General features: G+C 41.0%; 2 protein-coding genes across 2 annotated transcripts; both read left to right on the forward strand.

The window, feature by feature from the left end:
* Positions 1-1,863: 1,863 nt before the first annotated feature.
* On the forward strand, positions 1,864-34,568 carry ANKUB1 (ankyrin repeat and ubiquitin domain containing 1). The gene is made up of 6 exons (XM_019960939.2): positions 1,864-3,436; positions 4,739-4,882; positions 13,168-13,384; positions 21,239-21,353; positions 25,319-26,257; positions 32,107-34,568. Exons 1-6 carry the CDS (start codon positions 3,347-3,349, stop codon positions 32,234-32,236), a joined length of 1,635 nt encoding a protein of 544 aa, XP_019816498.2. The 5' UTR covers positions 1,864-3,346; the 3' UTR covers positions 32,237-34,568.
* Positions 34,569-39,973: 5,405 nt separating this feature from the next.
* COMMD2 (COMM domain containing 2) lies at positions 39,974-51,291 on the forward strand. Its single transcript, XM_019960952.2, has 5 exons — positions 39,974-40,124; positions 40,220-40,297; positions 40,917-40,999; positions 46,497-46,670; positions 49,384-51,291. The coding sequence occupies exons 1-5, from the start codon at positions 40,058-40,060 to the stop codon at positions 49,579-49,581; spliced, it is 600 nt and encodes a 199-aa protein (XP_019816511.1). The 5' UTR covers positions 39,974-40,057; the 3' UTR covers positions 49,582-51,291.
* Positions 51,292-52,178: the final 887 nt, after the last annotated feature.

A 52,178-nucleotide genomic window follows, 5' to 3' on the forward strand; every position in this document is an offset into this window, starting at 1 on the left:
GTCAGGAGCAGCTGAAGCTCACCCTGCTGATAGCCACTTTGGGAGTTCCATTCTACCAGGAGGGCCCTGGTGCTGGCAAGTGCCAATTTGGAATCCTTTCTCTAGCTTACCCAAACTGGGACCCAGCCACAGCCACCGGTACAGTAAACACCGTACATACTAGAATGCCTCAGGCCAGGCAACTGGCTGAGCAGGAACACAGCTCCACCCACCAGCAGGGAGGCTGCCTAAAGGAACTCTTGAGTCCACAGTCTCCCTAGGACACAGCCTGGTCCATCAGAGGGCTCAGGACTCAAACCCACACACAAGTGTAACGACACTAAGCCCAGGTTCCCTGCAGCCAGCAACCACAGGACTCTATTCCACCACCAAAGGACCAGCCTCACACACCAGTGGGCATGAGCCCCAGAAACCCCTGGGCCCCAGCTCTGCCCACCAGCAGGACAGCACCAGTTCCAAGACACTTTGGATCCCTCAACTAGCTGCCCTGGAATCTAGCCCAATCATCTGTAGGCCAGCACCTGCTTTAGAACACCCCAGAAGATGCAGCCAGCCATGTCAGGAAATGAGCCCACCCACCAGCAGGCTAACACTAGATCTGCCCCACAATCACTTACTTCAGAACCAGTTTTCACTCACCAGTGGGTCAGCACTGGCCCTGGGGCCTCCTGGGGCTCTTCAGCCAGCACCTCAGGACCCAGCTCACCAACCAGTAGCTGGCAGCTCCACACAAGTCAGGGCCTGGCAACCAACTAGACCAGAGGCCAATCATGCCTACCAGAGCTAAGCATTTACTTCAAAGGCCAAGTCCACAAAACTAGAAGACAAAACTATAGATGGGTAAGAAAGTAAGCAGCTCAGGAAATTATAAAGTACTTGGTTGTGATTTCTTAACGCATATGAGCTTCTTTCTGTTTCCCTGGTGGCTCAGCTGTAAAGAATCCACCTGCAATGCAGGAGGTGCTGGAGAAGCAGGTTCGATTCCTGGGATGGGAAGATCCCCTGGGGAAAGGCATGACAACCCACTCCAGTGTTCTTGCTTGGAGAATCCCGTGGACAGAGAAGCCTGGTGGGCTACAGTCCACAGGGTGGCAAAGAGTTGGACACGACTGAAGTGACTTAGCAGGCACACAGGACCTTTAAGATTCTCTGCCCTAAGTTGGTCTCTGGAAGCAGAGCCTGAGACAGGGGTTGGGATGTGTGCCAGTTACTGAGGGAGCACTCTTCAAGAAAACCTGGGACGTCTCTGGTGGCGCAGTGTATAATAATCCGCCTGCCAATGCAGGGGACATGGGTTCAATCCCTGATCCAAGAAGATTCCTCATGCCGTGAAGCAACGAAGCTGGTGAGCCACAACTACTGAGCCTATGTGCTCCAAATACTGAAGCCTGTGGGCCTAGAACTTGAGCTTCACAACGAGAAGCCTGCGCAATGCAATGGGCACCACAACAAAGAGTAGCCTCCACTTGCAGCAACTAGAGAAAAGTGAAAGTGTTAGTCACTTAGTCTGCTCTGACGATTTGTGACCCCACAGACTATAGCCCTCCAGGCCTATATATCCATGGAATTCTCCAGGCAAGAATACTGAAGTGGGTTGCCATTCCCTTCTCTGGGGGATCTTCCCAACTCAGGGAGTGAACCTGGGTCTCCTGCATTGTAGGCAGATTCTTTACTGTCTAGACCACCAGGGAAGTGCAATTAGAGAAAACTCCATGCAAAGCAACAAAGACTCAGAGAAGCCAAAGATAAATAAATAAATAAAAAGAAAAGAAAACCTTAGAAAGGAAGAGAATTATGCAGGATTGGGAAAAAACAAAGAGCAAAGGAAAAATGTAATCTCAGTTAAAGTCCAGCTATGGCCGGTTCCGCAGGGATTCTTTGCAGAATTTTCACCCCTTGATGTAAGACAGTGGGCTACAAAATGACTTCTGAGGTCAATTATTGAAGGGAGTGCTTAGCTTTCCTGGCAAGACAGCTCCCATCAACTGTGGGCAATTCTTTGGAAAACATGGTGTAGCTATAAGCCTTTAGCAGTCAACAGTAACTGCAGCTGGAGGGGGTGAGGGAGGGTAAGCAAGACACCAAAACAGTGTTAAAACTACTTCCTGTCTTATTCTTTCAATCAAAATGTTGAAAGCATAAGAAGGTATCATCACATTGCAACACTTGAAACATATGAGGCAAAATAATCAGTTTGGGGATGAAATCCTTTACCATTTTATGTTTTCCATTTTCTCAAGTTTCTTATAATTGGAACTCAGACTGGGAATCAGAATAGAATTAATCAAGAGTTAAATTTACTGAGCACCTATCATGTGACTGACATTATGCTAAGTGCCGTTAAGAATAAAAAGAAATGTAAGATAGGGATTCTGTCCCAGATTGGGAGGAATTTCAGGAAGAAAACAGGATTTATGTATATGAAAAAATGATCAGACATAATAACATTAAACAAGGTGTATAATACTGTGGATTTCAAAGGAGAGTCAGAATTAAGCTCCAGTAAAATGCTTACTCTATAAACTTGAGTAATAGTGCTTAATATGTTTGCTCATTTTTTTGAGAGGGGTTTGAAATATTTTCCACCAACACTAAGGGAAGTTGAAGGAGATAACAATGGTAAATTGTTCTAAATAACATAAGGGCAAGGACTAAAAGAAATACCAACTGTGTTGTGTTGTTATTGGGCAGATCCTATTATGCAGAGAAGGGGAAACCACAGAGTCATTTGCCTACACATTCATCTCCCTGGTGCAAGTGGGTATTGTTCTGTACCCCGTGGCAGGATTAGAAATACCGCCGGGGAGCAAGTACACAAAGTTGTTATGGAAACCAGAATGCTTCAGCTCAGAGTTATTTACAGAGAACTTCCAGGATGGTCACATTCAAGAAAATCAACTCTGTTTTGCTTTACTCTGTGTCAAGGCATCCCAATCAAATACCTCTTTCAAAGGGTCATTTGGTCAGTTGTACTTGGGCAACTGTGGATTCAAGGGTCAGTGGATGGTGGTCACATCACAAATTATAATTCACATGTGGCATTTTTGTGTTACATGCTTGACACCTGTTCACACTTGCCTCAACCATTGTCAAGCATGCTGGTTTCCCTAATAGAGGAACAGGTGGCTGTTGACTAATGCCATCTGCAGAGATTCATTTCCTCCACCGGAGCTGCTGCGAGTGTCACCCGAGACTGCGGCACTGCACGACTGCTCTCTCCACGTTCTCTCAGCTCGCCTTTGAGGCTGGACAGTAACAGTGGCCCCGGCCATCATTTTTAATTGTGAATTGAGATTCTCCCAGCTATACAATAGAATTTTGGGGAAAAGCTTCTTCTTTTGAGAAAATGAGAATTTTCATAGCCTTTGAGGGATCTTTTGAACCGTTTGATGTTTCAACAGACAAAACTGTGGAGGCTGTCAAGCTGATGATAAAGGTACGTATTTTGTCCCTGAGCCACTAAGATGTGTATTAATTTTAACTACGCAGTGAAGTTTAAACTGTATGTGGGGTAAAGATATTATTGGGTACATTTTCAGCAAACAGGGAAGTAAAACTACTTGAAAATATCATTGTTTGCTTACATAATCATTTGTTAGATAATGTTAACTGTAAATATGCTAGACAGGAAAATTCTCAGGGGGGGAAAAAGTTTAACTTCTCTTTATAAGATTCATAAGTTTGTGCATTGGCCAGATAGTAGTACTGCAATTCTTCATAAAAGGAGAAAAACAAAACACTACCTCTAGGCTAGGTAAGTAGAACATGCCAGTTATCAGACAATGGCTTGTGTGTAGAGCAAGCAACTATAAAGAACCAAAGGACTTGGGATGCAGAGGGGACTTTGGGGCTACAGTCTCACTTTGCATCCAGGAATAACTGCAGTTCAGAGAGGTTGACCATTTAACCTAGGATCACGGAGCCAGAATAAGAAATAATTTGGGTGCAGTACTTTTCTTAAAAGTTTCTTATAAATACTCACTCTAAAGTGGGAAATTAAGACAAATATTTAGGAACTGACCATCAAATGGTATTTAACTGGAGATGATTTATTCCCACTTGCTGAGGAGCATTTATTGAATCATAGTTATATGATATTTAGTAATTACTATGAGCTCTAAAATCTAGATCTTCTAACATAGAGGCTCTTAACCTTTATGTGTCATGGATCCCTTAGGCAGTCTGGTGAAGCCTATGGACTCCTTTTTAAATGCATAAAATAAAATGCATATCCACAAAAAGGAAACCGGTTATATTGAAATACAATTTTCAAAAATTAGAAAACAAATTGGTGACATGTGGGTTTCCTTATTAACACAGCAAGTGTTTGAAGTGTGTCTCATAACTATTATACTTTCAAAGGAGATCAGTATAAGTATTTTGAGATATCTGCAGCAACTATAATGGGATATGAAGCTATCTGTGATTTCTATTGGTGACAAAGTCACAGGAACAGGCAATTATGGCTACTTTAGTTTGTTGTCTATATACATAAGGAAAATTCCAATTTTATTTGGAGTTAATAAAACCCAAATACAGTTTTTCCCATCTAAATTCTATCCATAAACTTTTGGGAATATCTAAAGACTCTAAGTTAAGAACCCCTGTCTAAGACTTCTTCCTTCTCTCCTAAACAATTTTATAATACTCAGTGGAAAATGTAAAAGAAAAGAGATTACATGGCTGGTCTAGTAATGTAGAGATGTGCTGTTTTCATAATATGCTATTGATTTTAAAGGATTATTTCCACATTCCTCTCTCTGAAGATGAACAAGGCAGGAGGTATCTGGAGCTGACGTATGCTGGAGCAGCTCTAAAGGACAGCTGGAGTCTTGTTGATGTTGGAATATCTTTTTGTTCAACTCTCAAATGCTTTGTTAAGGTATGATGGATGAACAGAGTAACATTTGTCCAAGATGTCTACCTCATTTTGAATAAACTTACGGACTTCCCTCGTGGCTCAGATGGTAAAGCGTCTGCCTACGATGCAGGAGACCTGGGTTCGATTCCTGGGTGGAGAAGATCCCTTGATCCCCTGGAGAAGGAAATGACAACCCACTCCAGTACTCCTGCCTGGAAAATCCCATGGACAGAGGAGCCTGGTGGGCTACAGTCCATGGGGTCGCAAAGAGTTGGACATGACTGAGTGATTTCCCTTTCTTATGGATAATACAACCAAAGTGATTTCATAACTTAGGAAGAGGTTTTCTCTTCTTGCTTTGCCCTCTCTTCCACTTGTAAAACTAGTCTTAGGCAAAAATCCATGCAGTAAGGCAAACAAGGCATGGAGACTGGATAGAGTTCCCTCATTGACCCCTTTTTTCCTTTCCCTCCTCTTTCCCCATAAGTTGCCTGCCCCAAAATAGTCATCACAGAGCAACCCCTAAACCAATATGGAAGCAAGACCGAGGAGCAGATCTAGAATACTGATGTGAGAGAAAGAAGGTTAAGTCACTTCTTTGGGCTTACAATGGATTATGGGAATGAGGAAAGGGAAGAAATTCTCCGTAACAATAAAAATGAAGGGGCAGTTTCTACACTCAAATTCATCAGCACAGCCATTCATGAATTAGCTGTACGTACAAACGGAGACAGCATTTTCCATTTATACTGTCCATAATCAGTGGTGCTTAATTTGGGATCCATGGCTGGGCTTTAAGAACAAAATCCTAAAATGGCAAAATATGCAAAACTATGTACCTGGAAACTTTTAGGGCAAAGGATCCTTAACTTTTAACAATTTCTCAAAGAGACAAGCAATATAAGAGTTGCTCTCTAAGATAGAAATAGTATTCAGTACTAGTTCTCTACTCCATATGAAAACACCAACCTCAAGGAACATAGTAAGGTACATATTCTTGGCTAAACAGGGCACTAATTTTCTCATATTTAGCATTTAGAAAATGTTAATGGTAGCTAAAGCTAACTCTTTGGTTTCATGTATTTTACTGATAGACTAACTGGGAAGTCTATTTTTAAAAGGAATATTCTAAAATATCTACTATTATGTAGTAAAGATAAGTCACAGAAAAATAAACATTGTTTGATCCCCATTTAGGTAAATAAAAAGACCATATTTTTATATGTGTTTGTAATATCTTATAAGCATTTGTTCATATATCTTTAAAGTTTATTTTTCATTGCCACAACATTTGTTTATAATATTATATAATTTTAATGCATACAATATTATATTTCTACTTTTGTAAACTCTATAACATGCTTGTCACTAGAAATTTAGTTTCCATTCATCTCTGTACCACTGATCCCCTTTACCCATGTCACACCCCTTTACCTCCACTTCTTCCTGTCTGCTAACCACTACTCTGTTCACTGTATCTATGTCTTTGGTTTGATTTGTTCATTTTTTTGGTGTCGCTAGTTTGCTTTTTGTATTCCACATGGACAAATATCATATGATATTTGTCTTTCTCCATCTGTCTGATTTTACTTAGCATAAAATCCTCTGGGTCCATCATGTTGTTGTAAATGGCAAGATTTAATAATTTTATGGCCAAGTAGTTCCATTGTACACACACACACACACACACACACACACACATAAATATATATACATACATATATATATACACATACATATATATATATATATATATACACATATATACACACACACAACACCACATCTTCTTTATCCATTCTTTTGTTGATGGGCAGTTAGGCTTGTTTCCATATCTTGGCTATGGTAAATGATGCTGCAATGAACACGGGCAGGGGTACCTATATGTTTTTGAATTACTGTTTTGCTGTGCAGAGGCTTTTTAGTTCGATAGTTTGATGTAGTACTGTTTTCTTTTTGTTTCTCTTGCCTGAGGAGACATACCTAGAAAGATATTACTAAGACTAATGTCAAAGAGCATACTGCCTATGTTCTCTTCTATTCCATTTTATGGTTTCAGGTCCTACATTTAAGTCTTTTAATCTATTTTGAGTTGACTTTTGTGCATGGTAGGAGATATTGATCTAGTTTCTTTCTTTTTTCTTTCTTCTTTTTTTGCATGTGGTTTTCCAGTTTTCTCAACATTTATTGAAGAGACCATCCTTTCTCCATTTTATATTCTTTACTCCTTTCGTGTAAATTAATTGTCCATATATGTGTGGGTTTATTTTGGAGCTCTCGATTCTATTCCATGAATCTATTTTTGTCAATACCATGCCATTTTTATTAATATAGCTTTGTAGTATAGTTTGAAACCAGAATGTGTGATATCTTCAACTTTTTTGTTCTTTTTGTCTCCAAACTGCTTTGGCTATTCAGTATCTTCTGTAGTTCCATATAAGTTTTAGGATTTTTTTGTTGTTGTTGTTCCAGTTCTATGAGAAATGTCCTTGGGACCTCGATGGAGATTGCATTGACTCTGTAGACTGTTTTAGTTATTATGAACATTTTAATAATGTTGACTTTTTTTCTAAATACTTAAGTGTGTATTATGAAGCAAGAACAACATTCTCTTACAAAACTATGGTAATACTCAAGCCAGGATTTTCAACATTGCTGAGATATAATTATCTAACATAAGAATTGGCAAAGTTTTGTTTTTTTTTTCTTTGCAGAAGGTTAGATAGTAAATATTTTAGGATTTGTAGGCCATATACTCTCTGTCACAACCAGTCAACTTTAAAAAAAACTTTATTGGCGTACAGTTGATTTACAATGTTGTGTTAGTTTCAGGTGTCTGATCATACTGATTCTTAGAATTAATGGATTATCTTTCTATTTCTTTGTGTTGTCTTCAGTTTCATTCAACAGTTTTAGAGCTTTCAGTGTACAAGTCTTTCACCTCCTTGGTTAAATTTGTTCCTAGGTATTTTACCCTTTTCATTGTGATTATAAATGGGATTGCTTTCTTAATTTCTCTTTCTGCTAATTCATTGTTAGCATTTAGAAATGCTAACAGATTTTTTGTCTTTTATTTGTTCTTTTTTTTTCCCTTTGGATGGTAATTGTTCTGCTGGTTTCTGCCATACAACATGAATCAGCCATAAGTATATATATATCTCCTCCCTCTTAAAGGGCAAGGAGAGGGTGGGATGAATTGAGAGAGTAGCATTTTAATATTTACTTACTTATTTGGCATTACACAGAGACATTACTTTGCCAACAAAGGTCTGTCTAGTTAAGGCTATGGTTTTTCCAGTGGTCAGGTATGGATGTGAGAGTTGGACTGTGAAGAAAGCTGAATGCCGAACAATTGATGCTTGTGAACTGTGGTGTTGGAGAAGACTCTTGAGAGTCCCTTGGACTGCAAGGACATCCAACCAGTCCATTCTAAAGGAGATCAGTCCTGGGTGTTCATTGGAAGGACTGATGTTGAAGCTGAAACTCCAATACTTTGGCCACCTGATGTGAAGAGCTGACTCATTTGAAAAGACTCTGATGCTGGGAAAGATTGGGGGCAGGAGGGGAAGGGGATGACAGAGGATGAGATGGTTGGATTGCATCACTGACTCAATGGACATGAGTTTGAGTAAACTCCGGGAATTGGTGATGAATAGGGAGGCCTGGCATGCTGCAGTCCATGTGGTTGCAAAGAGTCAGACACGACTGAGCGGCTGAACTGAACTGACTTATTTGGATGCATTGGGTCTTTAGTTGTGGCACAGCGGATCTTCACTGTGGCGTTTGGGTTCTCTTATTGTGGCACGTGAGCTTAGGTGCCTCAGGGCATGTGGGATCTTAGTTCCCCAACTAGGGATCGAACTTGCATCCCCTGAATTGCAAAGTGGATTCTCAACCACTGGACCATCAAGGAAGTCCCTAGATCTTTGAAAGTTGATTTTGTACTCTGTAACTTTGTTTATTATTTCTAATAGCTTTTTTTGTAGAGTTGATTTTTGAAAGTTGATTTTGTACTCTGTAACTTTGTTTATTATTTCTAATAGCTTTTTTTGTAGAGTCTTCAGGCTTTTCTCTATACAAAATCAAGTCATCCATAAATTGTGACAGCTTTACATCTTCCTTTCCAATTTGAATGCCTTTCATCTCTCTCTCTCTCTCTCTTTTTTTTTTTTTTGCTTAATTGCTCTGACTAGAGCTTCCAATACGTTGCATAAGAGTGGCAAGAGCGGGCATCCTTTTCTTGTTTCTTATTTTAGAGGTATTGTTTTTATGTTTTTGAAAGATACCTAATCATCAGAAAAGGAAATAAAAACAATTTCTTCTGCTTTTCTCCCTCTAATATTCAGAAAATAGTAGTATAATACATTTAAGCAGATTAAATTCCATGTTATTTCTTAAATGTCTTTCAAGTGACTTAGCAGCAGCAGTATAAACTACAGGGAAGGCAATGGCACCCCACTGCAGTACTCTTGCCTGGAAAATCCCATGGATGGAGGAGCCTGGTGGGCTACAGTCCATGGGGTCGCTAAGAGTCAGACACGACTGAGCGACTTCACTTTCACTTTTCACTTTCATGCATTGGAGAAGGAAATGGCAACCCACTCCAGTGTTCTTGCCTGGAGAATCCCAGGGACGGGGAGCCTGGTGGGCTGCTGTCTATGGGGTCGCATAGAGTTGGACACAACTGAAGCAACTTAGCAGCAGCAGCCACAGTATCAACTAAGTATATATATACTATATAGTATAAACTTTTACTTAGCTAAGCACTGACTTTATTTTCCTTATTTAAAATTTTTATTTATTTTTGACCAGGTAGTACATTCACATGGTGCTCAATTCAAATGTTACAGAAGGATATACAATAAAAAGTCTCTCTCTTACCTTTGGCCCCCAGTTTCCCTCCCCAAAGCAACCAATGTTCATAATTTTACTTACAAAAATATTTCATATCTTCTGCCAATTAAGCATCATCCATCACAGTGATACAAGCTGCCTTTGCACTGAACTCTAAACCTTCCCTAAAGTTCTAAACTACTAATGACAAGAATCAAATGTAGAGGTACAAGACTCTTCCAGAGAGTCCAGGAAGAATAGGATTACAAGTCACAGGACTGGCCAACATGAAGGGTTTAGTTAAAAACCCAAGTTCCACAGATGCTTAATGATCTTTATTTTCTCCTTCTCTGGCAGAATTATATTTAGAGAATTTCCCCTGTGGCTTAGCGGTAAAGAATTAGCCTGCAATGTAGGTTTGATTCCTGGGTCAGGAAGATCCCCTAGAGGAGGGCATGGCAACCCACTCCAGTATTCTTGCCTGGAGAATCCCATGGACAGAGGAGCCTGGTGGGCTACAGTCCATACGGTTGCAAAGAGTAACTGAGCAACTGAGCGTGAACGCATGCATGAAATAGATCTATGTATTTTCTTTACTGAAAAGTAAGACACTTTGTATGTACCTCTTACCATGGTGCCCTGGTTTGCTTGTAAAGTGGAAAATCTAATTTTACATTTGTCAATAATGGTTTGTTTATGGAATTGCTTATTTAACAGCATCTGACTTTCTTGGGTATAACTACCAGTGTTTCAACGTTCAGAACATTCAGGGAGGGATATTATATAGATAAATGCCTTTTTTATAAATAGATAAGGTGAGTCATCAAGTTGCTGTTAATCAACGGTTACCTGCTCCTTCTCTGTAAAACCAATATGAAGAAGCATCACCAATTGGTATGCCTCAGTAGAACTTAAACTGTTGTTCAGTTGCTAGTTTAGTTAGTTCAGTTCAGTCGCTCAGTCGTGTCTGACTCTTTGCCACCCCATGAATCGCAGCACACCAGGCCTCCCTGTCCATCACCAACTCCCAGAATTCACCCAAACTCAGGTGATGCCATCCAGCCATCTCATCCTCTGTCGTCCCCTTCTCCTCTTGCCCCCAATCCCTCCCAGCATCAGGGTCTTTTCCAATGAGTCAACTCTTCGAATGAGGTGGCCAAAGTATTGGAGTTTCAGCCTCAGCATCAGTCCTTCCAATAAAGTCATGTCCAGTTCTTTGTGACCCTATGGACTACAGCACACCTGGTTTCTGTATCCTTCTAAAATGGGTTAGTGAACTAAAATGGGTTAGTGAACTTAATATGGGTTTCCTACAAAAACAAAGCTATAAAATGGTAAAAATACAGAGTTAAAATAGTGCAATGAGAACTGTGTTCCAGATGTGTTATGAATTATTTATTCAGTACATATTTATGGACAGTCCACTCTGTACTGGGTACTAGTCTAGGCGCTGGTGACAACAATGAACAAAACTCAAGCGACAGTTTCCAAAATACCCAGGTTAGCATGAAGGAGGCAAATATTTATTCATATTCTGAAAAGTACCTTTTAAACTTATTTTTCTAACATCCAATAGCAGTTAGTTAGTTATTAAGGGTGATTTGGGGCTTTGCTGTTTTGTTGGTACATTCTGCATTTAATTCTAAATATAAATTAAAACCCAGATCAAGGGCTAACTTTAGGGAAATCAGAGTAATCATAAAAGAAATAAGAAATAACTATCACATAAAATAGAATTTTTCTCTCTTCCTCCCTATCTTTTTATTCAGATTTCATAGGAATTTCTTCCTGGCTATAAACGTCATATGGGTTAGGAGCCTTGATGGAGTTATAGGAAAACAGGAGCATGATGAAAGACAAAGGGTGACTCTATGTCCTTTCAGTGTTTACTGAGGGAGTTTATGAGGAGCTGTTGAGAAAAATGGTTCTAAGCACTTAAAATTCAGCGAGCAGCTCTGCCTGCAGATTAGCTCAGCAGAAGAGAGCTGAACTGCTCCTGGTGATCTGAGTCCCTGAAATGGACCTCAGATAAGAGCACCACAGCCTAAGTGATCATCAATAACACTACTCCTTAAAGGCTCTTTCAGAGATATCTGCATGTTGCTCACATTGTGGCAATGTGTTATCTGGGAGGTGCACAACGAATTTCAGGTATTACAAACCTGAAGCAGGGAGGGGTTCCTGCAGAAACCCAAGACAGTTCTGATAGGAAGAAGGGGGAGGGGAGCAGGAGTTGGGCAAGGGAGCAGTGACGTTGGGGCAGTCCCTTGAGGAACCTGGAGGCAGGTCAGCTTCCCAGTTTTGCTCAAGGCCCTGTGAAACCAGTTACTGGGACCCTGGGTGGCAGCTCCGTGAGCTGACACCTGCTGTGGCAGCATCACGCTAAAGAAAAACAAGATCTTCCTGAATCCACTAAAGAGAAAGTAAAGCCAGTTTCTTTTTTGTTGTGGTGGTTGTAAAACGAAAATTTTAGTAACCTTTCCTTCCCACCCTTTCCCCATTGGCCCCTATTGCTACATTTTTTTAGTTCTGGTCTGATTGATTTAACTGTCTTAACAGATTAATATTCTCCTAAACATTCCTTCTTAACTCTCAGATATCTGAGTTCCATCTTAGATTCCAAAACAAAAGGAGCAAAGGAAACTTTTGTCACTTTTATTTAGTGAAAAGTGAAAGTGAAGTTGTTTAGTCATATCGGACTGTTTTCGACCCCATGATATGTAGCCTGCCATGCTCCTCCATCCATGGGATTTTCCAGGCAAGAATACTGGAGTGGGTTGCCATTTCCTTCTCCAGGGGATCTTCCCGAGTACTTCCCTTTTTAAAGCAGTAAAAGTAAATACATGCAGTTATTTGGAAACAAACAAACAAAAAAAAGTCAAACCATACAGAAGAGGAAGAGCATAAAATGATAAGCAAAATTCTACTCCTACCCTGAGCTCAGTCCCACTCCCCAGAGACAACCTCCTAGAAAGAATTTAATTGGCTGAGGTTTAGAATCTACAGTATTTCCATATTAAAGTACATCATGATGGAGGAACTGTTATTAAACTAACACCTCCAGAAGCAGAGCATGGGATATATGATCACCACTCCTCTTGGTATCTGGGCCCATAGGTAAAAAGTAAGAAGGGACTCAAAGCCCTGCCAAGTCTCCTTCACTTTTCTCAAAGCCATGCTAAGTCGCTTCTTTGTGACCCCATGGACTAGGCTCCTCTATCCATGGGATTCTCCAGGCAAGAATACTGGAGTGAGTTGCTATATCCTACTCCAGCAGGGCTCACAAATATCTTCAGACAGAAGCGTGAGACTCAGGCCAGAAGTCAAGGCACCTCAATGGCTCTTGCTTGCAACCTTAGTACCCGTGCTGTAGGAGCTAGAGGCACTGACAGCAACACTCCAAGATGCTTGTCCCTCATCCCAACCCCCAGATAAGACGTATTCCTGAGTTCTCTCCTTTTCTCTTCCCTTAGGAGGAAGATAAGCCCACTCTCTGTGTGTTCAACGCTGTGACCCAAGAGACCATGGCCATCAGGGAGGACATTTCCCTTCTTGGTAAAAAAGTGTCTGATCTGAGAACACTGATAGCTCTGAGATGTGGCTTCCCCGTGAGTGTCTTCTGTCTTCGGACCCCAGAGGGACTGGAGATGTACGACTGCAACCTGCTCAGGGACTACCAGACAGAACTCGGTACCCCCCACGACGTGTGATAGCACCTACTGCTCAGCACTCGGGTTCTTTGATACCAGATGCACAACAGGAGCAGGGGTTGTTTCTAAACTAAAACCTCTATAGGTGCAGTGTGGATGTAAATTATCAAATTTATGTAAATTACCCCACTTCTTTGGGGGGGTATCCCTGGTGGTCCAGAGATAAAGAATCCACCTTCCAATGCAGGGACACGGGTTCCATTCCTGTGCAAGGAACTAAGAGCCCCACATGCTTTGGGGCAACTAAGTAAACCTGCTCACCACAACTAGAGAACCCTGAACGCCACACTGAAGACCCAGCACAGCGGAAAAAAAAACAACACACCCCTCTTTGTTGTCTGGGTCTGTAGACTAAGAAATAAGAACCTTCTCACAGTCTCAAGAGATTCCCCAGTGGCTCAGCGGTAAAGAATCCCCCTGCAATGCAGGAGATGCAGGAAATGCAGGTTCAATCCCTGGGTTGGGAAGATCCCCTGGAGGAGGGCATGGTAACCCACTCCAGTATTCTTGCCTGAAGAACCCTGTGGACAGAGGAGCCTGAAAGGCTACAGTCCATGGGGTCGCAAAGAGTCGGACATGATTGAGCACGCACGTACCACACTACAGAAGTGGCATTTGCCTTCAAGTAGCTTATGACCTAGTTATTTAATGAAATGACAATGGATAAATGAGAAAACCAGGGTGACTTTTCTTCAGGCTTGTGCTGCTCAGGTCATGATGAGACACTTTAGAGATTGAGGAGAATTCAGAAATGGCCTGGTCCAACCTCTATTTTTGTTTTTTTTTTTTTGGGTTGCACCATGTGGAATGCAGGATCTTACTTCCCCATGAAGGATCAAACCTGTGCCACCTGCAATGGAATTATGGGATCCTAATCATGGGACCACCGGGGAATTCCCCCAACCCCTAATTTTTTATAGATTTAAAGAAAACAAAAAGATTCTATATGCTTAAATTACTTGCTCAGGGTATGTCAAGGATAACACACTTTAAAATGATCCTCAAAGAAGGAGGTGCTGAAGTTGACATAAGTAGACAGGAGTCAGAAAATGATACAGAAAACTGTCAGAGTCGGAAGCAGAACAGGGATTCCGCATTGTCACAGATGATGAAGAAGAGACTGCTGGATGCTGGTAAAAGACCAAAGATAGTGTATGATTAAAAACCTTTTGTTCTGGCTTAAAGGTCATTGGTGAGCTCAGAGAGAGCAATTCCAATAAACCGGATGGAGACAGAAAGGTTGCAGGCATTAAGAAGAAGATAAGTAATACAGGGATAAAGGGCTCTTTTGGTGATAGAATGTCTGAGAATTAACTTATCAAGCATTGATCAAAGCTAATCATTTCCTAATGTTTGTGATTTTATAATTTTATGACTTCAGGTTTAGTGACACGTTATATAGGTCCAATAGACACAAACATGCACACACACACACACACATACACCTTTTCTTGAATCAACCTATACAGGACAGAATGACGCCATTTGGTACTTCTCACTGTGAACACCTCATGGCATGTATTCATGGCCCAGACTGAGCATATCACATCTGAGAGACTATGCCAAGAAAAGGCTCCCGTCAGCTCAGGCCTCAAAATCTAGGTGGGCTCCAGGGCCCCTCAGCCAGACTTTAGGCCAGTCAGAGACCTACTGTGCCATTTTAATTCCTTTTATATATGAGAAAAGTGAGGCTCAGAAAAGTTAAGTGACCTTGTTCAAGGTCATATGGGTAATGAATAGTCATCTCACATTCAGGGTTGGGCTCTTTCCAACAACTTCTACTGTCAACCCAGTGTCTTTACTGATACCTATTTTATTTGTGCTCTTTAAGTTCTGATCAGTGTTCTGTTTTGATTTCCATTAAGGGAAACCCAAGCCAGAGACATGGTTTCCACGTTCAGAAAGAAAAAGCCCAAATCAGACAGGCAAATACTGTCCCCAGAGTATGCATGAGGAATCCAGGAACTTGGGATAGAGGGACCACACAGGGAGAGCATGGAGACATTCCCTAGAACGGGCACTGTTGCTTGCACTTGCTTTCCTGCGTAGCTGAGGCATGGTAGATCGGTTTGGAAGTAGAGAGTGGGTGGATCCAGGTTTTGTAAATATATACAAGTTGGGGAATCCACTTAAAAAAATTAAGAGTAAAGAATTAGACAGTTCACGTAGGAAGAGTCCTTTAAGTTTAAGTCTCATTAGTTTTACTTTTGGTTATAAATTTTAGTTGTACTTTCTGGAGCAACAGAGCACTTTAAAAATAAGTAGCTATTTTCTAACAGAATTCCTAAGCTTATGAAGGAATTTAATGTGTGACAAAGGAGGCATTACAGCTCAATTGGGATGGAAAGATTATCTAATAAATGGTACTTATTAACTCTCCTAGAAATTTGCTAGAAATGCCAAAGTTAAGCATTAAGAGAAAAACTATCCATTGTCACCTTTGATCTTTGAGAAATTAGAACTGCTTTACTACAAAAAACTGAAATTAATAGTTAGAATACCTGTAACATTTGTTCATGAAAAATACTCTGCTGGTGAGGGTCCTGGAATAGGCAGGTAAGTCTGGATTAACAATTGGTAAGATGGAAGAAGACAGAAGGTGAACCTTAGGGAGGTCCAGCAGGGCCCTGGTAGGTGAATCATAGCACCAGGAATTTTTTTTGTTTTGTTGTTTGGTATTTAGTTGTCAAGTCCTGTCGGACTCTTTGAGACCCTGTGGACTATAGCATGCCAAGCTCCTCTGTCCATGGAATTTCCCAGGCAAAAATACTGGAGTGGGTTGTCATTTCCTTCTCTGGGGGATCTTCCCCACCCAGAGATCCAACCTATGTCCCCTGCGTCTGAGCCACCAGGAATCAATGAATGAATGACATAACAGGTAGGAAATGAGACAAGCTGGTTGCTGACACTGGAGCCTCTGTCAACATGTAAGAGAAATCTAACCCCAGAGACTGGGATTCAGAATAAGAATTCTCCAAGTTCCAAGCTCAGAGAACAGAGATGGGATCTCAGTTCTGAAACCCCAAAGGTAGAGTAGAATAATGAGACTTGTGCTCTGAGGCATAAGATGGGGGCTTGGTCTCTTATTCCTGGAGGAATAAGGCAAGTTACTGAAACAGGACAACATCTGAGCAGGATAAACAGGAAGAGCAACTTTCCACCAAACTTCTGAGCTGCTGGTCGGCAATCTTAACAAATCCTCTGCTACTGAAATTCAGACTGTTCTAGTCATTCAAATGGAGACTATGTGGCCTCACTGTGGAGGACCAAGGGGCCTGGGGTAGACTGCTAAGCTAAAGCTTTTCAATGCTCATATGTGAGTGATTTTCAGAAATTAAAAACACAGTAAGTCACTTAAGTCAGAAGATGACATCAATGCACTTGGAACCGTGTTTAAAGTCTCTTGTTTCTAGTGCTAGTCATAGAAATCCAATATTTTAAGATTTTCTCTTGATGTGGACCATTTTAAAAGTCTTTATTGAATTTGTTACCATACTGCTGCTGATTTTTATGTTTTGGCCACAATGTATGTGGAATCTTAGCTCCCCGACCAGGGATCAAGCCTATACTCTCTGCATTGGAAGGTGAAGTCTTAACCACTGGACTGTCAGGAAAGTCCTCAAATATTTAACAAGGAAGTTTAAATATAGCAAGAAGCTTTAGAGAAACAAATCTATTATGTCGGGGATGATCCGTGTTTTGGAAAATGTTTATTAAGGCATTTTTAGAGTGTATTTGTAGAACTTCTACTCAATCTCTACAGAATGATTCCATAATTCTCCAGTAAGAGAGTGAGTTCTCCTAGCTGAGGCCAGACTTGTGAGGGTTAAGGTAGGCTAGGAGCTTTGAGGGTATTAATGCAGATCAGGCTCTGTGAGTAAACACATCGTCAACTAGGAATCAACCCACAAAGGACAATGAGGCCAAGGTCAAGAAATCCTAGAGCCAAGAGTAAGGGAAGAAGAGCCCCACTTCAAGACTACAGATTGTAACATTCAAAAGGGAGAGATCAAAAACAAAACAAACAACAACAAAACCACATGAGAGGCATCAGTAGGAAGAACATATACTTGTGTGGGTGTCTACCTGTGAAGTGGAGGCAAGAAGGGCAAGAGCAGGGAAGCAAGAAGGAAAGAAAGAGAAGAAAGGTAATTGAAAAAAGGAGGCTTTCTAAGCATTCAAAAGAATCCTAGAGACATGAATTCCAAGCCAAGTTCTACTCCCAGCTCACTGAGTAATTCAGGCAATTCTCCATGGGCTAGTCTTTTAGGATCCTTTTTTTTTTTTTTTTTGGCTGTGCTGGGTATTTGAGAGGGCTTTCTCTAGTTGCAGAGAGCAAGGGCTCAGGAGATGCCCTGAGGCATGTGAGATCTTGGTTCCCTGGTCAGAGATTGAACCCATGTCCCCTGCAAATTCTATACTTCTGGACCACCAGGGAAGCCCTGGTGGATCTTCTTATCTTCAGCCTTCTGTGACTCTAAGATTACTGAGTTATGAATATTCTACCTTCCTTCTTTCTCACCTACAAGTATTTATGGTGAACTGTCTGAGCCTGAGGATGTGCATGGATGAGCCTAGTCACACACTGTCTCATCATCACTTTGGCATGCAACTTCTGGGGCCATCATATTGAGTCAAAAGCAATCAATCCATCTGCTGTCCAGCGACCTCAGCTCTCCTAGCTGAGGCAATTACAGTCTCGCTTGGAGACAAGCATAACATAGAGGACAGGAGCAAGGGCCCACGAGCCAGATTGTCCAAGTCCAACACCTGGTTCCACTACTTACTGGTTATGTAAAACCTGGGGGTCACTTCATCTTACAGTGCCTCAATTTCCTCAGCTGTCAAATGGAGAAAATAATACAACCCATCACTTAGGATTGTTGTGAATTTTAAACTGTGAAATTATTCATGTACTTAGAACATATAATAAGCATTCAGTGAATATTAGCTATTCATATTCAATATATTACTGTTATTATTATTATTAATTATCATTCTTGTGAATTCAAACTGGGAAATGTAGAGAGATAAAACTGGTTATCGGTAGGGGTGAAAAATGAAAAGCACCAAGAAGTAAGGTTGGGTTACAGCAAATCCATGTGGCATGCATGCCAAAGTTGTGATACGACAGAAACTCCAGGAATAAGCAGGGCAGCCTGTCAGTGGAGAAAGGAAGGCACACAAAGAGCCCTAGAGGGCATGAGAGAGAGATCCTGGGACCCATGGGAGAGATGGCCCATTTTGAGAGGTGTCTTGGTTCCTTAGAAATCAAGATGTTGTCATTGTCTCGATATAATAAGCCCCATTTTCTTGAGGGTCTCCTTGCAACCCAAGAGCATAATTAAAATAGAGCCCAGTATTAGATCATCCACCATGAGCCAGGCATGTTTCGGGAAAACAAGCACAGAGTTGTGAGCAAGAGTAGCAAGTTTCCAGGGACTTCCCTGGTGGTCCAGTGGCTAAGACCCAATGCAGGGGGCACAGGTTCAATCCCTGGTCATGAGACTAGATTCCACATGCCACATCTAAAGGTCTTGCATGCTGCAACTAAGACCAAAGCCAAATAAATAAAAGTCTTTTTTTTTTTTTTAAGTAACAAAGTTTCTACTGTCTTCAAGCTTGCTTTTCAGTGGGGAAGGCATGCATCATCCAGTAAGCAGAAAAATATCCAATTTTAAATAGAATGAAGAACTATAAAAGAAAGCAGAAGGGAATAGAGAGTGGCATGGTAAGGTGGGGAGAGGTTATTGTAGATGTTTGGCTAGACCAGGAGATGACATCTGAGCAGAGAATTGAATAAAGACGGGGAGGCTGTGGGGAGCTTCTCAAGGTAGATTTAGGTGAGAGATTATCTAGGCCTGAAATAGGATAGAGCTGGTTGAGATGGAGGTGAGAAAACAAGAGTAAAACTGTCAGGTCTTAGTCATTGTATGAGCTTCCCAGGTGGCTCAGTGGTAAAGAATCTGCCTGCCAGGCAGGACACATAGCTTTAATCCCTGGGTCGGGGAGATCCCCCGGAAACGGAAATGGCAACCCATTTCAGTATTCTTGCCTGGAGAATCCCATGGACAGAGGAGCATGGTGGGCTACAGTCTATGGGGTCACAAACAGCTGGACATGACTGAGTGACTAAAGATAAACAAGTGATTGTATAGATGTTGGGGGCATGAGAGAAAGGAAGGGATGGAGAACAACTCCCAGGTTTCCAGTTCAGGCAGCAAGGAAGGAAGATGGTGGTAACACAAACTGAGACACGGGACAGGAGGAAAAGCAGGCTGTGGGGGAAAGGTTGTCTTTCACAACAGTAGGTTCTAGCATGATCCCTTGGCTGGTGATGTCCCCGGCAGAAGCAATCTGCAGCTGGAGCAGAGGCCTGCCTGGAGTTTGCGGACTCAGGGGTGAGGGCACAGGGGTGATCAATGATGCCATCAGTGGCACTGAGGTGGCCTGTGAGTCAGCCAACAAACTTGGAGTGGGCACTTGTATCCTCACAGAGGACCATCTGTGAGCACTCAGCAAGTGGCAGGTAGTGAGGCGAGTCCTAAAGGATCTTCCTCTTTAGTAGGCTGTGAAAAAAAAAATGTCCAAACAAGTAAAATGATTTCAAGTACTGATGATAGGGACTATGAAGAAGTAAAAGTAAGGTCACAGCATAAGGGGTTTCGGGGAGGGTGGGTTGTGGCAGAGATTGCTTTAGCCATAGTGACTGAGACGATCTTCTGTGAGGATACAATGTTGAAGGCAAAGCTGAGTAAGAAGGACGCTGCCCTGTGGACCTGGATAAAGCCCCTTTGAAGCAAAATAAATTGTAGGTCTTTCCATCCTCGGATGGGAGTGGACTTGATGTATCTGAAGAACAGGTGAAAGGCCAGAATGGCCAGAACAGAGTGAGGGAGGCAGGCCGGAGGGAGAAAGGTCTGAGTGGGTCAGATGGGGAGGAGCCCGTTTTTGTTTTTTTCTCTTTCTGGTCGCACCGCAAAGGTTGTCTTTCACAACAGTAGGGTTCTAGCATGATCCTTTGTCTGGTGATGTCCCCAGCAGGAGGAATCTGCAGCTGGAGCAGGGGCCTGGCTGGAGTCTGGACTCCAGCCAGGGGATCTTAGTTTCCCAACCAGGGATCACACCCATGCCCCCTGCAGTTGGAAGCATGGAGTTTTAACCTCTGGACTTTCAAGAAAGTTCCCAAGACTGGGTTTTATCCTGAGGGAACATGTAGAGTAAGAGCAGAAGCCTGAGGAAAGATTATTGGGAAACACCAGCCTGAAGGACAAAGGGAATGTAGTCACAAAGCCAGGAGCAGGCAGGCTTTTTCGGAACAAGTGATAAATCCTCCAGCTGCAATGCAATTATGTTCATAATGCAGAATGGCTCCTGTTTTGTGAAGGATACAATGCAAGGATTGTTCATCTTCACCCATAGCCCACAACATAAGCTAAAGGCCAAGAAGTACATATGTCCTGCCACCATTGAGTTTCTCTTTCAACATAACAGCTTACATTTCCATGGTGATGTATAGATCAGCAAGGAATCAGTGTCCACAGGACTACTTTAAGATAGCTGCAGAAAGAAGTCCAGCATTGTATGCTTTCACTGTGCAGATGAGAAAATGCAAGTATACAGAAGTTAAAAAGTTTTTCCAAGTTAATGTAGGCCCAAGCTAAAGACAGCATCTCTCTTTCTCTCTCACTTTTAGGCATCCTCCTCTCCTTATTCAAAGGCTACTTTTCGTTTGGCACCCAGTTCAGGCCAGTTTGGAGAAAGCTATCATCAGATGTTTTTTGATCACCTAACCCTGGTGACTCTAACCGTCTCCACCTCTCTTTATCCACAGGCACAACACTTCGCTTGGATGTCTGGGACGGATGGAAGGAGTTTCTGATGGGTTGTCTCCTTGGACAAAAACTTCAAGTCCAACGCTATTTATCAAATGAAGGACCAGTCCTCAAGTACGAGATAAAGCAAATGCTAAACTAATCAATTTTTTCTAAACTCTCATAGGACCTCTTTAGCTGGGGTGTTGCTCCATGAAAGTTCCCCTTAGACATTTTTGTTGCAATATATTCTAGAATAAGACAGCAAGGATGCCACCAGGGCTGAGAGCCTTTGGTGATGAATTGCAATTCAGGAAGGCTTTCCTTATACTAACAATCTAAATGGGAGACTTCACTTTGGTTTGGACATTAGACTTTTAACAGCACTTTTTAAAGGCTACCAGAATAAGTGCCTTGCTACTCTTCTATTCAATTGTTCTAAAAACCACTGATTGCTAATTGATTGGCTGAAAATATCCGTGATCTCTTCCTAAGCTATCATGTAACTTATCACATTACTTTTAACGCATGCTTTTAAACTTTTGCCGCACATGAAGTGTTGCCTGTGCTGCTGGAGCAATGGAGGAGGGTAGGCTCAGAGAAGCAGGTGGACATTTTAACTTATCTCTGCAGCCAGTAGCTTGCCAGGGGCATAAACTACCTTTTAGGTTTTAATGCAGTGGTATTTTTGAACAGTGCCCCCTTGTGGTGATTTAATCATACTTTACAGATGCCCACACACAGGAGGCTGTGAGGTGACAGACTGGAAAGCCAGTTTTTGAAATTTTCTAAGATATTAAAATAATTTAAATTAATTTCTATTTGGGGATAATTATGATGCTCTCTTTGCATGCTCTGAATGCAAAGAAACATTTCATTGCTTTCAACAATGCCTATTTGTTGAATACTTTGTAGCAGACATTGTGTTATACTTATTACCTTATTTTATACTTAGAACATTTCTATGAGATTACCCATAAAAATCTTATTCTTTATCTTATTTTACAGGTAAGGAAACTGATTTAGGAAGTCTGCCCAACATCACACAGCTAGCAAAGGGCCCAATTAAGTTTTGGATCCCAACAACTTACTCCAGTGCACATGTACTTAACCATTTCCACTTAATCTTTAAATAAAATCTAAGAGCTCAGAGAATATACATAATAAGACTGAAAAACTCCTACTGCAATTCATTCACCCAATCAACAAACATCTTTTGAGCGTTTACTATGTACTATGAGCAATAAGGAGAAGGCAATGGCAACCCACTCCAGTGCTCTTGCCTGGAGAATCCCATGGATGGAGGAGCCTGGTAGGCTGCAGTCCATGGGGTCGCTGGGGGTCTGACACGACTGAGCAACTTCACTTTCACTCTTCACTTTCATGCATTGGAGAAGGAAATGGCAACCCACTCCAGTGTTCTTGCCTGGAGAATCCCAGGGACGGGGGAGCCTGGTGGGCTGCCGGCTATGGGGTCGCACAGAGTCAGACACGACTGAAGCGACTTAGCAGCAGCATGAGCAATAAACAAGATATGATTCCTCCATTTAGCAAGTTTATAGTCCAATAGAAGACACACAAAATAAGTAACTAATTCTTGGAAGAACAGAATTGCAAAATGTTCAGGGGTACAAACTCCAGTGACAATCTACCTAGATTCATAGCCCTACTCCCTCAGTGTTTAATTGTGTACACTTGAGCAAGTAGTCATCCTGTACCTCAGTTTCCTCTTCTGTAAAATGTGAATAATAATAGCACCTATCTTATAGAACTACTTTAGAGATTAACTGAGCTAACATCAGAAGGAACTTAGAGATCAGCCTGGCACATGGTAAGGAGGATATAAATGTTAGGTGTCACTGCTGTTACCATTCAGCCTGAAAAGTATGATGACATGGGCATTGTGCAAGAAGATAAGGGACTATATAGTAGGGACAACTAGACTTACAGAAGCAGATAAAGCATCCTTAAAAAGGAACTTGAAGGGCTGATACTCAGGTAAATGATTGGGAGAAGAATTAAAACGTTCCAACGAGGGCTTTCCTGGTGGCTCAGAGAGAAAAGAATCTGCCTGCAATACAGGAGACCTGGGTTTGATCCCTGGGTTGGGAAGATCTCCTGGAGAAGGGAATGGCTACCCACTCCAGTATTCTTGCCTGGGAAATCCCATGGACAGAGGAGCCTGGAGGGCTACAGTCCACAGGGTAGCAAAGAGTCAGACACGATCGATTAACTAACACTTTCAAAACAGATGGAACCACATGTATAAAGACCCAGGGGCAAGAATAGATTTAAAAAACTGAAAGAAGTTCCACATGGTAGATTATAGAATAAGAGGAAGCTAGTGGCCAGAGGCTGGAAAGGTTAGAAGAGGCCAGCTCATGAAGGCTCTTGTAGGAATGTGAAGGAATTTGGACTTTATCTTTTGAATGGTGGGAAGACATGGAAGGTAGAGAAAGACCATGATGAAATCTGCATTTTAGAATTTTGGCTCTGGCTGCAGTATGGGGAATAGAGGCAGACAGTCAAAAGACACTGGCGGCCTGAGCTAGGCTTATGTAGCAGAGGTGGGTCTAGGAGAACAGATAGATAGTGAAAAGATCGTTTAGGAGGCAGAATCAACTAGGCTCAGCAACAAGAGAGCTCTAATTCCAACAACATGGGTTTAAGGATGAAAGCGAAGGCCAGTTGGTTGACCCAGGAGAGGCTTTTCTCCCCGAATTAGGAAAACTGATCAAATTCAGAGTTGCCGGCTTACACTAATGAATTTCAAAATAAATTGATATATGAACCAAAACACCAGTGCATTCACGTATAACTCTAGTTAGTTAGACTCTAACTGTCATAGGGCCCTAGAAACTCACATGTTCTGGGAAGATCATCTTTCTCATTCAGGAGAATTCCATGGGAAGCCAATAGACAGGAACAGATGCTGTGGTGAGCATGTAATCAGAAACAAAAGTTAGTTCTATGCAGTAGATTTTGGATGATACCAGGCTAGCTTGCTTCCATCTCTATAATGGGCTCTGATAAGCCTTGTCCAAGTGGATCTGGACAATACCTGGCAGGGCCCTGCCTAGCCTTGCCTCCCTAATTCTTATTTCTCTGAACGCTCTTCACCAATCATTTGATTTGTGCCTGATGGGGTATTGGAAGGATAGAGATGTCAGGAAGGCCAGTAAGGGTATAATACAGTGGAAGAGAAGGGGAGTTGGTGGGAAGTGATGTTAGAGACGGGCAGGGTCCTGGTGACAGGGGCCTTGTAGGCCAAAGTGAAGCATTAGAATTTCAGTTGCAGCAGGAAGCTATTAGAACAAGCTAAGCTATTGTTTAGAACAGGGCATAGGCCACCACCAACTTAAGGAAAAAGAAGATTGCTAAGCACTATGTGAGGAAAAGCCCATAGCAGGATAAGAAGGAAGTGGGAGACCAGTTAGGAGACTGTGGCACTGGTGGTCATGCTGGTGGGAGGCAATCTAGTGGTTTAGATCAGAATAGCAGTGGAGACTCTGAGAAGCCAGAAAATAAGGACAAAGCAAACAAACATACAAAACGTTCAAATTTCTAAAAATGTACTGAATCTCTTCCTGTACTTTCCCAGTTAATACAAAGCTTAATATTTTTCTCGAACATTTGATTTTCATAAAAAAGATAACTGCTCCAAAGAAACCAGTTTGAATTATTTACATAGGCACAGTAGGACGATGTGTATAAGCAAGGCCTGTGTGATTGAACCTGCATATTGTGTGCTAAGTCACTTCAGTTGTGTCCTGACTCTTTGTGACCCCATGGATTGTAGCTCTCCAGGCTCCTCTGCCCATGGGATTCTCCAAGCAAGAATACTGGAGTGGGTTGCCATTTCATCCTCCAGGGGATCTTCCCCACCCAGGGACCGAACCCGTATCTCTTGTGTCTTTTGCATTGACAGGTGGGTTCTTTACCACTAGCCCCATCTGGGAAGCCTGTATATTACTATAGGCCTTTTCTGAAAACATTGTAGGTAAAAGTTAGGAAGAAATAAATATTTTAACTAGAATGCTTCAGGGGTATTTAGTGAAACTACATTTGTCTGTTTGCTCTGGCTTGTTTCATTCATTCAGGTATCAGAAAAGGGTCGCCCTGTACATCGCCGCCTTTTATGGGTACATTGAGCTCACTGAATGGGCCCTGAAACAGGGTGTGCGGCCCCACGAGACAGTCGGCGTGCACCCCTACCGAGCATGGTGCCAGGAAGCCCTGCACACAGACGTCTCTAAATGCCCCATTCATGCAGCTGCGGAAGCTGGCCAACTGTTGATTCTGAAGGCCTTTGTCAATTGCAGCGTGCTGTGCCTGGATTGCAAAAACGCAGCAGGACAAACTCCTCTGGCCATTGCGTGCAAACACAAGCATAAAGACTGTGTGTTGTATTTACTCAGTAAAATGTGGTCCACGGTTTCTTTTCTGAAAATCTCAGTCTCCATGAGGATTTATATTAAAATAAAACAATGGGTACTCAGAGCTCAGAGTCACAACCTGAATAAAGGCCAGCTTTGCGGGGCAAGGGTCTTGGGGGCAAAAGTTGGAGATGTTGTGATGGTGGACGGTTTCACCAAACCCAAAATGACCTCCAAGAGCTGGCAGAAGGCTATGGACAAGGACTCACAAGGAGGCATTGAGAGCAAACCGCCGCCCCTCAGGGAGCAAACTGTGAGCAGGAAACTTGCCTGTCCTTTGGCAGTTGCACAGCAGGACACAAGAGAAGAGATAGTCAGATTTCCTCCACTGGTAGATGCAAACACATTCTCTGAATTACAAAAAAGACAACAAAGCCAGAAAAAAACTACTGCCACAACTAGGAAAAAAGAAAAGCTCATTAAAAATACATATATGCCCCAAGTCCCTCTCCCTCCAATTTCAAGAGTGGGCTATTCACACCCATCTTTTTACTATGCAACTCCCAGTGCTGACTTTTTACTCAGATCTTCCTTTGCATCTTTCTCAGAGCATAGTGGGAGGACTCCAAGGCAGAACGCCATCTACTGCTTAGCTGTGGCCAGGTAAGCTTTTCTCTTCAAACAAAGGTGAACTTTAATTGGGCAGCTCTAGGGAACAATCTTGTGGTTCAGATGGAAAAGAGTCTGCCTGCAATGCAGGAGATCTGAGTTTGATCCCTAGGTTGGGAAGCTCCTCTGGAGGAGGGCATGGCAATCCACTCCAGTATGCATGCCTGGAGAATCCCATGGGCAGAGAAGCCTGGTGGGTTACAGTCCATGGGGTCCCACAGAGTAGGACACGACTGAGTGGCTAATACACACACACACACAGGGAACAAATGGTCCATGAGGCCCTAACATGCCATATGGTGTAATACAGGTTGTTCCAATGCATCAGTCCCCAGCTTCAAGGTCCTCAGCCTAACCTCATATTCAGGACAAAATGAACTGATTTTATTGGCCCATCTGTGTAGTATTCTACTCACCAAATTTTCAGGAAGAGAAGAGTTGTATCAATGAACAAGTTCCCTTGCTGCTGCTGCTGCATTTTCTTTGAACTAAAAGGAATTGCTAATTATAATTAAAGGGAGAAGGGGGAAACTTGCAATCTGGGAGATATCAAAAGTGTCAATGGAAGCCTAGATGGTAGTGAAAGTGGAAGGGAAGAAAAGAACAATTTAATGACAAACTGAGTCATAAGACTTCAGTTGACTTACAGATAAGATATACAGGCTGGGGGAGAACTATACTGGATAAGAGAATAGAATTGATATTAACATTTAAGGTAAGTTTAAAAAGTAATCCATTATGACATTTAAAGACATAAAAAAGTGTGTCAGAAGCAAATTTTTCAGGCACATTCATTTCATAAGATAAAATTTTATATGTGGGTCATCAGTTTACACTGAAAACAGAACTCTAATTAGATCTCAGGACCCATCCACAACTTATGAGGCATTCTTGGGTGCCAAGATTACAGTGGAAATATAGATTTATGAATGGCTTTCCCCCTTACTCAATATCATGAGAAGGAAAGAAAAAACAAAGCTAGACTGTTTTAGTGGCCTCTCTGTATTTGTCTTTATATCAGCTAGATTGTTGCCACCTACTGGTGAGAATAATTTTAGCCCTAAAACTGTGGATGTGACTGGTGACGGAAGCAAGATCCGATGCTGTAAAGAACAATATTGCATAGCAATCTGGAATGTTAAGTCCATGAATCAAGGTAAATTGGAAGTGGTCAAATAGGAGATGGCAAGAGTGAACATTGACATTTTAGGAATCAGTGAACTAAAATGGACTAGAATGGGCGAATTTAATACAGATGACCATTATATCTACTACTGTGGGCACGAATCCCACAGGAAAATGCAGTAGACCTCGTAGTCAACAAAAAAATCCAAAATGGAGTACTTGGGTGCAATCCCAAAAATGACAGAATGATCTCTCTTCATTTCCAAGGCAAATCATTCAATATCACAGTAATCCAAGTCTACGCTCCAACCACCAATGCCGAAGAAGCTGAAATTAAACAGTTCTATGATGACCTACAAGACCTTCTAGATCTAACACCCAAAAAAGATGTCCTTTTCATCACAGGGGACTTGAATGCAAAAGTAGGAAGTCAAGAGATACTTGGTGTAACAGGCAAGTTTGGCCTTGGAGTACAAAATGAAGCAGGGCAAAGGCTAACAGAGTTTTGCCAAGAGAACGCACTGGTCATAGCAAATACCATCTTCCAACAACACAAAAGAAGATACCACACATGGACATCACCAGATGGTCAATACCAAAACGAGATTGATTATATTTTTTGCAGCTGAAGATGGAGAAGCTCTATACAGTCAGCAAAAGAAGACTGGGAGCTGACTGTGACTCAGATCATGAAATCCTTATTGCAAAAGTCAGACTTAAATTGAAGAAAGTAGAGAAAACCACTAGACCACTCAAGTATGACCAAAATCAAATCCCTTACGATTATAGAGTGGAAGTGACAAATAGATTCAAGAGATTAGATTTTATAGACAGAGTGCCTGAAGAACTATGGACGGAGGTTCAGGACACTGTACAGGAGCTGGTGATCAAGACCATCCCCAAGAAAAAGAAATGCAAAAAGGCAAAATGGTTGTCTGAGAAGGCCTTACAAATAGCTGAGAAAAGAAGAGAAGCCAAAGGCAAAGGAGAAAGGGAAAGATTTACCCATTTGAATGCAGAGTTCCAAATAATAGCAAGGAGAGATAAGAAACCTCAGCGATCAATGCAAAGAAAGAGAGGAAAACAATAGAATGGGAAAGACTAGAGATCTCTTCAAGAAAATTAGAGATACCAAGGGAACATTTCATGCAAAGATGGGCTCGATAAAGGACAGAAACCATATGGACCTAACAGAAACAGAAGATATTAAGAAGAGGTGGCAAGAATACACAGAAGAACTACACAAAAAAAGATCTTAATGACCCAGATAACCACGATGGTGTGACCACTCACCTAGAGCCAGACATCCTGGAATGAGAAATCAAGTGGGCCTTCAGAACCATCACTTCAAACAAAGCTAGTGGAGGTGATGGAATTCCAGCTGAGCTATTTAAATTCCTAAAAGATGACGCTGTGAAAGTGCTGCACTCAATATGCCAGCAAATTTGGAAAACTCAGCAGTGGCCACAGGACTGGAAAAGGTCAGTTTTCATTCCAATCCCAAAGAAAGGCAATGCCAAAGAATGCTCAAACTACTGCACAATTGCACTCATCTCACACACTTGCCAGAGAAGGCAATGGCACCCCACTCCAGTACTCTTGCCTGGAAAATCCCATAGACGGAGGGAGGAGCCTGGTAGGCCGCAGTCCATGGGGTCGCTAAGAGTCAGACACGACTGAGCGACTTCACTTTCACTTTTCACTTTCCTGCATTGGAGAAGGAAATGGCAACCCACTCCAGTGTTCTTGCCTGGAGAATCCCAGGGATGGGGGAGCCTGGTGGGCTGCCGTCTATGGGGTCGAACAGAGTCGGACACGACTGAAGTGACTTAGCAGTAGCACACACTTGCAAAGTAATGCTCAAAATTCTCCAAGCGGGGCTCCAACAGTACACGAACCAAGAATTTCCAGATGTTCAAGCTGGATTTAGAAAAGCCAGAGGAACCAGAGATCAAATTGCCAACATACATTGGATCATAGAAAAAGCAAGAGAATTCCAGACAAACATCTACTTCTGCTTCATTGACTACACTAAAGCCTTGACTATGTGGATCACAACAAAAAAAATGGAAAATTCTTAAAGAGATGGGAATACCAGACCACCTTACCTGCCTCCTGAGAAATCTGTATACAGGTCAAGAAGCAACAGTTAGAACCGGACATGGAAAAACAGACCAGTTCCAAATTGGGAAAGGAGTACATCAAGGCTGTATATTGTCCCCCTGCTTATTTAACTTATATGCAAAGTACATCATGTGAAATCCCAAGCTGGATGAAGCACAAGCTGGAATCAAGATTGCCAGGAGAAACATCAATAACCTCAGATATGCAGATGACATCACCCTTATGGCAGAAAGAAAAGAGGAATTGAAGAGCCTCTTCATGAAAGTGAAAGAGGAGTGTGAAAAAGCTGGCTAAAAACTCAACATTCAAAAAATGAAGATCATGGCATCTGATCCCATCATTTCATGTCAGATAGATGGGGAAACAATGGAAACAGTGACAGACTTTATTTGGGGGGGCTCCAAAATCACTGCAGATGGTGACTGCATCCATGAAATTAAAAGACGCTTGCTCCTTGAAAGAAAAGCTATGACCAATCTAGACAGCATATTAAAAAGCAGAGACATTACTTTGCTGACAAAGGTCCGTCTAGTCAAAGCTATGGTTTTTCCAATAGTCATGTATGGATGTGAGAGTTGGACCATAAAGAAGGCTGAGCATCAGAGAACTGATGCTTTTGAACTGTGGTGTTGGAGAAGACTCTTGAGAGTCCCTTGGACTGCAAGATCAAACCAGTCAATCCTAAAGGAAATCAGTTCTGAATATTCATTGGAAGAACTGATACTGAAGCTCTAATACTTTGGCCACCTGATGGGAAGAACTCACTGGAAAAGACCCTAATGCTGGGAAAGATTGAAGGCAGGAGGATAAGAGGACAACAGAGGATGAGATGGTTGGATGGCATCACCGATTCAATGGATATGAGTTTGAGCAAGCTCTGGGAGTTGGTGATGGATGGGAAGCCTGGTGTGCTGCAGACCATGGGGTCACAAAGAGTCAGACTCGACTGAATGACTGAACTAAACTGAGCACAATGAGGTTGAGAATAGAAATCTTATTTCCAAACTTATTGTTTCTCATTTCCCAATATTTTCCTCTTCCTTGCATTTGTACTCTTGACTGCCTTCCCATCTGTCTTCTCCCTTTCCCACAGCATCTTTCCCAGGATGTATCCCACATTCCCCTGTTGGTGTGTTGCGGAGGGCACGGGGGAACCTGCACACCTTTTGCCCCTGAAAATCTCTCTCTGGTTTGACTCATGTCCCCCCTCACAGGAGTCATGAAAGCACTCATGTCCATCTGAAGCTGGCAGTTAAGCCTGGCAGCCAGGTGGTCTGAGCACTTTGCGCTGAAGGATCAGTTATAGCTCTTGGGCCGAAATGTGAGAAATGGACACGTTCCATCTTGATGGTGGGGTCCACCATCATCAAGCTAGTATCATAGCCAGGAGATGGGAAAGAGCCTAACTAATCCTTTGTGGTGGTGACCCAGGAGAACCGGGTCAGGGACAGTCCATTAGATGTTCCCAACTATGTGATAAATGTGATCTCCCAAACCAGGACCCCAGACATTTCATCTGGCATCATATGAGAGCATTTGCTGGACTATGTGTCATTCAGGAACTCCACATTTTTTTTAACATTATTCATTCATTTATTTATTTTAATATTTATTATTATTTATTTATTTGGCTGTGCTCGGTCTTAGTTGCAGTACACAGAATCTTCAGTCTTTTAGTTGTGGCCTGTGGGATCTAGTTCCCTGACCAGGGATTGAACCTGGGTCCCCTGCATTGGGAGGACAGAGAGTTAGCCATGAGCCCACCAGGGAAGTCTCTAGGAATGCCATCTTTAGCTTCACAAAAATATACTTGTGAGGGTTGACTCAGAGTATTGAGTTAACTCAGATCCAATGATAATGTGGGTCTTGGGTGGTGAGTGCAGGTGGCTGGTATAGAGCTGACAGTGACTGTCTCATTCCTCAGAAGACAGTGTCAGCTTTATACACATCAAAGAATATTGCCAAGGTGTGCCTAGAAAACTGTCTTCCTTACAGCTTATTGTCTGATTCCAGTGAACTTGATGTAACCTGGAAATCCAGCTTAGTGAAGATCCAAATGTGGAGGACTGGTCCAGAAGGTTCAGGGTGCACTGAGAATAGATGGCAATCCCCAAAGATGTTTCTGATGGGCTCTTATGCTCCTGATAAAAGCAGATCTCTCTATGTTGCTTTGTTTTATTTCATTTTGATAAAAAGTACAAAGGAGGGAATTCCCTGTTGTCCAGTGGTTAGCACCCCAGGTTTTTGCTGCCAAGGAAGTGGGTTCAATCCCTAGTTCAGAAACTAAGGTTCCTGCAAGTGGCATAGCACGGCCAAAAAAAAAAAAGCTTCAACCCAGCAAATTCTATGACATTGAGTGGCTTTCTGTTTCTAGCTGTGAGTGCTCACCTTTTGGTATTGCCTTGGGATGATTTTATTCCCACTGCTTCACAAGGAAATGGTTTTAGAAAGATTCCTTTTTCCTGTTTACTTCCTCATAGGATAAGACAAACCAGCCACAGAAACAACAAAATAAGCCCAAGATTTCCATCACTTTAGCTATAAATGGGGACAAGAATGGACCTCCTTATAAATTATGCCCTGTTTTCTTGCAGTGCCTTTAAAGAGAAACGATGGCTTCAGCAGTTAGGAATAGCAAGAGTCCTAGCAAAAAAGAGCATTTCTAATCTGACTATCCAAGGAGGCTTGACAGCATGTGAAAATCCTCCAGAAATTGTGCTTTGAAAAGTCACAACAACCCCAGTTTGTATGAAGACCTGGTCAGACAGAACTTCTAATTCTAATGCTAAAGTTTCTAATACCTGTTTTAATTTTGGGGCTTCTGATAACAGTTCTGATGCTACATGAATATTTAAAGTTCAATACCATGTTCTCAAAAACTCCATCACCCTAAGTGAAAATTTAGGGCATTTGTTTTTACACAAAGAGTCTGAGGTATAATTCATAAGAAACCGAGAAGAGCAGTTACCTATGGTAGTAGGGCAACTGGGAAGGTGAGAAACAAGGACATGAGCAAGAATGTTTATTTTCTCCCTCTCTCTGCCTCTTTTATTATTATTTGCTTTCCTGGGACTTTTAAAAATGATTTTTGTTTTTTAAACATATGATTGTAGTACACAGTAGAATATTAATTCAAAAAATTCTATATAGGAAAAATATTCTATATAGGGATGAGATGGCTGGATGGCATCACCAACTCGATGCACATGAGTTTGAGCAAGTTCCAGGAGTTGGTGATGGACGGGGAACCTGGCGTGCTGCAGTCCATGGGGTGGCAAAGAGTCAGACATGACTGAGCGACTGAACTGAACTGATACAGGGAAAGTCCCTGGTAGGGTTATAAACACCATCTACGTCTAATACTGGTCTCAGATATCTTTTGAATTTCTGCTAAGACACTGCTTGCTATTAACTTTTTTAAACTGATGTACAGTTTACCTACAGTGAATTACAAAGATCTTAAATGTAAGATTCAACAGATTGAACAAACATATACATCTGTGTAACTAATAACCTAGTCAAGACATAAAGACTTCCATTACCTCAGAAAGTTCCTTCAAACTCCTAAATTTATCTTAATCCATATAGACGACTGCTATTCTGATTTCCTGATATATCTCCATGTATAACACTTTCCAATTAAAGGAATCATACAGCTGTTCACTTTGTGTCTGGGTTATTTTTCTCAACTTAATCTATTGAGGCTCATTAACATTGTTGCATTATTAGTAGTACATTCTTTTCTTTTTCTCTATGTAGTAATATTCCTTTATTAATTGCTGATATCATTACTAGTATCTTTTGCCCTATTTTTATTTTTGCCATGGATAGTCAGTCTTGTAATGGTTTTGTCAATTTTACTAGTTTTCCACAATGGACTGCTCCTTTTGTTTACTCTTTATATTGTATATTTGTTTTCTAACTTGTTAATTTTTTTTTTTACAGTTTCTGCTGCACTGATTAAATACTTTACTAGTCTTCTAATATTTTGGACATGTTATTCATAGCTATTTTCCAGTCCAGGTCTAACAACTCCAATATTTGCACTTCCTCTATACAAGCCTTCCTTGAATCTTTTTTTACTATTGAGTAGTATTTCACTATGTGGTCACATCACAATGTATTCAGATGTATGACATTGGGTGTCTCCAGTTTTGCAATATTGTGAATAAAGCTGCTTTAAACTTTATGGTAAAGGTCTTTTTCTGGACATATCCTTTCATTTATTTGGGGGCAAACATCTAGGTATGGAACTGTGTGATAATACAGTAAATATATAGTAACATTATAAGAACCTACCTAACAGTTCTCCAAAGCAGTATTATAGTTTTACACCTCTAGTAACAAGTGTTCTGGTCACTTTACAGACTCACCAAAATTTGGTGTCATTAGTACTTCTGATTTTTATTCTAGTAGGTTTGAAATGACTTCTCATTGTGGTTTTAATTTGCATTTCCTTGATGACTAATAATATTGAATGCTTTTTCATGTGATTCTTGGCTATTTGTACCATTTATTTTGTGAAGTGTCAATTAAATTTTTGTCCATTTAAAAAATTCTGTTGTTTATCTTTTAATTATTGGTTTATTGGAGAGTTTTATATATTCATGATACAAGTTCCTTGTCAGATGTATGTACTGTAAGCATTTTTTCCTAATCTGTGGGCTCTTTCATTTTATTAATGGTGTCTTTTGATGAATGAAGATTTTTTAACTCCAATGAAGTACAGTTTATCGTTTTTTTCTTTTATAGTTCATGCTTTCTGCTTCCTCTCTAAGAAATCTTTGCCCACCCCAAAGCCATGAAGATATTCTCAAATGTTTTCTTCTAGAAGTTTCAGAGTTCTTCAGGTCTATGTGTGTTTAGTTGCTAAGTGATGTCCATCTCTTTGTGACCCCACAGACTGTAGATCTCCATGCTGCTCTGTCGATAGGATTTCCTAGGCAAGCATGCTGGAGTGGGTCACCATTTCCTTCTCCAGGAGATCTTCCTGACCCAGAAATCTATACTGTGTCTCCTGCATTAGTAGGTGACTTTACCACTGAGGCACCAGGGAAGCCCTAGGACCTTGGCACCTTTGTCAAAAATCAATTTACAATTGATTTGTTCTTTTTCCTTGTTTGTTTTGGCTATTCTTAGCCACTTGCATTTCCAAAAAGATTTTAAAATAAATGTGTAAAAAATAATAAAAATAAAATAAACTTGCTATCCTCTATTTTTAAAAAAAGCCTATTGGGATTTTGATTGTTCGAAACTAACTTCTTAATAATAGTGAATCTTACAACCCACCATATATTTCACCATCCATGGTATATGTCCCCATTTATTTAAGTCTTCCTTGATTTCACTCATCAAAGTTTTTTAGTGTAGAAGTCTTACAAATCACTTATTAAATGTTTTTTTTAATATTTTAAATTTTTGATTCTATTTGCTAGAAAAGTTTATAAGGTAGATCCTTATAATAGTCAGAGACACCTAAAATCTAAAACCATCTAAAAATAGGCTTCTAGTTTGATATTATAGGGTTGGGCATATAGAAAGTTGATACCAAAAAAAGGAAAGATGATGCTGAAGAAATGTAGGCAGCATGTACAGAAGTGTTAGTCATTGCAAAGACAGTAAGAGGGGATTGTAACTGGAAGAGAGCACAGCACAGGTTCTGGGGTACTGGTAACATTCTATTTCTTGATCTGGGTTAATAGATGTGTTCAATTTGAGAAAATTCGACAAGAAGTGGTTCCCACTCCCCCCCCCCCCCCCAGCTCTGTACCCTTTTCTGAATGAATTTTATCATCCAGTTAAAAAAAGTTAACTAAAATAATGAGAAAAATTTTAGGAGCTAATTAATAAACTACTTGATGCCAGCCTCAGACTCATGAGAGGGCAGTTCATGTGATGGATGCCACCATGTTACCTTCCCCTTGACTATGTGCTGAACTGAACTGCAATTCCTTGCAGGAGATAATCAGTTCAGTTCAGTTCAGTCAATCATTCATGTCCGACTCTTTGTCACCCCATGGACTGTAGCATGCCAGGCTTTCCTGTCCATTACCACCTCCTGGAACTTGCTCAAACTCATGTCCAGAGAGTCGGTGATGCCATCTGACTATCTCATCCTCTGTCATTCCCTTCTCCTCCTGTCTTAAATCTTTCCCAGCATCAGGGTCTTTTCCAATGAGTTCTTCCCATCAGGTGGCCAAGGTATTGGAGTTTCAGCTTCAGCATCAGTCCTTCCAATGAATATTCAGAACTGATTTCCTTTAGGATTGACTGGTTTGACCTCCTTGCAGTCCAATGGACTCTCAAGAGTCTTCTCCAACACCACAGTTCAAAAGCATCAATTCTTTGATGCTCAGCCCTCTTTATGGTCCAACTCTCACATTCATACATGACTACAGGAAAAACCGTAGTGTTGACTAGATGGACCTTTGTTGGCAAAGTAACGTCTCTGCTTTTTATATGCTGTCTAGGTTGGTCATAGCTTTTCTTCCAAGGAGCAAGCATCTTTTAATTTCATGGCTGCAGTCACCATCTGCAATGATTTTGGAGCCCCAAAAAAGACAGTCTGTCACCATTTCCATTGTTTCCCCATTTATTTGCCATGAAGTGATGGGATCAGATGCCACGATCTTCATTTTTGGAATGTTGAGTTTTTAGCCAGCTTTTTCACACTCCTCTTTCACTTTCATGAAGAGGCTCTTCAATTCCTCTTTTCTTTCTGCCATAAGGGTGGTGTCATCTGCATGTCTGAGGTTACTGATATTTCTCCTGGCAATCTTGATGCTAGCTTGTGCTTCATCCAGCTTAGGATTTCACATGATGTACTCTGCATATAAGTTAAATAAGCAGGGGGACAATATATAGCCTTGATGTACTCCTTTCCCAATTTGGAACTGGTCTGTTTTTCCATGTCCAGTTCTAACTGCTGCTTCTTGACCTGTATACAGATTTCTCAGGAGGCAGGTAAGGTGGTCTGGTATTCTCATCTCTTTAAGAATGTTGCACAGTTCGTCGTGATCCACATAGTCAAAGGAGCGTAGCAACTAAAGTAGCGTAGGCAACAAAGCAGAAGTAGGTGTTTTTCTGGAATTCTCTTGCTTTTCCTATGATCCAATGTATGTTGGCAATTTGATCTCTGGTTTCTCTGCCTTTTCTAAATCCAGCTTGAACATCTAGAAGTTCTCAGTTCACATACTGCTGGAGCCTTGCTTGGAGAATTTTGAGCATTACTTTGCTAGCGTGTGAAATGAATGCAATTGTGGGGTAGTTTGAATATTCTTTGGCATTGCCTGTCTTTGGGATTGGAAAGAAAACTATTTACCTATCACTGAAACATAACCAAGGAGATGCCTGGTACAAAGTTCCTGGGGCGGGAATGCCTATGAAGAAGAAAGAAATATGAAGAAATATGAGGGGAAAGGAAGGTAGATGAGGGGGGGGATGATAAGAAAAGAATGTGACAGCACAATTGATTCCCTGCCAGAATCAACTGAAAAACTGTTGAGTTTTTATTCTTTATTCACTTTAGCTCTAGAAGTAAGATACTATGAAGTGATATTAAGGTCTTACTTTTTTACAATATTAAACAGTTGTCAAGCAGTATATTAGCATAGACAGGATACCGTGGGACATTTATTCCAAACCTAAATCTTACTGAAATCAAAGTTAAGCGTCACCTTCTCTTTGCTCTGGGTCATTCTGTTCTTTCCTCAGGTATTACCACTTTCACACTGTATTGAAATTACTTGACTGATTCCTTTACTATCTTCTCTTAGGCAAGGACAGTGTTTTATTCATCTCTAAATTGCCAAGGAATAGCATATGCTTGAGCTTTGAATAACTGCTCTATAAATATTTGTTAAATTAAATAAATGAATTTTATGATAATCATGTACAAGACATTCTCAATGACATGTGCACACAACATCTGCTCATAAAATATAAATACTTCCACTTTCAAATCACTTGCTTAATGCTGATTTATTTAATTTGATCATCAAGATCAATTTCTTGATATGAATTTGTTAATTCGCCTGAGCATCATAGCAGCCCTGCATGGCACACTAAGGACAGTCAGCATTAAAGCACACGTTTTTACAGATGAAGAGGCTAAATTGGTAACATATAAAAACAACTTGGTGGAGGTCCTACAAGTAGTTAAGTGTCAGATTCAGATGTGGAATCCAGAAGAGTTTTGATTTTTCAATCAGGTAATTACTTCTAAACAACCATAAGACACTTGGTACCAGAAAGTCACTCTATACATTATCCTAGCAAGTTCTAACTCCCAGGCTGGTTTCCCCAGCTATAACTTGGCTTTTTGACCACCTTCCTTGACCACCCCATTCTGTTCATCCTTATTTCCCATCTTCACCCCCAACCCCCATCATCTCTCCTGCTGAAGTCCCTGAGATCAGAGAGAAGAAATGCTATATTATATTGGCATAATAGTATACCTATTCGTAAATTCATTTCAGCATTCCTTATTCCCTCCATAATGGACATTCTCTCAATAATGTATGAATAAAATCTTCAGAACATACCATTTTTGCTGATCTGCAACATAGTCTAAGTAAAAATTGTATTCTCTCTGCAAATGCTGCTTCAAGACCTGACAAGTTTAAGGATCTGCCTTTCTGTGCCCCCACGTAGGAAACAGTGAAGCCTGGCGTGCTGCAGTCCATGGGGAAGCAAAAAGTTAGACATGACTCAGTGACTGAACAACAACAATAAGAAACAATTTCAGTTTCAGTCATATGTAAGGGATGAGGGAGATGCAGAGAGGAGAGCTGAAAAACATTTCTAATATTCAGTTCTGCTCAGGAGATGGCATATAGATATCTTGGAGCATCAGTTCAGTTCAGTTGCTCAGTCATGTCCAACTCTTGTGACCCCATGAATCGCAGCACGCCAGGCCTCCCTGTCCATCACCAACTCCAGGAGTTCACTCAAACTCACGTCCATCAAGTCGGTGATGCCATCCAGCAATCTCATCCTCTGTCGTCCCCTTCTCCTCCTGCCCCCAATCCCTCAAACTCAGGTCCATCAAGTCGGTGATGCCATCCAGCAATCTCATCCTCTGTCGTCCCCTTCTCCTCCTGCCCCCAATCCCTCCCAGCATCAGGGTCTTTTCCAATGAGTCAACTCTTCGCATGAGGTGGCCAAAGTATTGGAGTTTCAGCTTTAGCATCAGTCCTCCCAGTGAACACCCAGGACTGATCTCCTTCAGAATGGACTGGTTGGATCTCCTTGCAGTCCAAGGGACTCTCAAGAGTCTTCTATAGTTAGCTTTTTATCTATATCCCTAGATATAACAACCATAGATGTGAAATTTGTCTTTTCCCCAACCCTTTCCTTCACTATGAGTGAGAATTAAGGAGTCATATTCTTATTAATAAGCTGTTTAATAGTCTCTTATATTTGAATCGCAGCAGGTGAGAAGAATGAGTTAGTAAAGGAACCAAATGCTCCCACTGCCCTTAACACATAAAAAATAAAGACAAGCATGGGTCATTGTCTTCCTCCTCATCTTTATCCTAATTTATGATCACTCACGGAACTTGTTACAAACCTCCATCTTTCAGGATGCTGTGCAGAATGATGTATTTCGGAGCAGGTGGTCAAGGGCTCTGACCTTCTTCCAGCTCTATCACTGGCTGATAACACAGTGTCTGGAGCTTTGTATTCTTCATGCACAAATGATGACCAGCGCCGTACAAATGGCCTGTCTGTACAAACGATGGCTTGGTTATTGAGATAAATCAAGTAAGATAATATATACAGAAGCTCTGTGCAAACTACTTAGCTCTAAAAAAAGTTACTTTCAGTTGCTTGACCTGTCTCAGTTTACTTATCTCTATCGGGGACAGTAAGGGTACCTACCTCATAAGGTTCTTGTGAGCTCTAAACAAGTTAATAAACCTAAGAACAGTTCTTGACATAGTGCTTCATAAATGTTAGCTACTAACATTATTAATGTACGGAGAAGGCAATGGCACCCCACTCCAGTACTCTTGCCTGGAAAATCCCATGGACAGAGGAGCCTGGTAGGCTGCAGTCCATGGGGTCGCTAAGAGTCGGACACGACTGAGCGACTTCACTTCCACTTTTCCCTTTCATGCACGGGAGAAGGAAATGGCAACCCACTCCAGTGTTCTTGCCTGGAGAATCCCAGGGACAGGGGAACCTCGTGGGCTGCCGTCTCTGGGGTCGCACAGAGTCGGACACGACTGAAGCGACTTAGCAGCAGCAGCAGCAACATTATTAATGTAAGCTCCGCAAGGGGGCGAGTCGAATTTTAAACTTATTTTCATCTTCCTCAGATCAAGGCATTCTGAGCCCCGCAGGCGACATCTGATTTACAAACTGAAAGATCTCCTGCTCCCAGTCTGCTCCTAGGAAGGCATTTGAGTGTAGGACGGCTTTCAGCCGGAACCCAAACCTCCGGGCGCGGAAGCTCCGGAGCCTCTTTACGCTTGGACTCAGGCCCCGGAAGTCGCGAGGGTGGGGTTGTCGCTGCACAGTGAAATTGGCTACCCAGGGAAGATGCTGCTGGACCTGTCGGAGGAGCATAAGGAGCACCTGGCCTTCCTGCCGAAAGTGGACAGCGCGGGTCAGGGCGCGCGGCGGCGGAGGGTGGTTCCCTGCGGTCTGGGGAGGGGATCGGGGGAGCGCCTGGCGCTCAGGGTCTCCTGGCTTCCGTTGCAGTGGTCGCAGAGTTTGGGCGAATTGCGGTGGAGTTCCTGAGGCGTGGCTCGAACCCCAAGATCTACGAAGGCGCTGCCAGTAAGAAACGGGGAGGCACAGCGGTGCAATCTTCTCGGGGAAGTGTGGGCCGTTCTCTATCTCCCTGGAGAGGACGGGGTTCTTGGGACAAGGGTTTTTTATCCTCCCCCCCCCCCCCTCCCCCGTTGTGGCATAATAAAAGCAGAAGGGGTCTTAAGTCAGGGCGCAGATCCTGCCCGTGCTTTAAATACTGAGTTTTTTTTAAAGCTTGTGGTTTTTGGCGTGTAATGGACATAACACCATCTGCCAGATACACTATAATGGTTATATGCATCCAAGTGTGTGGAATAGTTCGGTGAACCATAAATACGCAACTGTTTGGCTGTTGTTCGTTGCTCAGACATCTGCTTTTACTGAACTATTTTTCCCCCAATGGACGAGGGGAGGTTTTCGATATTGTGTCTTCTGTTAGGCTGGAAGTAGCTGCGCGCTCAGGAGAGAGATAGTACACCTGGTATTGTCGCCACGCATCTGTGTTTTGTAAAGAAGATTACATGGTGGGAAATAACTGAAGGCATTTGCCTGGGAATGGCGAATGAACAGGAGGTTATTACCAAAATTATTTTTTATTGCAGTGTTTGAAAACATGGAGTAATGGATAATATTTACTCTTTTTCAGGAAAACTCAGTGTGAGTAGTGACACTGTCCAACATGGTGTGGAAGGATTAATATACCTCCTCACTGAAAGTTCGAAGCTCATGGTAAGGGCTTTTGTGGGTAGTTTTGTATTACCAGGATCTTAAGGAGGTTTCAGTTCAGTTCAGTCGCTCAGTGGTGTCCGACTCTTTGTGACCCCATGAATCGCAGCAGGCCAGGCCTCCCTGTCCATCACCAACTCCCGGAGTTCACTCAGACTCACGTCCATCGAGTCAGTGATGCCATCCAGCCATCTCATCCTCTGTCGTCCCCTTCTCCTCCTGACCCCAAGCCCTCCCAGCATCAGAATCTTTTCCAATGAGTCAACTCCTTGCATGAGGTGGCCAAAGTACTGGAGTTTCAGCTTTAGCATCATTCCTTCCAAAGAAAGCCCAGGGCTGATCTCCTTCAGAATGGACTGGTTGGATCTCCTTGCAGTCCAAGGGACTCTCAAGAGTCTTCTCCAACACCACAGTTAAAAAGCATCAATTCTTCGGCGCTCAGCCTTCTTCACAGTCCAACTCTCACATCCGTACATGACCACAGGAAAAACCATAGCCTTGACTAGACGGACCTTTGTTGGCAAAGTAATGTCTCTGCTTTTCAATATGCTATCTAGGTTGGTCATAACTTTCCTTCCAAGGAGTAAGCGTCTTTTAATTTCATGGCTGCAGTCACCATCTGCAGTGATTTTGGAGCCCAGAAAAATAAAGTCTGACACTGTTCCCCATCTATTTCCCATGTAGTGATGGGACCGGATGCCATGATCTTTGTTTTCTGAATGTTGAGCTTTAAGCCAACTTTTTCACTCTCCACTTTCACTTTCATCAAGAGGCTTTTGAGTTCCTCTTCACTTTCTGCCATAAGGGTGGTGTCATCTGCATATCTGAGGTTATTGATATTTCTCCCAGCAATCTTGATTCCAGCTTGTGTTTCTTCCAGTCCAGCGTTTCTCATGATGTACTCTGCATAGAAGTTAAATAAGCAGGGTGACAATATACAGCCTTGACGTACTCCTTTTCCTATTTGGAACCAGTCTGTTGTTCCATGTCCAGTTCTAACGGTTGCTTCCTGACCTGCATATAGGTTTCTCAAGAGGCAGATCAGGTGGTCTGGTATTCCCATCTCTTTCAGAATTTTCCACAGTTTATTGTGATCCACACAGTCCAAGTCTTTGGCATAGTCAATAAAGCAGAAATAGATGTTTTTCTGGAACTCTCTTGCTTTTTCCATGATCCAGCGGATGTTGGCAATTTGATCTCTGGTTCCTCTGCCTTTTCTAAAACCAGCTTGAACATCAGGAAGTTCACGGTTCACGTATTGCTGAAGCCTGGCGTGGAGAATTTTGAGCATTACTTTACTAGCATGTGAGATGAGTGCAATTGTGCGGTAGTTTGAGCATTCTTTGGCATTGCCTTTCTTTGGGATTGGAATGAAAACTGACCTTTTCCAGTCCTGTGGCCACTGCTGAGTTTTCCAAATTTGCTGGCACATTGAGTGCAGCACTTTCACAGCATCATCTTTCAGGATTTGAAAGAGCTCAACTGGAATTCCATCACCTCCACTAGCTTTGTTCGTAGTAATGCTTTCTAAGGCCCACTTGACTTCACATTCCAGGATGTCTGGCTCTAGGTCAGTGATCACACCATTGTGATTATCTGGGTTGTGAAGATCTTTTTTGTACAGTTCTTCTGTGTATTCTTGCCATCTCTTCTTAATATCTTCTGCTTCTGTTAGGTCCATACCATTTCTGTCCTTTATTGAGTGCATCTTTGCATGAAATGTTCCCTTGGTATCTCTAATTTTCTTGAAGAGGTCTCTAGTCTTTCCCATTCTGTTGTTTTCCTTTATATCTTTGCATTGATCGCTGAAGAAGGCTTTCTTATCTCTTCTTGCTATTCTTTGGAACTCTGCATTCAGATGCTTATATCTTTCCTTTTCTGCTTTGCTTTTCGCTTCTCTTCTTTTCACAGCTATTTGTAAGGCCTCCCCAGACAGCCATTTTGCTTTTTTGCATTTCTTTTCCATGGGGATGGTCTTGATCCCTGTCTCCTGTACAACGTCACAAACCTCATTCCATAGTTCATCAGGCACTCTATCTATCAGATCTAGGCCCTTAAATCTATTTCTCACTTCCACTGTAGAATCATAAGGGATTTGATTTAGGTCATACTTGAATGGTCTAGTGGTTTTCCCTACTTTCTTCAGTTTAAGTCTGAATATGGCAATAAGGAGTTCATGATCAGGGCCACAGTCAGCTCCCTGTCTTGTTTTTGTTGACTGTATAGAGCTTCTCCATCTTTGGCTGCAAAGAATATAATCAATCTGATTTCGGTGTTGACCATCTGGTGATGTCCATGTGTAGAGTCTTCTCTTGTGTTGTTGGAAGAGGGTGTTTGTTATAACCAGTGCATATACTCTATATATCAGTCCTGCTAGGATCTTCTCATTTCAGTAATGTTGTTACTGATTTATAATTGATTGAGTGAAGCCATGCATACATAATCTGACTATAATGTGACCTGCTGGCATGAATACCTCTTGTTAGTATAAATTAGAATTGCCTGTAATTCCATATGTTACTATGTGTATCCTAAGAAGAGGGAGAATGAAATGATTTAAATTTTTGTGTATTAGTATTATCTAGCTTATTGGAGCAGAGAAGGCAATGGCACCCCACTCCAGTACTCTTGCCTGGAGAGTCCCATGGACGGAGGAGCCTGGTGGGGTCAGTCCATGGGGTCACTGGGAGTTGGACACGACTGAGTGACTTCACTTTCACTTTTCACTTTCATGCATTGGAGCAGGAAATGGCAGCCCACTCCAGTGTTCTTGCCTGGAGAATCCCAGGGATGGAGGAGTCTGGTGGGCTGCTGTCTGTGGGGTCCCACAGAGTCGGACATGACTGAAGTGACTTAGCAGCAGCAGCAGCTTGTTGGAGAATTGAGCAAACTGGGCATTTTAGCAGTTCTTTTTGTATTTTAATAAAGTATTTTTTTCCTTTTTTCCCACATTTTTCCCTTTTTAATACTGGCTGGGAATCTTGTACCAGTGGTTGTTTCTCCATGCTCTTAATAGAAAAAATATTTGAAAAATTACAACTGGCTACATGGGATTTCCCAGATGGTGCTAGTGGTAAAGAACCCACCTGCCAATGCAGGAGACATAAGAAACTCAGGTTCAATCCCTGGGTCAGGAGGATCCCCTGGCGGAGGGCATGGCAATCTACTCCAGTTTTCTTGCCTGGAGAATCCCATGGACAGAGGAGCCTGGTGGGCTACAGTCCAAAGGGTCGCAAAGAATCAAGCAGGACTGAAGTGACTTCACACACACACACACACACACACACACAGGGCTTAATTTACATATTGTCCATTCTCCTGTTTCTCAGACTTACCTTTTAGTGAGAATTTTGTGTGACCGTTTTAAACCAAATTCCTGGTTTCTGTCTCAAACCTGTTGAATCAGGTTTTCCAGAAGATGGGCTTGAGAATATATTTTCAAGGTGCTTTAAATGATTCTTAAGATCAGGTAAATTTGGGAAACTACCCTAAAGGCTTAACATTTTGATAGCAAATCGTCACGCTGGAAGTGATGAAAGACAGAGTGTGGCTTATTGAGTTATGGTGTTTCACCCTAATAATTAGGGTAAAATAATTAGATTATTTGAGTGGTTAACTACATAAAAATATATTTTATAGATTCCTTTTGTCAGACTCCCTAAAATGTTACACTTAGAGGTATTTGACAGCAAATGCTCTGTCACATAAATCTGTGTTCCATTAGTTGATATGGGGAACTCATTTTTGCTTCCCGAGGTGATCTTTTCTGGCCCTCTTCAGAGCTTTCCTGGCTGCTCTCCTCGAAATCGATCTCTAGCCTCTTGCTCTTCGATTTAGTCGAGTTGAATCTTCTGACAGACTACCTGATGTGATTGGTCAACAAACCTAACCCACCTGGCCCAAAAGACTATAAGCCCTCCTCACCAGCAATGAGCCCATTTGATTTATTCAGTTCTGTATGCCTAGCATGGGACCTATCCCATAGTAGGATCTCAGGAGATACTTGCTAAAGGGACAAGATAACCTAAGCCTATGCTATTACAAATAGAAACAAGTCTAATGACAGTGACATCCCCTCCCAAAAAGGGTGGCATGCAGAAACTGGAAAAGAACAAGGAAAGTAGAGTATTAAAGTGGCTGAGGTAAATACAATTAAGGGAAGAGAGACAAAAAAATTGTGCTTCCTCTACTTTTTCTCCGCCTGTTTATCCCTCCTCATGTTGGGCATCCAATAAGGGAGTAAAAGCAAGCCTGCTGTTGGCAGTTTCCTTTTTTCCTACTGAGAGTCATTGCCAATGTTAGGGTTGCTTGGTCCCTAATAATGTTGTTCCATTGGATAGCCAAAATCTGTGACTCCATGTCCTTCTCTCCCACTCCCTTTGCTGACCAAATACATGACTTTCCTGTGTCCAGTCAGCATCTGAATATCGCACTAAGATTTACCTAAACCGTTTTCTTCCACCTACCCCCTGCCTCTGGCAACCACCAGTCTGTTCTCTGTATCTGTGAGTTTGAGGGGCTTTTTTTGTTTTTTGTTTGTCTTAGACTTGACATGTAAGAGAGATCGTACAGTATTTCTTTTTCTGTCTGACTTAATTCACTTAGCATAATGCCCTCAAGTTCCATCCATGTTGTTGCAAATGGCAAGATTCCATTTCTTTATGGCTGGGTAATATTCCACTGTGTATGTGTGCCACAACTTCCCTATGCATTCATCGTTCAGTGGATACTTAGTTTGTTTCCATGTTTTATCCATTGTAAATAGATGCTTCAGGAACATGGGGGTGCATATGTCTGTTCGAATTTGTGTTTTTGCTTTTTTTGGATAAATATGCAGAAGTAGAATCACTAGATCATACGGTAGTTCTATTTTTAATTTTTTGAAGACCCTCCATACTGTTTTACATAGTGACTGCCCCAGTTTATGTTCCTGCCAACAGTGTACAGGAGTTCCCTTTTCTCCACAGCCTTACCAACGCTTGTTTCTTGTCATTTTGATACTCTCCATTCCAGTGGATGTGAAGTGATATCTCATCATTTTGATTTACATTTCCCTGGTGATGAGTGATGTTGAGCATCTTTTCATGTGCCTGTTGGCCTTCTATATGTGTTCTTTGGAAAATGTGAATTCAGATCTTCTGCCCATGTTTTAATCAGATTGTTTATGGGTTTATTTACTTATTTATTTTGCTATTGTGTATTAGATAGGTGATTTGCAGATTTTTCTTTCATTCAGTAGGTTGCCTTTTCATTTTGTTGATGCTTTCCTATGCTGTGCAGAAGACTTTTATCCAAAGTTGTCCCATTAGTTTGTTTTTGCTTTTGTTGCTTATTTTTATTTTCATGTATCAAAAACTCGGAATAGTGGACAGGGGTTGCCTTTTACTAAGGAGTGTTGTTTCTTTTACTAGACAGAATAGAATTCATATTTTTTTGTGTATATCCAGTATTTCAGCATTTATTAGACACATAAATTTTGATAAACTTGATTCATTTTTAGATTTCTGAACTGGATTTCCAAGACTCTGTTTTTATTCTGGGATTTCCTGAAGAATTGAACAAATTGTTGCTTCAGCTTTATCTAGACAACAGAAAGGAGATCAGAACTATCCTGAGTGAATTGGCACCAGACCTTCCCAGTTACCACAGCCTTGAATGGCGACTGGATGTACAGGTATGACTTTTTAAAAAAAATCTGACATAGAATATAAGATTTATTTTAGGCTATGTCTTCACACTTATTGTATTCTTTACCACCTTAACCAAATTCTGGTTTGAAACTTCAGTTTTTTAATGTCCGTTTTTAGACCATTTCACAAATAGTTCATTTTCTTTTTTTTTTTTTTTTCTAACCACACCACAAGATTTGTGGGATTTTTTAGTTCCCCAACCAAGGATTGAACCCAGGCTCTTGGCAGTGAGAGTGGTGGGTTCTAACCACTGGACCGTCAGGGAATTCCCCATTTTCTTATATTTTTAATATGTTCACATTGGTTTAATTTGTGAACTTTGTAAGAAATAGGTTATTTTGGAAAAGCAGATGGTTATCTATATTTTTAAAGTGGTGCTTAACTTTTAGAAAACCTTTTTTCTGTCTAAATAAAACACATTTATAGAAAAGTACACAGGTCAGTATATAGCCCAATGAATTATCATGTGGTAAAAACACCTATGAAACCAGCACCCATGATCAGCACTTCAGAAGCATCCTTCTTGCCTTACAAGTTACTTCCCCATCCTTCTTTTCAAAGGTAACCAGCATCCTGACTCTTAATGCACAGATTATTTTTTTCTGTTCTTTAACTTTCTATTCATGAAATGATTCAATAAATATTCTTCTATGTCTGCCTTCTTTTTATGAGATTGGGTTGTTTTTAAAGCCACGTACACAACCAAAAAGGAATTTTCAGACATTGCATGCAGCCCTTTCTCAAGCAGTGACAGATAAGCTAGTTAAGAAGTGTTTATTGAATGCCATCCAATCACTGATTAGGACTGTGCTGAATGCTTTGGGAACCAGAATTGTAAGATACTTTCTCAGCTAGAAAAGATATTATTTGTTTAGTCATATTAGATGTCTCAAAATAACTAGTAATTAAAGATAGTTGTGAAATAAGGTTCTAGAGAGGAAAAAAGAATATAATTGTATAAATAAAGGTACTTCTGAGTATTTCAGAAAAGCTGTATCTCATGTAGTTCAGTGTACACTGGCATGTTCCAGAAAAGCATCAATAAAAGAAGGGTAAATTTCAGAAAAAGAAATGAATGGAGAAAACCAGGGTAATATTATTGAGAGAGGAGACAGCATAAGTTGTAAAGGCCCACATGAATCTGAGAGTGAACAAATGAATATGTGGGATAGCCCCCTAGTTCCCAAACTTGACTGCACATTGAAATGATTTAGGGAGCTTTAAAAAAATTCTGATATTTGTGTTCTGCCCCAGAGGTTCTGATTTATTGGTACAGAGTTTTACCTGGGCATCAGGATTTTTTAAAGCTCCCTTGTCACCCAGGTAATTCTAATGTGTAATAACGTTTGTAAACCGCTGTAATAGTAGATTCTTCTGATTTGAGTGGTCCGAATAGGTTACAGAAATTCAGCTAGACAAGCTTAGCAATTGTATCCCAGTGTGTTGAGTGCTTGAATATATATTAACACAGGAGAAGGTATAAAGCAGATTATAGGCTCCTTGAAGGAGAAGGCAATGGCACCCCACTCCAGTACTCTTGCCTGGAAAATCCCATGGACGGAGGAGCCTGGTGGGCTGCAGTCCATGGGGTCGCTAGAAGTCAGACACGGCTAAGCGACTTCACTTTCACTTTTCACTTTCATGCATTGGAGGAGGAAATGGCAACCCACTCCAGAATTCTTGCCTGGAGAATCCCAGGGACGGGGGAGCTTGGTGGGCTGCTGTCTATGGCATCGCACAGAGTCAGACACGACTGAAGCAACTTAGCAGCAGCAGCAGCAGCAGCAGCAGGCTCCTTGAAGGCATATGCAACTTGCTTTTTTGATTAAACATTTTCTTTTTAGATTTATTGATGACAGTTCAGGTTGCTATAGTTTACTTCTTTTCCCCGTCATTTAGTAAGCATTTCATGGTATGAATATTCTCAATTTATCCATTCTGTTGGTAAAGAATATTTGAGATATGTCTAGCTTTTGGCTCTTGGAAACAAATACTGTTATGAATATGTGTATATGTGTAAGAGTTTACGATATGTACCTAGGAGTGGAATTGCTGGTAATTTATCTGTTTTCCAAAGTAATTCTCTCATCACTCTCACCAGCAGTGGATGAGTTTTCATTACCATCACTTCACAGTGCTCCTTATGGGCAGGTTTCTAATTCTTGCCAGTCTGATAAAACAGCATGATTTTATTGGCCATTTTCTAATAAAGTTGAATGTATTTCCTGTGTTTATCTATTTTTATTACTTTTGCAAAGTGCTTTCATAGATCTTCTGTACAATTTTCTTGGTTTTGTGGGGGTTTTATTAAATCAGAACACTTCTTCATACATTCTTGATACTTTTTTTTTGGTTTTATGTGTTACAAAGTATCTTTTCTCAGGTTGTGGCTTGTTTTTTTCCCACTATTTTTAGATATCTTTCCAAGAAATTTTAATAATTTTAATTCATTTCAGTTTATCAGTTTTTATTTATGATTTTTGTTTTTATATCATGTTTAAGAAATCCTTGCATACTGTATGACTACCTATACATTGTAGTTTTTTTTTTTCCCCCAAAGATTTTGAAGTTTACTGTTCATTTTGAAGTCTGTGATTTATCTGAAATTCAATTTTTGTGTATGGTATAATGTCATTATTCATATGTTCAGCATGATTGTTAAATAGTCATTATGCTTTTATTCCATTTAAAATTAAGCTTGCAAGCAGAAGCCTCAGGCAACAGATTAAACCATCAGTGACTATAAAGCTCCACCTTAATCAGAATGGAGATCACAACACCCAAGTTCTGCAGACAGACCCAGCCACCCTGCTGCACTTGGTTCAGCAGTTGGAACAAGCCTTGGAGGAGATGAAAACAAACCACTGTAGGAGAGTCGTGCGCAATATCAAGTAGTCCCAATTTGTTTTCTTCCTCCTGAATCACTTGTGAATTGATGATACGCAGTAGTTATTTTTCAAAACAATTTTTTAAGTTGATAGTGATAAATGCATAGAGATTTCATAAAATTTCTTTTCCTATGTCAAGATACTGAGGTCATGATCACAGGCTAAGTGAAGTTTCTTTCTCGGTGCTAAATATGGTCAGTTTCTTGAGTTAAGATGTAGTTTGTGTCGTAAATGTGTAAATAGGATTGAATCAACTGAAAGTGAATCTATACTGTTCAAATCCTCTGTGTATATAAATGACTATATTTTTTTGATGCTTTTCCTGACTAGTTTATTGTTTTCCTCCTTATTGATCTAAACTTAAAGTTCACAGTGTAATTCTATTACTATTCATAGTATTTCTAGACAGTTTAATGTTTTTGACTTTAAAGCACACCATGATGTTAATAGCCACAGAATAGTGGGAAGTGAATATGAATTTTTTAAAGGCAACATTTTTTAGGCAGTTCATGTATTTTATTTGGCTGTGAATATACTAAGTACTTACCTTGTTGTTTAAGTTTAAGTTGCCATGCTAATAAGCTTAAATAGTACTCAAATTTGTGTGAATATATTGTAGTTTATCAAGGATTAATTTTTTTCCCTATTACCAAAGCATCTAAGAGACACACTGCCATTCGACATTTATAAACAATGGATGCAAGCATACTGTAATCAGTTCTTAATTATCTTAAGAACATGGAAAAAACATGTTATGCACTTGCAAAGTAGCTATAAGCAAACTATACTCAGATAATTTTTAGTTATAGTGATAACTTGATTAATGAAGCTTTCATGTTAACAACCTCACAAATAAGAGGAAACTTTACATGTTACATGAAATTGTAGCATATGTCATCAGGTTAAAAGCATCATGCCTGCCAAGCTTATACAATAAAAATAGCTCTGTGAGGCTTCTTATTTGTCCACATTGGGTGAAGATAAGCAGGGCTGACTCCAGCCAAAATTGAAATAATATCCTTGTGTCTTCTTAGGGCAACTTTTATTCTTCCTCTATATCCACTATTCTTATCCCAAGCAAAACGACAAAGCATGTGTTAGTCTCTTTTTCTTATTTGTATCAAACTCCCCTTTTTTAAATTACACTTTATGGGGTTCTCATGGCAAATATACTGGGGTGGTTTGCCGTTCCCTTCTCCAGAGAAGAAGAGGACGACAGAGGGTGAGATAGTTGGATGGCATCACTGATGCAATGGACATGAATTTGGGCAAACTCCAGGAGATGGTGGGGGACAGAGAGGCCTGACATGCTGCAGTCCATGGGGTCATGAAGAGTCAGACAAGACTTGGTGACTGATCAAAAACCCCTTGTCCGCAGTCTCTGTGCTTTGTTATTCTTTCTGATGTTCTTTGCTTTTGGGGGCCAGAATGAGTTGGGAGCAGTCTTCCTTTTGAATCTGGGACTCACCTTTTTTTTTTTTTTCCCCACAGAGCATCTAATGAGCCTCTTCCTTTTCTTGTTTGAACATTCCACACCCTTACCCAGTCCTCTGCCTTGTTTGTTTTATGGAACAATTATTTTTTTGTAGTTTGTATATGAAGATATTTTCTGCAGATGCAGTCACTATTCTACTCTCCTATATGACCAGTTTCTTGACTCTGGGATATGCCTTTCCATCCGTAACTATCTAAATGTTTATTAAAACATTTTGGATTACGAGTGTGTGTATTTTTTAGGATTTGCTGGTGCATGTTTAGACTTCAGTATAATAGCTCTTAAGTCTCAAAGCCAGAATGGTAACATGTCATTTCTCAGAACAGCTCTGTGAGTAGGGAATAATCAATATATGTAATTACAAAGTCTACATATACTTCACCCATTGGAAGTCTCCTTTGTGTGTCACAAATTTCCTTGAGTTTATTTTGTTATTGATTTTCCAAGCTTGAGTAAATTTAAAACAGCAAACTAGAAAGTGATGTGGATACTATAAGAAGAAAACAGACTTTTGTGAAAACTGGAAAATGAGAACCTGATACTAAGGAAAGTTTGAAAAATCATTAACAGTGTGTAAAGCAATATTGTAAAGTAGTTAGTTCCAATTAAATTAATTTTTTTAAAAGTGTGTAAAAGATACTTGTGTGGGAACCTTTAAAATGTACAATAGTATGTTGCCCTTTAGGGTATGATCCTATGAGAAATCAGTCTTTGGGAATGGACAAAAGGATTTAAATTTAGTTTTTCTGGCTTCTTATAGATCCTTGATAAATTCTCAAAGCTTTGTTTTCTTCATCTCTAAAATAGGAATTATAACACCTATCTCATTGGCTTGTAGAGACCAGATAAAACCATGCATATAAAATTTCAGTATAATATAGGACTTTAGAATATACTAATGTGGTCTGAGGGTCTCATTATTTTATAACCTGAATTCTGTCTAAAACACTCTATTTAAGGAACTGAGAGAAAATGTTACCTAGTGGTTTCTGGGTGGTAGGATTATGACTTTCTTTGCCTTCTTAATTTCTGTACTGAGTTTAGTTAGTTCAGTTGCTCAGTCATATCCAACTCTTTGCAACTCCATGAATCTCAGCACACCAGGCCTC

Source organism: Bos indicus, chromosome 1, assembly GCF_029378745.1.
Source record: "Bos indicus isolate NIAB-ARS_2022 breed Sahiwal x Tharparkar chromosome 1, NIAB-ARS_B.indTharparkar_mat_pri_1.0, whole genome shotgun sequence".
In the NCBI taxonomy this organism is placed as follows: Eukaryota; Metazoa; Chordata; class Mammalia; order Artiodactyla; family Bovidae; genus Bos; species Bos indicus.

What these genes read in the sequence shown, in the direction of transcription:
- ANKUB1 (XM_019960939.2), top strand. Translation starts at nt 3,347, where the DNA reads ATGAGAATTTTCATAGCCTTTGAGGGATCTTTTGAACCGTTTGATGTT. An exon ending in CTGTCAAGCTGATGATAAAG is followed by an intron (nt 3,437 to 4,738) that starts GTACGTATTTTG and finishes TTGATTTTAAAG; the next exon opens with GATTATTTCCACATTCCTCT. An exon ending in GGACTACCAGACAGAACTCG is followed by an intron (nt 13,385 to 21,238) that starts GTACCCCCCACG and finishes CTTTATCCACAG; the next exon opens with GCACAACACTTCGCTTGGAT.
- COMMD2 (XM_019960952.2), top strand. Translation starts at nt 40,058, where the DNA reads ATGCTGCTGGACCTGTCGGAGGAGCATAAGGAGCACCTGGCCTTCCTG. An exon ending in GCCGAAAGTGGACAGCGCGG is followed by an intron (nt 40,125 to 40,219) that starts GTCAGGGCGCGC and finishes CTTCCGTTGCAG; the next exon opens with TGGTCGCAGAGTTTGGGCGA. An exon ending in AATGGCGACTGGATGTACAG is followed by an intron (nt 46,671 to 49,383) that starts GTATGACTTTTT and finishes TTTAAAATTAAG; the next exon opens with CTTGCAAGCAGAAGCCTCAG.